This window comes from Dreissena polymorpha, chromosome 11 (assembly GCF_020536995.1).
Source record: "Dreissena polymorpha isolate Duluth1 chromosome 11, UMN_Dpol_1.0, whole genome shotgun sequence".
NCBI classification, from domain to species: Eukaryota; Metazoa; Mollusca; class Bivalvia; order Myida; family Dreissenidae; genus Dreissena; species Dreissena polymorpha.
In genome coordinates, this window is record NC_068365.1 from 13,444,689 (window position 1) to 13,516,777 (window position 72,089).

Consider the following 72,089-nt stretch of genomic DNA (forward strand, 5'->3'; position numbering starts at 1 on the left):
TTTTCGCAAACTCTTGCAACCACTATAGAAAAAACATTCCTGGCTCAATCTTGTGGAAACGTTTTCAAAAAGTTTATTTTGACATTTTCTAGTCTTTATTCAAATCGGAATCATGTGTGCCATATATGACTTAATCTTAATGACTCATGGTCAGAATGTTTATCTTGGAGATATGTAGAATGATTCCAATCTGGGTTACATGCTTCAAAACATTTGGTAACCCGGTCAAATTTTAGGAAAACCTTGTAGGACTCTAGAGACCACATATATGACTCAATCTTGATGTCAATTGCTGATAGTGTTCATCTTTATCATGTCTATGATAATTTCCAAACTGTCTCATATGCGTCAAAAAACTTCGTAAGCAGGTCGAATCAACTTAGTAATCTCTCCAAAGGCAACATTTAAGACTCATTCTTTATGAAACTTTGTCAGAATACAAATCTTTAAAATATCTTGGCGTAGATTTAATCTGGGTCTTGCACGTCAAGAAACTAGGGCATGGGTCCCGCACGTCTAGAAACTAGGCACGTCATTAAAAACTTATTTGGTTAAAAAAAGATACTTCTGGGGGATTCGGCACTCACAGTGACAATTCAGCACGAGCTTGTAAAATAATATGCGAAATATACATGACTGAACATACTTTGTTTAGCTCATGTGAGCATAATACGCTCATGGTGAGCTTGTGTGATTGCTATTTGTCTGTCTCTTGTCGTATATCGTCAACATTTACTGCCAAATCTTCATTAATTTTGCTAAAATAATTGGTCCCAACGATGTATTACTGAATTGGAAACCGGGTTGCATCGGGTCAAAATTTTGGGTCACTTGGTCAAATTTAGTGAACACTCTTGAGGCCCCATTTTTTCCAAATCGTAATGAAACTTGGTCAGATAATTTGTCCAATAATATTTCGGTTGAGTTTGAAACAAGGTCAGTAGTGGTCAACGGTTACTTGCTCAAATTTAAGAAAATGTATGTGACCATTAGAGAGGCAATATTTATGTGCCCATAAAATTCATGAAACTTGATGAGAACATGTTTTCCAAAAATATCTTATCGTGTTTAAAACTTAATCACGTAGGGTAATCAACAAGGTCACTAGGTCAAATTTAAGAAAAGGTTTATAAACAATCTATATGCCACATGTATTGCCAAGTCTTCGTTAAACATGGTCTGAACATTTGTCTCAATTATTTCTCGACCGAGGTTGTAACTGGGTAATGTAGTTCACTAAGTCAAACAAAATAAAGCATGTGAAGATTCTTAAGGCAAAATTTATGCCCAATACTAGTATATATGAAACTTGGTCTGAACATTTCTTGCAACGTTTTTCCTCCCAAGAAAGATTTAAAGATAACTCAAGTCCATTAAAAACGTGATTTCCATGAGGTGGGGAAGTTTTCCTTATCTGGCTTTCGTAAAAACATTTTACTATCTTGAAATCACATGTTTAACCCATTCATCATGAAACATGCAAAGAACGTTCAAAATGTGTTGTTATATCTGGACTGAGTTAAAAATGATAGTGGTTTGTTCAAAACAATATGGCCACACGGTGTTTGGCCAGTTTTATTGTGAAACCTAGTTAAAACCACCTACTCAGAACAGTTACATTCCTACGGATCTCAGATGAGCGCCTTAGGGCCGTTTACCGCTTATTTTTATTTCGTTGTCACATAATGTGTTATGTAAAGCGATAAGATTGTGAACCTACTTACCATTTTACCATAATAAAGATTTGTTATTGTGTGACACACCAAATTACTAATGCAACTTTGTACTGATAAGTATGAATATGTTACTAATATTTGCAAAATAAAATTGTGTTATCTAGCGTTGTGCTTTCTTTTCAATAGTGCTATTTGTGACTTAATGTATTGTGACGATTGTCTTTGACAGTACCAGTATGTTCATAAGTATGTCTGAAAATAACAAAACACGTCCGATAGTTATTCAGGACTGCTTTATGAGGTTTTGCCACGTTAATTCACAGTTTATACATGCGCATGGTTGCCGTACGAGTACAGTATATTATCATCATTAAAACAATACAAAAAATTATCAAAACGATGACTTAATGTATATTCAGTAAAAAGTCCCACAACAAACTTACTATAAGGGAATGCATACAAAAGTCGAACGTTAAATAATACTTTAGAACTGACAATGAAATAACCCGGAAGAGTAGTAGACTTCGCAATTATTTGGACCTTCTGAAAATTTTGATTAATACCAACACCGATAAATGTTTCCCGGATTGCGCTAACCTTGAAAAAAATCAAATACATGGGCACAAACAACGCTGATCATGATATTTTATTGTGGTTATTTATATAAATACCAACAGTTGATACGGTATGTGATTTTTACGATTGTTAATGGGTAAGCTTTGTTTGTACCCCCAGATTAGCGATGGTTTTTCCATTTACCCGCGCATTCAGAAATTCGTCTTTTGTGAAACAATTTTTTGCGCATAAATTCACAAAATATCAGCGATATAATAAAGTGTCAATGTTAAGTAGACCAAATGGTTGTGGCGGTTTTCAGTTGAAAAATATAACGGACATGTTGTCCTTTAAACTTATTATATCTTGCTCTTTGTCTTTTCATTTGAACTTTAAATCAAACCGTGTGCGATACTTCACAAATGGTCAACGCCAATTCGTCGGTTGCAATACCAACACAAGTGTTACAATACTAATGTTGGTTCAGTTGAGATCCTTATTCAAATCGTTTGTAACACTAATGAAGACGGACCAATGCATTGCGATTCATGGCGTCTGTACATGATATGACATTTTCTAAGCGGGAATATAGAAGACATTTATGACTTTAAACATGTATTCAACAATCATTTTATTCATACAAAATGAAACGATTCAGTCGGCGTCACGACCTATGAGTTACAGATATGAATGCTTTGTAATGCGAATATCACCGCGTGAAAAAAACGACTGTATTTTGGGGATATACGTTGATGGACCTCCGATAATGAAGAAAATGCATAAGTTAAAATTATCATTCACGATGAAACTTACACAGCCGGTTAGCTAAGTAGAGCGTTTTACTACAAGCACGAAGATAACGGGTTCGTTTTCCGGCCCTGATCCACATAATAAATTGATATTGGTTAAACAAATCGTTTCAAACGATTCTCCCCCTGCCGCAGATTCAATTTGGGCAGTTGCCAGTTACTAGCACCATGGCACTTAGTACTGGTGAACCAGCTTATCCCGGAAAAATGTGAGTTGGTTAACAGACATCAGTGATGTGATTGAAATTCTTTTGAAAACGGCAAAAATGTAACACAACGAAGAAACTTATTACGCTTCAGATATTTCCGGTTGTTAGCATATGAATTGTGTAGGTTTAACAGCAAATAAACGGCATTAATGTATCAGGCGAAAGCTTATAGGTTTACTAGGGTTTATTAAAGCACCAGCATACATTGTTTTGGTAAAGAAACAATGAATCAATGCATAACATGTAATTATAACATTACTTTGTGTTGTTCTATGTACACATGTATGAAAGAACATAACAGTTACAACAGTATCATACACAAGTGGCGATCTGATTATTGCTTACGGCAATAGTTTATTTTCTGGCATAATATTCCAAAACATAGATCAAACAACACTTACACATTTTAGAATATACGCGAAAACAACAGGAATGTATCGTCACTCTTACGTGCCACATGACCGCTAGCGGACACTTTATTTTGAACGAAAAATAATTCGATTGGTAAGGAGGCACGGAAGGGCAAGTTTTAAACGATATTTTCTCGACGTTCATTACCAACTACGTGTTGTTTGAAGAAGAGCTAAGCGTATGGTAAATATTTTTGCAAATAAACCCAGATTTAATACAAGCTGGTCAATCATGACCCTCACAATGACTAGTCTCCAGAAAAAAGCACTGGCTATGATTATGCAATCAGATAAATGACTCATCTGTTCGAGTAGACGGCTATAGAGATCACATATCAGTGCTATACAGAAATCTGTAAAATGGTCATTAAATACTTTGTATAAGACTTCTCTATTAAGCTGATACTCATATCCTGTGCATTATGTCCATCTTAACGATTACTCCGATGTAGTCACAGTGAATCGACCCTTAACAGCGTTAATCAATACACATATGGAAAGGAAACAGTCTAGTTAAACATTGGAAGGCAAGATACAATGATTTAAATAAAGATAACTTATTGTTGATAAATACACTGAGTTGAATACCCCACGGAGGGACACGACCTTCCTTTAACTAAGGCTGGAATGTGTCTGACATCAACGTCGACTCACAGGTAATAATTGCAGAAGACCACTACATCTTGGCTGCAAGACACGACGTTCAAAAGCCGAGGATGCCAGAAACCTTGTTGCAAAATGCCCTCGAGGATCTTAGCGTTGCCCCTCATCGCAGCGATAAGTGAAAACGTCAATTTGCCGGCATTCTAGAATTTGTTAATGTCGCCAGTCTTTAAAAATAGCATATTCATAATTATTTCATAGAAAGTTTGGTCTTAGCGTGCCACAAGCTTCCCCGCTCGTCATGGATATTGACGTCAAATTATCCACTAACGAGCATTCGTAACAAGCACGCTTGAAAGTAAAGAAATTCGGACGCTTCAATTCTTGAATTCTTCCAGCTGATAGGAATACTGATTAACGTTTACATCACATGTACGACCCAAGAGTAAATAATTTGATCGATAGCTAGCTCAAGCATGGTCTTCCCAAGTCGTTCAGGTAAGTCAACGCTTCGGATCAAAGCCGCGTTTGATGTACTTACAATGCACTGAGGCCTTTTTATTCTTAACAATGCACTCATATAGATAATCTGCGAAGAATTCCATTTAAGTGCAGACGATTTTTCTCTGGCCCTTCACGAAACTGAGATAGATGCTAATTTTATCTCCTGCTCCGTTCATGTCGTTTTAGCTTTGGATGTACCAATGATTATTGCATAGTCTGGATCTCTTATAAATAATTAAACATTTATGGGTTATTGGTCCTATAACGAAATGCCTAAATGTGCTTTCACAAGATGGTAACAACGAAGAGTAAGTTATTTGTAATGATAATGCCTTGAGATAGCCATTACAATCATATACGTAGTATTATGGATTGTGTAACTTAAAGAAATTTAGTGTCTATGAAAACAGGTCTACGCATTCAGCAGTCAATAAAGATATATTCTATTTCAACAGTTAAAATGGCTTAAAAGAAAATGAAAAATGATTTTGTAAATGAAGTGTGTTTGTATTTTACCATTAGTTCCGTATCATGTCTCATAGGGGTATTCCACTACGACCCGATTCCCTACGATTTGTCCCGAATTCCAATATTTTGAGGTCGGGGACATTCGTAACTCAATCGGCGAAGGTCCAAACTCATTCGTAGCTTGTCGCGGGCGAGTCGTGAGCTCCCAAAAAATCGCGGCCAGTTTTTAAACGTGTTTAAAATTTGACCGAGACCTCCAAGACTGAATTTAATCGCAGTTGACTCGTAACAGTGTCGTAGTGCGTTCTTGGGCGTCGTAATGGAATCTTAGGTAATTCGTGACTCAATCGGGGAATCGGTGATCACGTGATCTGTCTACGAATCATTTACGACTTTGTCAAGACTCTCAAGAGTTCAACCCGATTGAGTTGCGAGCCCGCTAAGATTCTCGCGATTTAGTTACGAAACAGTTATGATTTTGATAAGAATGATAAAGAAATGCTATTTTTCCATCATGTTTTGTTGTCGAATAACCCACAGTAAGGAGTAAAGATGCGTAGGAATTAAATCACGAATGCGGAGCACGAGTGCTTTGATAACACGAATCTATACTCCTTACTGTGGGTTATTCGACAACAAGCCATCATAGAAAAATATTATTTCTATTCTTACACGATTCTGATTGATTTGCTTCAAGCTTTTGAACTAGATTTTTCAATACTCCGCCCTTCTTAGTACAAAGTTCACTATTTAGTGACGTCATTGAATTGTACAAACATTTGACGTCGTTTTCATTCATAAATATTTTGCAAATTATGTCATTTTCATTGAGAACAACACTCATAGAAACTAAATGACGTCACATGTGTTAATTCTTCTAAAAAGCTGACATGCTATAAATGTTTTCTTAATTACGTTTCTCAACAAACAAATTCTTAGCAGGCGTGGTCATGCCACTTATCACCAAATATACAATTTGTTGTTTCATTACATTCATATACGTGCTACATTTTTTTACATTTCTTTTAGAGCGGGATTTAAGCACGTGCATTTTACTGGAATATTTTCTTTATTTATTCGGAACTATGTTCGAAACATTAAGCTCTGCCAATATTTTATTGCAGAATAACCCACACTTTATTTCCTTCTTTGTCCACAGAAAACAAGTCGCGTGCCGTGTTAGAATCAATATCAGTAGATATTGGCGCCGAATTCATGGGTGCGAACGGTTAGGTCCTAGCTTAGTCGTGACCGATCTGCAACGTTCGTAGTACAGTCGCAATAGATTCTTACACATCGTAGTGAAATCGCGACCCTATTCGCAAGACTTCAACCGATACCCACGATTCGTCGTAACTCAATCGTACCACTGTCGTAAATGAATCGCAGACTGTCACAAGTCTTCCCGATTCAATAAATTTGAGAAATCGTAGCGAATCGTGGGCTTGTTTTCGTAGTGGAATAGGGCGATCATGTTGAAGTATGTATTGCATATGTAACCATGTATTGAGTAATGACCCGAGCAAGTAGAATGAAAATCGTTACATGGTCAGTCGGCATCTCTGTTCTGCCACAAACGCTTTTATAATGCTGGAGTAATGCTATTCTCAGATATTTTATAACAATCATCTCGTGGAAATAGCAAACATGATGCCTAGGTACATACTCATGAGTATCAGACGCTTCGTTTCTTGAATTGTTCCAGCTTATAGTAACACAAATTATCATTAACGATGCAGTTTATCTTTACGTCACATTAATGATCCACGAGAAGTTTGATTATGTAAGTGGAGCCTCAGAGCTAAGCTACCTCCAGCAATTTTGGTTCAAAAGTATGGATTTTAAAATGGTAAGACGTGATTGAATAATAACATGCATATTTATCTCATTTTATTTAATTCATGTTGAGTAATTTAATGAATATAAGTCTTGTCCTTAGTTCAACAAATGTACCCTTATTTTATACAAGAGGGTCAAACGTGCACCTCAAATATTCATCGTAACAAAAACACTGCCTTGGACTTAATCAACGCTTAAATGAACCTAACACCGAAACCTACCTGAGACGCTATGTGTTCTGCTAAATCACCGAGAGGAAACGGTAGAAACAGCTGCCTCAGCATGAATCGTGACTCACATACATTAAGTGGAAGATACTGACACCCTCGAGTCTGGCTGAAAATCCTGGTACTCATCCTCATGTTTTTCACGTTAAATGATAGAGGCATACCAAATTATGTTCTTCCGACACACATAGCTGGTCCAATACATTTGAAATAAAAGATTAGCGTTGGAATGAAAAAGCCTTAAATAATTTTATGACATAAAACTATGAATGTTATAATGGCGCTTTTTTGTTTCACAATTCGCTTTTTTATTATTGTCCCCCGCCAAAGGCGGAGGGATATACAATTGGCTTTGTACGTCCGTCCTTCTGTCCGTGCGTCCGGCCGTCAGTTCGTCTGTCACAAAAAAAAACGTTTAGGGATATATCTCAAAAACTATATAAGATATCAACATGAAACTTCATAGGTGTAGATATCAATGAGGAAAAGTGACATGCACAAAAACAATAACCCTACACTTTCTTTAATAAGAATTATTGCCTTTTGTTGTTTTGTGTATGGTGATTTTTTCAGGGCTATATCAAAGATACCATTCAAGATTTCAACATAAAATTTCAATGGTGTATTGATATTAATGAGGAGTAGTGCCATGCTTAAGAACCATAACCCTTCAATTTGTTAAATAAGAGGTATCGCGCTTTGTTGTTTTTGTATGATGCATTTTTTCAGGGCTATATCTCAGATATGATACAACATTTCAACATGAAACTTCAAGGGTGTGTAAAAATCAATTGGAAGGAGTGCCATGAAACTTATTGGGTGTGTAGATATCAATGAGGAGAATTGCAATGCATATAAACAATTAGCATACACTTAATATTTACCTTTTAATTATTACCCTTCACTAAATGATCTTGTATCTTCATATTGTTTATATCACAATACATTGAATGTCTGTCGATATTGTATGCGGTACTTCACAACTGGTTTACACCATTTAACTAGTGCTTTGCCAATAATTGAGCTGTGTATTCCAGTTTTGCTGGTTTTTCCGATTATCAACATAAATTATCAGTAGGTTCATACTATTCTTTGAGTCAATTGAATACAATATAGCAGAGAAATATCTAGCCGCTCAAAGACCGCGAGACATTTACTTAGGTCGGTGTTTGTTATAAGATGAGTATGTATCATTTAAAATGATGTTATCACTAATAAATATCATAGCCACACGCTAACCACCTGTGTTTTGTGCCATATCAATATCCAAGTGTAACAAATTTTTCGCAAACGCAATTTGCTGGCGGTTGGTGATTGTGAACTCAACAAATGCAAGTACGGTTGCTTTATAATTTCAATGATGTATTTCAGTAGCAATTTATTGTAGTGGACCGTACATGTCCGTACTGTTTCGTGCTGAAATGTAGTACATCGTACAAGATCGTGCAAATTCCTGCCTATCCGTAGTACAACGTACTAGAACCGTTGCTTTCCGTGGTATATCCGTGGAATACTCGTAGCTAATACGTAGCGTAACCGTACCGCTTCGTAGTTCTTCGTATCAATTCGTAGAAGTCATTGAAAAAAAATTGGTCTACGAAAAGGTACGGACGACTACGGTTGTCGTTACGAACTAGTACGGATTAGTACGGACTCCTACGGATACGCTACGATCGATAAATTCGTAGCAATTTTTTGAACATGTTCAAAATTTGTCTAGAGTCGCTACGGACATCCAAAAACTACTACGACTGATCACGGATCAAGTACGGAGAGCCACGGTCCAGTAAGGATAGCTACGAACTGTGCCGAAAAGTATTCGTAGCTTGTGCGTAGCTCTGATTCGTGACAGTGTGACCGAGGCATTACGTACGTGTATACGATTGGTTCACGGTCACACTTGTTGGTGAATGTATTAAACCTTCAACGCACAAATAACTTATAGCAATAATATTTATATTAAATTAATGAATTTTTAATCACATACATAGATGAAAGGCGTGGAGACATACTACCAAAAGCGTAAAAAGCGAAAGTTGATGATAATTATAAGCGTATTTTATCCAAATAAAATTGATAACTTGATTAAACATGGTATATTGTAAAACACAGCAGAGTTTTATTAATTTCATTTCGTGAAGTTGACTGTTGATAAAGCGTGTAAATGCAAATGTTAAAATACTTTTTACGAAAAGTAAACGTACTCAACGGAATGAAAATACTTAAATTAGAGAGAAAGCATTAAAACAATTTGAACATACAAATCAACATCGAAAGACGGATACTTCATGAAATGTTCGAAAGGTTTCCGCTTTAACTGTATCATCAGACGACTTTCGGATCGAGTAAATATGGATAGTAAATTAACAAACGCCATTTTATTAAACAATTATGTTAACCGTTTTTCACAGTTTGGTAAAAAAAACGGCACAAAGACAACTTCTGACAACACGAACTAAGCTTCTATAAATGCAAACTATACGTGCCCAAACAACAAGTAATCTTTGATCAACCTTGGAAGCGGAAGTTTCTCAACTTTCATTATCAAATGCATGTTACTTCCCGACTTAACCAGCAGCCGGCGAATAGCTAAGCAACATAACGTCTTCATGGAGCGTGGAACGGATGCGCATTCTTTTAAAAGCTCGAAGAATTCAGGATGCTCCTTAAACAGCATGAATTTCTTGCCCTCCTTTCTACAAATATCTATGAGCTCTTGATCTACAAGGGCCCCGCATACGAGCAGCATCTTGGGTATACGAGTATCTGTCGTTGATTGTAGCGCTGTCGATATGACGTTGTGACCGTTAAATCCGACGTGATTTGGATCAGCACCGTTTAAAAGTAAAATCCTCACAGTGTCGTAATTTGCCGACCTACATGCAAGAACTAACGCAGTTGATCCACGAAGTTGAACCCGATCGACGTCTGCGCCGCGCTGAATCAATAACGATGACATCTTGACGTTGCCCTTCATCGCGGCGATATGTAAAGGCGTCAATTTACTGGTATTGTCACATTTGTTTACATCGGCAGTCTTTGAAATTAGCATAGCCTTCATCATTTCATAGTCATTCTGGTCTACAGCGTGCCACAAAGCCGAACATCCCCGTTCATCATGGATGTTCACGTCAAAACCTCCACTTACTAGCATTCGTACTAAATGCACTTGAGAGTAAACGATGCATCGGTATATACATGTTAGTTTCAGACGCTCCATTTTCTTGAACTGCTCCAGTTGATAGGAAAACTGATTAACGTTAACAATGTACATAAGGTTCACGTCACATTTACGATCCAATAGAAGTTTGACGATGTCAGTGGAGCCTTCTAGCACAGCTATCTCGAGCATGGTCTTTCCAAGTCGTTCAGGTCGGTCAACGCTTCGAAACGCGTGATTCGGATCAAGGCCGCGTTTGATGTACTGAAACACTGGGGCCTTTTTATTCTTAATAATGCACTCATATAGATCATCTTCGAAGTATTCCATATTAGTGCAGACCACTATCCTCTGGTCCTTCACAACACTGAAGTTGATGCTAATTTTATCACCTGCTTCGTTCATGTTGTTTTAGCTGTGGATGTACCAATAACTATTGAACAGTCTTGATCCCTTATACTTAATTGAACACCGAAGGATTATTTGTCCAATTATTGAACGCCTAAATTTGCTTTCACAAGATGTTAGCTACGAAGAGTAAGTAATCTGTATCGATATTGTATTGAGATTGCCTTTATACGCAAATTTGTCGTATTATTGAATTTGTTACTTTAACAGTTTAAGAGCGTTAGCATCAGTTTAAACAGGATCAATTCAGCAATCAGTAAAGATCTTTTATACTTCAACAGTTAAAATGGCTATAAAGAAAATGAGAGATCATTTTTGCAAGTAAATGGTTTCATTTTACCTTTATTTCACTTATCATTTCTCACGTTGAAATACGTATTGCCAATGTAACAATGTACTGATTAATGACCTGAGCAAGTAGAATGAAAAGCGTAACATGGTCAGTCGGTATCTCTGTTCTTCCGTACACCATTTTGAATCTGAATGCTTGTCTAATGCTATACTTAGATATTTAATAACCATCATCTCGTGCAAATAACAATCATGCTGGCTTACGTGTACACCGTTTAATATTATATGCAACGTCCGTAACCTTTGTACTGTATAATTTCAATGAAACACAATCTAGTGATATCCAGGTTGCAACTAAAGTGTCATTCAAACGTCTCTCAATAATGACAAACACAACATTTCCACGACTTTTCGTTTCCATCAAATTAGGGAATTTTTGACAGAAAGCGTCATAGGTTACGAAGCATTCAGCGATCCCGAAGTTTTTTGGTTATGAAACGCATGGACAATAATGATACGAAAATATTTATTGTCATGGATTTGTTTCATTTGCTAAATTAAATTGTTCTTTAACAAAAGAGACGACATTTTAAATTTGATCAATGACCATAATATTTGTTACTGAAAATGGATAATTTGCGACCCGATAATTTGTATTTTAATAACTTTTGGATTTTCGTCTAAAAATCTAAAACCGGCGAAAACAGTCGCAAAAAGACGCGGCTGTCTTTGTTTTGGATTTCTAAATCTTTGCATTAACTGAAGACATCTTCTGAGGCTTACGACTTCTTAAAGGCGTTTTAAGAATATATCTCAGAAAAGTGAAAATGCCTGTTAGTATCGGTCAATGTGCGATCAAATGAATAAATTTATTTTGAAATATGTTTTCGAGGCTCGTGGGACATTTATTAAATACATGAGACATATAGATACATTGTGTCGTCGATACTCTCGGTTCTTTATTTGTCCTGTTTTGAATCGAACAATATCACCATTGTCGAAAAACGGTCAACCCTCGCTGTCATTTAAACGTTTGAGGTCCTTTGCAAAGCCAAAGGTAACAAGAGTTCAGTTCAAAGCTCAAAGTAATTTACTAATTGGCCTCAGGGCCACACCATGTTCTAACTAGAGAGAATATAGTTACCTTTTCCAGCTATACAAATATATTTCTCTGGTGAAATATTTTACATTTGCATCATTACTTGTTCCCTGGAAAAATATAATTTGATTTGAAGGTGTAACACTTATTCTATCCAGTGTCTACTAGACTAAGACCGGTGCTTGCAAAGGTCTTAAGGGGATTAAAAAGGATGTATATTTTCCCAAGTCTTTTTTGCCTGGAACTGCGCTGCGCCGCCTTACTGAAGCCCCACTATGGCAAAAGCCTTTATTGACACAGAGCTCCAGATAAGGGTCGTATTTTTGTAATTACAAATTATTTTCAAGTCCGTTTTATATTTATTTTAAAATCTTGTCGTACCATCAAGAATTACAAAATCAAGTTACAAATATTATTTTTACATCGTTTCGTATAGATTTTTATTGAGTTCTTTTCGCGTATTAAAGATCTTTTCGGTGATTATATAGAATGGTTATCGGGTTTGTTTAACAAAGCGCATTTTTTCCAATAAAAGCAGCGTGTACAGTCAATCTGTCAAAAAACAATGGCGGCGCCCAGAGAGCGTGCTAAAAAACTGCAAAGCGTGCAAAAACACGCTTTTAACATATTGTACTCAAAGTGAGCCGAAGTTGAATGTTAAGAAAGACATTATAGATAAGATCTTAATTCTTATACAAAGTTGTATGTTCAGTTGCCGACACAGTGGGAAAAGCTATACAAAAACGCGACACGACGGGTCCAAACTTAAACAAAAAAACAACATTGAACGAGTGGAAGGGACAATTCCCGTTGCTAATCGTTGAAAAGATTGAAGGGGAGACGCGTTTTAATTGTGAAATATGTAAAAATTCATTTAATGCATGCAATGTAAGCACAGTTTGGGCATATGAAGGTATTTGAAAAATAAAATTGTACATGTATAATACTGAATGATAAATAAAGTTGCTAGTATGTTTATTTTGATTTTTTGCATGGAAATAACCATTATTATTTATTTTTAGGTCATTTAGAAAAGTTAAGAATTATTTTCCAAAACTTAGAAGTAACGCTAAGAATGAAATTTCAGAGTTAAGAATTCTTTTTTTAAATCTGGTAGTAGCGTTAAGAATTTCTCAAAACCTTATCTGGAGCTCTGATTGACAACATCTAAATTGCCCCTTGACCAAACTTCACACTTGTTATCCTGTTAGTCAAAACATTGTAGTCTACACAATAGGTCAGTAGACTTGCTCAGTGTGTTTTCACAACATCCAAATTTGTTTGGATTTTCTTTTTAAATAATATAGGAAAAACCAATTCCAAATCATTGGCAGTTTTTTTTCTTGATTTGGAGAAAGGTCCTGGCCTTCCTTTTAGGGGAAAAAATTATCAGAAAAACTGAGATAGGGGAAAATTTTCGCAAAGTCAGGGTTTTTTTTAGAAAAAAGGTAAGACGCTGGGTGAGAGGGGAAAAAATAGTGCGAAAGAGACGTATTTGGGGAAAAAATAACAACAGTTTAAATCAATGTCTATAACTCATCTACTCTGATTTCAGGGGTTTTTCACCACTGTTTGCGCCTCCGGAAAATGGAGGCATTCCCAAAGCAAACGGCCCCATTCCCAATCAAATCTAGATAACATTCTTCCCCATTACAATATGGAAGTCTGTCAAAATCATTAAAAAAACGTTTACAAACACTAATGACATATAGAGTGACTTCCCTTTATCCATTACGTTATATAGCATGGGCTTAACGACTCAGATGCAGGGGTCAACGTAAGAAATTGACACTCACTTGTCCGGGGCAAGTTACTTTGAACATCTACTTGCCATATTAAAAACTGGTTGCCCTATTTTGAAGTCAATTTTTTAATGTCATTTGATCTTTAAAGCATTGATTCACATGCATTATTATGCTAGATTTAATTTCAGCTATATTCGATGTATCAAAAATAAAATAATAATCGTTTTTATAATATAAATTTGTCAACAAAACAAAATCTGGACAGTTTTATTTCATTGAATAGTCACTATTGAATGCAATACTTATGAAGAGTTTTTAATAATTACTATTAAAATTGTAAAACGGTATACTTGTCACTATATCTATACAAGTTATGGCATAGATTAAAAGGGGGAAGGGCTCAAAATAGTAATGTGAAAATGATTGTTCAGAGTTTGAGACAAATCTTGCATTTCATCAATCGCGACTCTTTATCAAATTCAAGCCATGGAAATTCATCAAGCCACGCTGTTTGAAAGTTACGCTTTCGTTATTCATTTTCATATTTTGTCTTCTTTTCTTTTTCGGTTGTTTTGGTTTGTTCCTTTGAGTGCTTCGAGTTACTTTTATTAAAAGTAGAAAAGATTGGCTGGACGCTACCGTCCGCCTTGTTGAAACATCTGCCGAGTAGAACTTGTTTTGAGCATTTAGATATTGGCGCCGAATTCATGGGTGCGAACGGTTAGGTCCTAGCTTAGTCGTGACCGATCTGCAACGTTCGTAGTACAGTCGCAATAGATTCTTACACATCGTAGTGAAATCGCGACCCTATTCGCAAGACTTCAACCGATACCCACGATTCGTCGTAACTCAATCGTACCACTGTCGTAAATGAATCGCAGACTGTCACAAGTCTTCCCGATTCAATAAATTTGAGAAATCGTAGCGAATCGTGGGCTTGTTTTCGTAGTGGAATAGGGCGATCATGTTGAAGTATGTATTGCATATGTAACCATGTATTGAGTAATGACCCGAGCAAGTAGAATGAAAATCGTTACATGGTCAGTCGGCATCTCTGTTCTGCCACAAACGCTTTTATAATGCTGGAGTAATGCTATTCTCAGATATTTTATAACAATCATCTCGTGGAAATAGCAAACATGATGCCTAGGTACATACTCATGAGTATCAGACGCTTCGTTTCTTGAATTGTTCCAGCTTATAGTAACACAAATTATCATTAACGATGCAGTTTATCTTTACGTCACATTAATGATCCACGAGAAGTTTGATTATGTAAGTGGAGCCTCAGAGCTAAGCTACCTCCAGCAATTTTGGTTCAAAAGTATGGATTTTAAAATGGTAAGACGTGATTGAATAATAACATGCATATTTATCTCATTTTATTTAATTCATGTTGAGTAATTTAATGAATATAAGTCTTGTCCTTAGTTCAACAAATGTACCCTTATTTTATACAAGAGGGTCAAACGTGCACCTCAAATATTCATCGTAACAAAAACACTGCCTTGGACTTAATCAACGCTTAAATGAACCTAACACCGAAACCTACCTGAGACGCTATGTGTTCTGCTAAATCACCGAGAGGAAACGGTAGAAACAGCTGCCTCAGCATGAATCGTGACTCACATACATTAAGTGGAAGATACTGACACCCTCGAGTCTGGCTGAAAATCCTGGTACTCATCCTCATGTTTTTCACGTTAAATGATAGAGGCATACCAAATTATGTTCTTCCGACACACATAGCTGGTCCAATACATTTGAAATAAAAGATTAGCGTTGGAATGAAAAAGCCTTAAATAATTTTATGACATAAAACTATGAATGTTATAATGGCGCTTTTTTGTTTCACAATTCGCTTTTTTATTATTGTCCCCCGCCAAAGGCGGAGGGATATACAATTGGCTTTGTACGTCCGTCCTTCTGTCCGTGCGTCCGGCCGTCAGTTCGTCTGTCACAAAAAAAAACGTTTAGGGATATATCTCAAAAACTATATAAGATATCAACATGAAACTTCATAGGTGTAGATATCAATGAGGAAAAGTGACATGCACAAAAACAATAACCCTACACTTTCTTTAATAAGAATTATTGCCTTTTGTTGTTTTGTGTATGGTGATTTTTTCAGGGCTATATCAAAGATACCATTCAAGATTTCAACATAAAATTTCAATGGTGTATTGATATTAATGAGGAGTAGTGCCATGCTTAAGAACCATAACCCTTCAATTTGTTAAATAAGAGGTATCGCGCTTTGTTGTTTTTGTATGATGCATTTTTTCAGGGCTATATCTCAGATATGATACAACATTTCAACATGAAACTTCAAGGGTGTGTAAAAATCAATTGGAAGGAGTGCCATGAAACTTATTGGGTGTGTAGATATCAATGAGGAGAATTGCAATGCATATAAACAATTAGCATACACTTAATATTTACCTTTTAATTATTACCCTTCACTAAATGATCTTGTATCTTCATATTGTTTATATCACAATACATTGAATGTCTGTCGATATTGTATGCGGTACTTCACAACTGGTTTACACCATTTAACTAGTGCTTTGCCAATAATTGAGCTGTGTATTCCAGTTTTGCTGGTTTTTCCGATTATCAACATAAATTATCAGTAGGTTCATACTATTCTTTGAGTCAATTGAATACAATATAGCAGAGAAATATCTAGCCGCTCAAAGACCGCGAGACATTTACTTAGGTCGGTGTTTGTTATAAGATGAGTATGTATCATTTAAAATGATGTTATCACTAATAAATATCATAGCCACACGCTAACCACCTGTGTTTTGTGCCATATCAATATCCAAGTGTAACAAATTTTTCGCAAACGCAATTTGCTGGCGGTTGGTGATTGTGAACTCAACAAATGCAAGTACGGTTGCTTTATAATTTCAATGATGTATTTCAGTAGCAATTTATTGTAGTGGACCGTACATGTCCGTACTGTTTCGTGCTGAAATGTAGTACATCGTACAAGATCGTGCAAATTCCTGCCTATCCGTAGTACAACGTACTAGAACCGTTGCTTTCCGTGGTATATCCGTGGAATACTCGTAGCTAATACGTAGCGTAACCGTACCGCTTCGTAGTTCTTCGTATCAATTCGTAGAAGTCATTGAAAAAAAATTGGTCTACGAAAAGGTACGGACGACTACGGTTGTCGTTACGAACTAGTACGGATTAGTACGGACTCCTACGGATACGCTACGATCGATAAATTCGTAGCAATTTTTTGAACATGTTCAAAATTTGTCTAGAGTCGCTACGGACATCCAAAAACTACTACGACTGATCACGGATCAAGTACGGAGAGCCACGGTCCAGTAAGGATAGCTACGAACTGTGCCGAAAAGTATTCGTAGCTTGTGCGTAGCTCTGATTCGTGACAGTGTGACCGAGGCATTACGTACGTGTATACGATTGGTTCACGGTCACACTTGTTGGTGAATGTATTAAACCTTCAACGCACAAATAACTTATAGCAATAATATTTATATTAAATTAATGAATTTTTAATCACATACATAGATGAAAGGCGTGGAGACATACTACCAAAAGCGTAAAAAGCGAAAGTTGATGATAATTATAAGCGTATTTTATCCAAATAAAATTGATAACTTGATTAAACATGGTATATTGTAAAACACAGCAGAGTTTTATTAATTTCATTTCGTGAAGTTGACTGTTGATAAAGCGTGTAAATGCAAATGTTAAAATACTTTTTACGAAAAGTAAACGTACTCAACGGAATGAAAATACTTAAATTAGAGAGAAAGCATTAAAACAATTTGAACATACAAATCAACATCGAAAGACGGATACTTCATGAAATGTTCGAAAGGTTTCCGCTTTAACTGTATCATCAGACGACTTTCGGATCGAGTAAATATGGATAGTAAATTAACAAACGCCATTTTATTAAACAATTATGTTAACCGTTTTTCACAGTTTGGTAAAAAAAACGGCACAAAGACAACTTCTGACAACACGAACTAAGCTTCTATAAATGCAAACTATACGTGCCCAAACAACAAGTAATCTTTGATCAACCTTGGAAGCGGAAGTTTCTCAACTTTCATTATCAAATGCATGTTACTTCCCGACTTAACCAGCAGCCGGCGAATAGCTAAGCAACATAACGTCTTCATGGAGCGTGGAACGGATGCGCATTCTTTTAAAAGCTCGAAGAATTCAGGATGCTCCTTAAACAGCATGAATTTCTTGCCCTCCTTTCTACAAATATCTATGAGCTCTTGATCTACAAGGGCCCCGCATACGAGCAGCATCTTGGGTATACGAGTATCTGTCGTTGATTGTAGCGCTGTCGATATGACGTTGTGACCGTTAAATCCGACGTGATTTGGATCAGCACCGTTTAAAAGTAAAATCCTCACAGTGTCGTAATTTGCCGACCTACATGCAAGAACTAACGCAGTTGATCCACGAAGTTGAACCCGATCGACGTCTGCGCCGCGCTGAATCAATAACGATGACATCTTGACGTTGCCCTTCATCGCGGCGATATGTAAAGGCGTCAATTTACTGGTATTGTCACATTTGTTTACATCGGCAGTCTTTGAAATTAGCATAGCCTTCATCATTTCATAGTCATTCTGGTCTACAGCGTGCCACAAAGCCGAACATCCCCGTTCATCATGGATGTTCACGTCAAAACCTCCACTTACTAGCATTCGTACTAAATGCACTTGAGAGTAAACGATGCATCGGTATATACATGTTAGTTTCAGACGCTCCATTTTCTTGAACTGCTCCAGTTGATAGGAAAACTGATTAACGTTAACAATGTACATAAGGTTCACGTCACATTTACGATCCAATAGAAGTTTGACGATGTCAGTGGAGCCTTCTAGCACAGCTATCTCGAGCATGGTCTTTCCAAGTCGTTCAGGTCGGTCAACGCTTCGAAACGCGTGATTCGGATCAAGGCCGCGTTTGATGTACTGAAACACTGGGGCCTTTTTATTCTTAATAATGCACTCATATAGATCATCTTCGAAGTATTCCATATTAGTGCAGACCACTATCCTCTGGTCCTTCACAACACTGAAGTTGATGCTAATTTTATCACCTGCTTCGTTCATGTTGTTTTAGCTGTGGATGTACCAATAACTATTGAACAGTCTTGATCCCTTATACTTAATTGAACACCGAAGGATTATTTGTCCAATTATTGAACGCCTAAATTTGCTTTCACAAGATGTTAGCTACGAAGAGTAAGTAATCTGTATCGATATTGTATTGAGATTGCCTTTATACGCAAATTTGTCGTATTATTGAATTTGTTACTTTAACAGTTTAAGAGCGTTAGCATCAGTTTAAACAGGATCAATTCAGCAATCAGTAAAGATCTTTTATACTTCAACAGTTAAAATGGCTATAAAGAAAATGAGAGATCATTTTTGCAAGTAAATGGTTTCATTTTACCTTTATTTCACTTATCATTTCTCACGTTGAAATACGTATTGCCAATGTAACAATGTACTGATTAATGACCTGAGCAAGTAGAATGAAAAGCGTAACATGGTCAGTCGGTATCTCTGTTCTTCCGTACACCATTTTGAATCTGAATGCTTGTCTAATGCTATACTTAGATATTTAATAACCATCATCTCGTGCAAATAACAATCATGCTGGCTTACGTGTACACCGTTTAATATTATATGCAACGTCCGTAACCTTTGTACTGTATAATTTCAATGAAACACAATCTAGTGATATCCAGGTTGCAACTAAAGTGTCATTCAAACGTCTCTCAATAATGACAAACACAACATTTCCACGACTTTTCGTTTCCATCAAATTAGGGAATTTTTGACAGAAAGCGTCATAGGTTACGAAGCATTCAGCGATCCCGAAGTTTTTTGGTTATGAAACGCATGGACAATAATGATACGAAAATATTTATTGTCATGGATTTGTTTCATTTGCTAAATTAAATTGTTCTTTAACAAAAGAGACGACATTTTAAATTTGATCAATGACCATAATATTTGTTACTGAAAATGGATAATTTGCGACCCGATAATTTGTATTTTAATAACTTTTGGATTTTCGTCTAAAAATCTAAAACCGGCGAAAACAGTCGCAAAAAGACGCGGCTGTCTTTGTTTTGGATTTCTAAATCTTTGCATTAACTGAAGACATCTTCTGAGGCTTACGACTTCTTAAAGGCGTTTTAAGAATATATCTCAGAAAAGTGAAAATGCCTGTTAGTATCGGTCAATGTGCGATCAAATGAATAAATTTATTTTGAAATATGTTTTCGAGGCTCGTGGGACATTTATTAAATACATGAGACATATAGATACATTGTGTCGTCGATACTCTCGGTTCTTTATTTGTCCTGTTTTGAATCGAACAATATCACCATTGTCGAAAAACGGTCAACCCTCGCTGTCATTTAAACGTTTGAGGTCCTTTGCAAAGCCAAAGGTAACAAGAGTTCAGTTCAAAGCTCAAAGTAATTTACTAATTGGCCTCAGGGCCACACCATGTTCTAACTAGAGAGAATATAGTTACCTTTTCCAGCTATACAAATATATTTCTCTGGTGAAATATTTTACATTTGCATCATTACTTGTTCCCTGGAAAAATATAATTTGATTTGAAGGTGTAACACTTATTCTATCCAGTGTCTACTAGACTAAGACCGGTGCTTGCAAAGGTCTTAAGGGGATTAAAAAGGATGTATATTTTCCCAAGTCTTTTTTGCCTGGAACTGCGCTGCGCCGCCTTACTGAAGCCCCACTATGGCAAAAGCCTTTATTGACACAGAGCTCCAGATAAGGGTCGTATTTTTGTAATTACAAATTATTTTCAAGTCCGTTTTATATTTATTTTAAAATCTTGTCGTACCATCAAGAATTACAAAATCAAGTTACAAATATTATTTTTACATCGTTTCGTATAGATTTTTATTGAGTTCTTTTCGCGTATTAAAGATCTTTTCGGTGATTATATAGAATGGTTATCGGGTTTGTTTAACAAAGCGCATTTTTTCCAATAAAAGCAGCGTGTACAGTCAATCTGTCAAAAAACAATGGCGGCGCCCAGAGAGCGTGCTAAAAAACTGCAAAGCGTGCAAAAACACGCTTTTAACATATTGTACTCAAAGTGAGCCGAAGTTGAATGTTAAGAAAGACATTATAGATAAGATCTTAATTCTTATACAAAGTTGTATGTTCAGTTGCCGACACAGTGGGAAAAGCTATACAAAAACGCGACACGACGGGTCCAAACTTAAACAAAAAAACAACATTGAACGAGTGGAAGGGACAATTCCCGTTGCTAATCGTTGAAAAGATTGAAGGGGAGACGCGTTTTAATTGTGAAATATGTAAAAATTCATTTAATGCATGCAATGTAAGCACAGTTTGGGCATATGAAGGTATTTGAAAAATAAAATTGTACATGTATAATACTGAATGATAAATAAAGTTGCTAGTATGTTTATTTTGATTTTTTGCATGGAAATAACCATTATTATTTATTTTTAGGTCATTTAGAAAAGTTAAGAATTATTTTCCAAAACTTAGAAGTAACGCTAAGAATGAAATTTCAGAGTTAAGAATTCTTTTTTTAAATCTGGTAGTAGCGTTAAGAATTTCTCAAAACCTTATCTGGAGCTCTGATTGACAACATCTAAATTGCCCCTTGACCAAACTTCACACTTGTTATCCTGTTAGTCAAAACATTGTAGTCTACACAATAGGTCAGTAGACTTGCTCAGTGTGTTTTCACAACATCCAAATTTGTTTGGATTTTCTTTTTAAATAATATAGGAAAAACCAATTCCAAATCATTGGCAGTTTTTTTTCTTGATTTGGAGAAAGGTCCTGGCCTTCCTTTTAGGGGAAAAAATTATCAGAAAAACTGAGATAGGGGAAAATTTTCGCAAAGTCAGGGTTTTTTTTAGAAAAAAGGTAAGACGCTGGGTGAGAGGGGAAAAAATAGTGCGAAAGAGACGTATTTGGGGAAAAAATAACAACAGTTTAAATCAATGTCTATAACTCATCTACTCTGATTTCAGGGGTTTTTCACCACTGTTTGCGCCTCCGGAAAATGGAGGCATTCCCAAAGCAAACGGCCCCATTCCCAATCAAATCTAGATAACATTCTTCCCCATTACAATATGGAAGTCTGTCAAAATCATTAAAAAAACGTTTACAAACACTAATGACATATAGAGTGACTTCCCTTTATCCATTACGTTATATAGCATGGGCTTAACGACTCAGATGCAGGGGTCAACGTAAGAAATTGACACTCACTTGTCCGGGGCAAGTTACTTTGAACATCTACTTGCCATATTAAAAACTGGTTGCCCTATTTTGAAGTCAATTTTTTAATGTCATTTGATCTTTAAAGCATTGATTCACATGCATTATTATGCTAGATTTAATTTCAGCTATATTCGATGTATCAAAAATAAAATAATAATCGTTTTTATAATATAAATTTGTCAACAAAACAAAATCTGGACAGTTTTATTTCATTGAATAGTCACTATTGAATGCAATACTTATGAAGAGTTTTTAATAATTACTATTAAAATTGTAAAACGGTATACTTGTCACTATATCTATACAAGTTATGGCATAGATTAAAAGGGGGAAGGGCTCAAAATAGTAATGTGAAAATGATTGTTCAGAGTTTGAGACAAATCTTGCATTTCATCAATCGCGACTCTTTATCAAATTCAAGCCATGGAAATTCATCAAGCCACGCTGTTTGAAAGTTACGCTTTCGTTATTCATTTTCATATTTTGTCTTCTTTTCTTTTTCGGTTGTTTTGGTTTGTTCCTTTGAGTGCTTCGAGTTACTTTTATTAAAAGTAGAAAAGATTGGCTGGACGCTACCGTCCGCCTTGTTGAAACATCTGCCGAGTAGAACTTGTTTTGAGCATTTAGATTGGCTTATACAACCCAAGCGACCAATCAAATTTCGTTTTGCTTGTACTTGATAAAACAATATATTGACCCAAAGAAAATAAATAGATAGAAGGGGAAAAGTTGAAAAAAATACCGCAATTATGCTAATACGAAACGGACTTGTCCGGCGGACTATCTACTTTGGAAAATCACTTGCCCGAGATGATTTTAACCCGGCACGGGCAAGCGGGCGTCCGCTTAAAAAAAGCCCTGAGATGTAAGCACGTTTAGTTTGAGGATTCTTCTAACAACATTTACAGCGGTAAAGTGCAAATGTTCTGCGTGACTTTGCAAAAATTAACAGGAACTGCAACCTACAAATTCTAATCCAACTCCGTAGATGCTTATTTCTATTTACAAGTTTTTGCCACCACTGCAAATTAGCTAGTTTGAGATGGATAAATAAGCAATCAAAATTAACAAAATTTGATTTTAAAGCTTAAATAAATGTGTCACTTTCTTAGTAAAATAAAACCCTGAATGTATTTAATAAGCTTGACATTTTTGAAAATTGCATCATTTCAAAGAAGTCTTTGGGGAAGAGGCCTGTCTCTTTGGGAAAGTAGCCTTTATAAGGCCATAGCTAAAAAGGAGAAAAAGCCCTGATTCTGGATATAATTTTGTTACAATGAACTACAGAACATTGACCAGAAATTAAGGTATCTATTCTCTGGGCTACAAAGTTTTTATACAAAAATCATGCCATGGATATGACCTGACGTAGCATTATTTTCCAGCCCTTCTTATCAGGTCAAAGAATCAACACAAGATACACATTCGCTGTTTATTTTAAGCTTGTTTGTTAACGTCAAAACGTAAATCAGTGTGTTTTTTTCACCATTTTGGGAATGGGGCCAGGTCCCTTTGAATTGGGAAAAATTGCTGTGTTTTGACTAAAATTGAGAAATTTATTGTATTGTTGCTGTTTTGCTAAAAATGCTTCAAATTGAGAAAAGAAGTGTTGTCAGTATTATTTTTTCTATGGTTGAACTTAAATATCGATGGGAGATGAAAAAAATGTTGAAATCTTAAAAAAAAAACTTTTTCGGGAACCTTTCATTGAGAATTTTTAGGTCCTTTTGGGAAAAATAATTACTTTTTTTCTTTGGGAATGGGACGGAATATCAGACCTGATTTTTTACAAAAAAAACCACTGTATGTAATGAATTCTATGATAATTTGTTAAAATGCTTTAAAGTGTTAACAAATATTTTTACAACAATACCCTTGAGGATTACACCAGTTTGCCATCATCGGTTTCTTAAGGAACTGGCCACAATTTAATTGTGGAGGAGTACACCATAGGGACTGATAATTGCGTTAGATATAACAAAGGCACAGAACAAACTGCCTCAAAACCACTGAAATTATCAGAATAAATTGATATTGACACTGTTACTCACCTGTAACAGATTTACAACCGCTCACATCTTCAGCACCGTGAGACCATACTCTATTACTAATCGTTTATATTGTGTACCCAATTTCTGTGAAAATTACAATTGTTTGATGACAACAGCCATAAATATTTTCTGGTAAAGATAAGCACTCGCTCTTTTATGTTATTCTGTTTTTTTTATTCCCCCGGATCAAATGATCAGGGATATATTGTTTTTGGCCTGTCATTCTGTCCCAAATGCTTTTACCTTGGTCATAACTTTTGCAATATTGAAGATAGCAACCTGATATTTGGCATGCATGTGTATCTCATGAAGCTGCACATTTTGAGTGGTGAAAGGTCAAGGTCATCTTTCAAGGTAAAATATATGGCTTCAAAGCTGCGAAATGGGGGGCATTGTGTTTCACAAACACAGCTCTTGTTACATAAAATTTTGACATTCATTTTGATTGTCCATACATAAGACGCATCGAATATAGGATGCAGATAACTTTCTTGTAGAAATATGCCCTGAAAAATACAAATAAACGACACACATATCATATATATTGTAGATATTAATAAATTACTGCCCCCCTCCCTTCCCATAAAACAACAACAAAAAATAATTGGCTGTTGGCACTGTTTCGCCTTTTTTGCATGAACAACGCTTTAAAATGCCCTTTTTGAATTTTCTTTTCCACGAACCTATGCCCTCCTTGGAAAAACACTAATATTGTGTGTTTATTACTTTTCTAAAACTTACGTCATATATAATGATATTAACATGTTTTTTAATCCAACAATCATATTCTTTGACAGCAATCAATGTCCAATTGATTTAAATTAATTACCATAAAAAATGCAATGCAACAACTTCGGCATGACCACCTTGGCTTGCTTTATCAATTAACAAGAAAGATTTTGCCTACAGCATTGAAAATCTTCCTTTGGCGACAGTAAACAGCACAATATAAAAATTTAAATACGGTTAAGTCGGTCCAGAAGTCACAACACTTAGAACACATAAATTGTTTTATTTTTTAGTTGCTTTGTGCTTAATTGCAAAAAAAATTGTAAATATTCTTTAACATGTTTTTCTTTGCATGAAATATTAAGTTTCGGTGCTCATTTGGGGCTGACAAGCTTCATCACAGACCTGTAATTGTTCAATAACCTTATATTCTTCTAGGGTCTGTATGATAGTTTCTTAAACCTATACTTTGGCAAAGGCAAAGGCAGGCATCCACGAGGATGATCATATGTCCTCATTCAATTTTGTGTGTGTAGTATTTACAAGTGTGACTCATTTTGTTTACAGAAATTCAGTTGAAAAAGAAAAGCCTGAATGATCAAACACACTGTTTTATTTAACCTGATTTAATTTAGCAAGGTTGCACACAACCAATCACTTATTTGTTCACTTTCCAAAAACCAAATTTTAAACTAAATCAATCCACCCTTTCTAAGTTTTGGGAATTTTTTTCAGATGGTGATTGGGAATCAGTAATTTTTTGTCAATTTTAAAATTGCCGTTTATGGATAGTTTTTAAAGGGAAAAAATTTGCTGTTGCAAATTATGAAATATTTTAATTTTGTACTTTTAAGCGTGGAAAGAAGGCAATGCATGCGTCCAAAGAAACAGAAGCCATTGAAACGGTTTGTTAAATAATAAATGTTTTTGGCTTGTTTTCTTTGATATGATAATTGCATTATTTTGTATCAATACATGTACCTCCAATTATACATTTGTTACAGTGAAATGCATTTACAATATAGTGTATGCTTATAACATTTCTTTAAACTTGTATTAGACCAAGGAAGAGGAAACCGTGGCTGTTGAACCAAAGGAAGATGCAGAGGTGGAACATGTAAGTTTGACTAAAACTTATAATAACAAGTTAGAAAATAAACTTTCCACATTGCGTTTATTAACCTGAGCTTCTTAGTTTTGTCTCATGACTGATGTGAAAAGCTAGTTTAGGTGGTCATGATATTTAAAGCCACACACCTTGAAATGAAATAAATGTTAAACACAGGGTTCGCACAGTGCTTGAAAAATGCTTGAAAACGAGTCCTAGGCTTGAAAAGCCCTTGAACAAAGGTTGGCCTTAAAAAAGTGCTTGAAAAGTGCTTATTTTGTGTAAAAAAGCCTTGAAAATGTTTATTTCTGCTCAAAATTACTTTTATCATTGCTTTAATTATAAACTTAAATCGTTCTTAAGGGAAATATTACGAAAATATTTATCATAGATTCCTTCGCGCAAAAAGTTGAGTACGAAATATAAGTTTCGTACACTATTGAGTACGAAATGTTATGTGTACACGTCACAGATTATGTGTGCTACATCAGAGGTTTTCCATTGTGATCAATTTTCGCGAGTGAAAATGCAGCGACGGGGAAGTGTCGTTTCAAACCAGGGTGGATAACTGAATATTCCTGGGTACAGAAAACAAATGACATTTGAAAAGCACATTGTCTGGTCTGTATGAAGACCATTGATGTCGGGGGTATGGGGGAAAGCGCTTTGAAAGCCACGAGAAAGTGGAAACCCTCAAAGAAAACATGAAATTGAGAAGCAAACAGGGTTCCTGAGATGTGTTTTTTGTTAAACAGGAAGGTACTATTGTTAATACTGTTAAATCTAAAACAGACATACAGTACACTCCACGCGTTTTCCCCAAAAAACGCGCTCCCTCCGCGGGTTTTTTTCTGCTAGCGAGTGTTCACGCAGCGTTGGAAGAGCGAGGTGAACTCGATAAAACGCTCGGCGTTACGCCGCGTTCGCTAATTCCCGCGGCGTGTATTACTTTAGGCTAGTCGGTAAATGCAGACACTTTCCGTTCTTATCAGTGATCGCCGCGCAACGCCGCGTTAGCAGTGTGCTACTGGGCATGCCAAAAAATAAAAACATTGTTATAATATATTGTTTAAATACTGTAGTACATGTATAAAAAAGATAATTGTATAGAAAATTAATACGTATTAAAATTGTTTTTTAATTCACAGGTACGTCTACAATATGAAATAGTCTAATGTAATACATTTGACAAATTAATATTTAAATCAAAACACATATGACACAAGAATAAATGTTCCGTAAAATTTCCAAATGAGAATAATAATTTGTAATCCGAAACACACTACGATTTTTAGTTGTTAACACGACGTTTACAAATGCTTCCAATATACAGTCATCATTAGATTTCCCGACAAAAGCGCGCGAAAATTATGCTGCAATGTACAAGGTCAAGGTACAATGTATACTCCTGCAAAGCGTGCGTGTATTGATTTTTTTATACAAACTTTGTAGCGCAGAGAACATTGAATTTTGTTGATTTCGGTTAAAAGTTTCTTTGGTATTTATTAACGAAATTATATCGCGAATAAGTTGATATTTCCTCTAAAATAATTTCAAATCTAACACGCCGAATCTTTATCGTTACGGTATTTTAGTAGAGTAATTATTTTAACACTAATTGTACTATAAACGGATTAAAGAAGACATCTGGGCGGAACTGGATTTTAACTGTTTGACGTTATGAAAACACGCAAAGCTTGTCTACTGACCTATTGTGTAGACTGCTGTCTGCGGTGTTTTGACAAAAGGGATTAACATGTGTGAATGTCACTCTGCCGATTTGGTCCATTATTACTGGTAAACATTGTTTAGAATGTCGACGCAACAAGAATACAACTGTGAATATTAAATGCAATTATCAACTCAATAGTTACCACCTTTTAGCAATCAATGGAATAACCTACAAACAAAGAGAAAATCAATGCATTAGCGAGCAGAGAATTGACTTTGTTCCGCCAATTAAAACCATTCCTTATGCATTCGTTGAACGTGTTTACTTGAGTAAGTTATGCCTTTAGACATGAAGCGGCTTTTCTTTGATTACGTCAAACTGTCAATTCACACAGATTTGCGAGATTTTTAAGGTCCTTGGTCATTTGTATACATTTTCAGTATAGAAAATCACCTGCTAACATGAAAACTTTGGATTAAATTATCAAAATAAAAACAATATTGCAAACTGTGTTTATATTTATTGGTAAGTATTAGTTAAAAGACGACTTTTGTGTGTCATAAATCAACGAGTTTTCTATACAACAACAACTTCTTCTACGACCACGTCGGGATCGATCTATCTTGGTTGTTTTTTTTAATTGTAAATATTATACTACATGTACATGTATGTAATTGTAATAAATGTAATTTTATTTGAAAATCAGGAATCAACAAAATAAAATTGATCGTTATCTCGTAAAATTGCGGAGTTTCCCCCGCGTTGCCAACGCGGAGGGCCGCCGCGTCGGCTTATCAGTTTTGCCGATCGTTAACCGCCGCGTCCAAAATCATGCAAACGCCGCGTCTAGCGGGATTTTCTTAATCTCCCTCCAGGTCGAAACCCGCGGAGTATGGAGGGAAATTGGGGAAAACGCGTGGAGTGTACTGTAAACAACAACAGCCCATCTGTGTCGAACCAGGAAGGCACAGCCACAGAGAGTGTGCAGATAGAAGATTCAAATTCCAGGACCTTCGCAACTTTCAGCAATAGTATCAAACTCGCAGACATCCATAGACAAATTCGTTTAAAAAAATGGGGTCGAACCAGGAAGGCACAGCCACAGAGAGTGTGCAGATAGAAGATTCAAATTCCAGGACCTTCACAACTTTCAGCAGTAGTATCAAACTCGCAGACATCCATAGACAAATTCGTTTAAAAAAATGATATGTTGAACGCGAAAGTATTGTGGGTATTGCATACCGTTTGCACACAACCATCCTTTAATTCCAATTAAAAACATTACAAAGTTTTTTCAGGTTGTGTTCCATGACAGTACCATAGCAAAGCATATGTGGCTGTTTTGGGGCTAGCTGAACATTTCAAAACTGTACTTAATAGTTCTATAAGTGGACAGTACTCAGTGTCTCAGTACTCAGTGTCTTTTGATGAAAGTTTAAACAAGAAAGACCAATCCAAGCAAATGGAAAATGCATTATTTAAAGGAAACTAACGTACAGTTTTCGGACTTGAAAATGAAAATTTGGCCTTGGAAAGTCCTTGAAAAGTGCTTGAATTTAGGTTTGAGATTTCTGTTTGAACCTGGCATGAATCAATACACATAGATTTAGCCCTGTCGGTTGGTCTGTACGTTGGTCTGTCTGTTGGTTTGGTCAAACTTTAACATTTGCCATTACTTTTGCAATATTGAAGATAGCAACTTCATATTTGGCATGCATGTGATTCTCATGGAGCTGCACAATTTGAGTGGTGAAAAGTCAAGGTCATCCATCAAGGTCAAAGGTCAAATATATGGGTCAAAATCGCTCATTTAATGTACACTTTTGCAATATTGAAGCAAGCAACTTGATATTTGGCATGCATGTGTATCTCATGGAGCTGCACATTTTGAGTGGTGAAAGGTCAAGGTCATCCTTCAAGGTCAAAGGTCATATACATGTATAAGGCCTTTTCCGCCCTATGCCATGGGTCCAAATTTCGACCCCATTCCCAATGAAAATGTAGTTGTTATTTTCCCAAGTGAAAAAAAAATTCCCAATTCCAATTTAAACCTTTAAATATATAAGTTAACCTGATTCAGTGTAGAAAATAGAAAAACATTGCATGCATAATTAAATTATCTGTTTCCTTGAATTTGTTTTAAAAACAGTAAAATATGTTAAATTGATTATTTAAGACTTACCTTATTTTCCCCAAAAGAGGTCGTTTCATGCCATTTTTTTCCCCTCAAAAAAGGCCAGGCCCTTTTCCCCAAATCAGATTTAAAAAACCTTGCACTTATCACACATGTTCATAATTTTTGGTAAAATTGTAATAATATGTTATCAAATTAGTCATTATTTACCAGTTAATGGCTTCTTTGAAATATAAGAAACACTATTTACATGCGATTATTTTTCCCCCGATTTCTTCCATGTAACCACCAGATATGTTCTAATTAGCATAGATAAAATTAAATCTATTGCCTAGTTAGCAAGTTATTTATTATTTTTCAAACAGTACCTTGAATTGAATTGACTCTTGAATTGTTTCAGTCTCCTTAAAAGTCTGACATTATTGACTGCATTAGATTTTTGACAAGTTTTTGCATTAAGGTATTTTGTGTGTTTTCCCTTGTATACAATCAATTGCACCTTATTCCATTCTTACATTTCTTAAAGTTTAAAACGTCTTTAGCAGATTCAAGCTTCAGTGTTTTTGACAGTGTTTTAAATTTGAAAACCAGGAAAAGCCAGCAAAGCAGAGAGGAAAGAAGAAGGCAGATAAGGCAACAGAAAATGGGGAACCAGTAAGTCTAATAAGGATACAAATTTAGTTGGTAAGAGGATTTAACTGCAAATCCAATGATATTGGATTTGATTTCCGGCACAGCCACATAGCTTGTAGGGATTGGTCATGGAAGTTATATTCAATGGGGTATCCTTCCTCTAATTAAAGTAGGGCAGCTGTCAGGAACTGGCAAAAGTTTGAGCACTTAGTACTGGTAAACCGGCTTGCCCAGGAAACGTTGAGAAGGTTAACTGAGCACTTAGTACTGGTAATCCAGCTTGCCCAGGAAAGGTTGAGAAGGTTAACTGAATACCATGATATGACTGAAACACTGTTGAAAAAATACATATGGATAAACAAACATTTATGCATTTAATTAAGGTGACACATCAAAATGTGGGATAAATTCAGTGATTTTTAAATATTTTCCAAATAATTTTCATCTATGAAAAACATGGTCTAGTCATATTGATTTTGTGGATGGTATGCATACAAATAAATGTAATACAATATCATTATGCGCATAAGTAATATCTAAGTAATATCTGTGGAAACTGATCCAAACTACAATTTATTAATCAACCAAAATATTGTTCTATTTCCCTGCAATATATCTGCGAGAGTTTTGTGTCTGACTTAAGCAGTGACCAAACAATAGAATTTATTGGAATTTATGCAATTTTTTATATATTTTTTTATATTAGTTCCTCTATCTCAGTTTTGTTGAGGTATTATTCGCTGAAATGTAAAGATAGGCCCTTTTCCCAGATAAAGAAAAAAGCTCTTACAGAAAACTATCTGTGATAAAGAGAGATAAAGGGGCTTTGATAAAAGCTTTAAGGGAATCATTTCTTACGCTTTCTCACTAATGGTCGTAGTGGATCATATATTGTCTGTCTAGCGACCCAGAGGTCATGAGTTCAATCCCCACTGGGAGGGTTCTTTAGATCTCTCCAAAAAACACCCAAGTAGTGGTTTAAACCAAAAGACAGGCTCAAGAGCGTTTTAATAAGCATTTGTCTCTTGATACGATTGAGCAAACATAAATACGTTAAAATTATATTAAAAATTCTGTCTCAAACTCAGGCTGTCAAGAAATCGAAGGAGAGCAAGACAGAGGAGAAGTCCAAGTTGAGGAAGGAGTCCTCACTCACTGCAGGCATGGACTTCACGCATGACTGCCAGACCAAGGATGGACGCAAGCCCAACTGGAAGATCGCCTCCTGGAACGTGAATGGCATCCGCGCCTGGATGGATGTATGTTGTCTTCTGGTGTTACAGTTTTTTGTTTATTGATTTTAGCTTTTCTTTTCAATCATGTTCATCATGCGAGTTTTTTATGTAAGCTGAACATAAGAAATTTATTTTTTGTTACTTTGAAGTAACAGATTCTACATTATTCTGAGTTTAATCAGATAAGTTATGGTAACTATATTTAGACAATAAGTTATTTTTGTCAAGCTTGCTGCATGAATAAAAATGAGATTCTGACTTAAAGCCTATGTTTGTTTTACAGAAATGAGTACATAGACTTAATGCCTATGTTTGTTTTACAGAAAGGAGTACATTGACTTAAAGCCTATGTTTGTTTTACAGAAAGGAGTACATTGACTTAAAGCCTATGTGTTTTACAGAAAAGAGAACATTGACTTAAAGCCTATGTTTGTTTTACAGAAAGGAGTACATTGACTTAAAGCCTATGTTTGTTTTACAGAAAGGAGTACATTAACTTAAAGCCTATGTTTGTTTTACAGAAAGGAGTACATTGACTTAAAGCCCATGTTTGTTTTACAGAATGGAGTACATTGACTTAAAGCCTATGTTTGTTTTACAGAAAGGAGTACATTGACTTAAAGCCTATGTTTGTTTTACAGAAAGGAGTACATTGACTTAAAGCCTATGTTTATTTTACAGAAAGGAGTACATTGACTTAAAGCCTATGTTTGTTTTACAGAAAGGAGTACATTGACTTAAAGCCTATGTTTGTTTTACGGAAAGGAGTACATTGACTTAAAGCCTATGTTTGTTTTACAGAAAGGAGTACATTGACTTAAAGCCTATGTTTGTTTTACAGAAAGGAGTACATTGACTTAAAGCCTATGTTTGTTTTACGTAAAGGAGTACATTGACTTAAAGCCTATGTTTGTTTTACAGAAAGGAGTGCATTGACTTAAAGCCTATGTTTGTTCTACATAAAGAACATTGACTTAAAGCCTACGTTTGTTTTACAGAAAGGAGGACTGTCCTACCTGAAGGATGAGAGCCCAGATGTGCTGTGTATCCAGGAGACCAAGTGTGCCACTGCGGACATCCCCGACGATGTCAAGGTGGATGGTTACCATGACTACTGGTCATCTGCCGAGAAGGCTGGATATGCAGGCACAGCCATCTACAGCAAGACCAAGCCCTTAAATGTGACCTATGGCTTGGGTGAGTTTTATTTTAGCCTTGCTGCTGGAAAAGGGGTCAAATGCATGTGGGTTAATTGTCCTCCTAGATTAGCCTGTGCAGTCTGCACTGGTATTTTTTGCTTAAAGGAAGTCTCTACTTAGTGAAAATCCTCTTTAGGCACAAAGTGTTGTTTGCTTTAATATTTGAGATAAAGCTGTTGTTTAATGTGATATTATTGGTAGTTACTGCATCTTTAGCTAGACCAAGTTTAAAGATGTTATACCATTGGTTGGGTGAGTCTTAATGTTTGACTTGCATATTTAGATTATGCCCAGGTTAATTAAGACTTTATTTTTATCGACTGACTTGTATTTGGTTTGTAACCATGGTTTCACAGGCCTTTCCCTGACTTATCTACGAATCATTTAAATGGAGCCATTCCTAAATCAAAAGTGTAAAAAATTCCAAAAAAAAATAAAAAAATCCCCATTTAGTGTCTACTTATTATCATATCTCAATTTTATTTCAGTTACATCGAACAAAGACTTAAGTGTATAACTGTAATTTATATGATTTTTATGCCCCCGGATCGAAAGATCGGGGGTATATTGTTTTTGGCCTGTCTGTCTGTCATTCTGTTTGTCTGTCACTAAACTTTAACCTTAGTCATAACTTTTGCAATATTGAAGATAGAAACTTGATATTTGGCATGCATGTGTATCTCATGGAGCTGCACATTTTGAGTGGTGAAAGGTCAAGGTCATTCTTCAAGGTCAAAGGTCAAATATATGGCTTCAAAGCGGCGCAAAAGGGGGCATTGTGTTTCTAACAAACACATCTCTTGTTTTCTTATAATGTGAATTATTATAAAGAGCTGTATGAAATAAGTTTTTCCCAAATCAGTTGCATTTTTTCCCATAGAAGCTCGAAATACCGAAATTGCATTTTTTCCAAAATGACCAGGAAAAGGCCTGATTCATACTTCAGCCATTGTTTGCAAATAGCAATCAAGTTGTTTATAGTGAGGTTAAAGCCATTGTCATTCTTGTTTATATACTTTGTTGGCGATCTTACACTTATGAAATTTTTAATTTAAGAACTTTATAATAAATTGCAGTACAATAAACATACATTCCAGATTTTTCCAGATCCAAATAGGAGCCTTCCACAAAAATTGTCGGAACATTTGAACAAAAAGCCTGAATATCCCACATGAATATAAAAACGATCAATCATTCCTATACTCAATCTTAACTTTAGTCAGTAGTCAGTATATTGCTTACAAAAACTATAATTCTGGCCGTTATTGACGATAAATGTGTTTCATGAACACAAATGTTTTCCATTTTTGGGAAGTAAACTGTCATGTGCATTTTGTGCATGACTCGGGAAATTGAGATGTTTGGTATGCTCTATTTGACATATATTCAGGACAGGCGCATTCTAATTGAACGTGTGTAAATCGTGTAATAAATGGGTTGTGCCTGCTTTGAGCACTGTACGTATTCAACCATCTCTACATTTTAGATTGATGAAATATATGCAAACCATTTTTGAAAGTCAGTAAATAAAAGAGTAAATTTATGTGAAACATCAATGTGTATTTGTCATCATTCAATATGTTTGATATATATAAATGTCGCTGTTTTGACAGATTTACACCTGAGGTGGTATAATACACAGGATAATAGTATTTTTGGACTTAAGAGGATCATGAAACTCAATTGGCTTTTATTTCAGTACAATATTTCTATCAATAGCAATTAGCGATCCTTAACATAAAAGCACCATTGTGTGAATGCCTGATAAAATCAATAAATTGCAAATAAATCATTAATAAGGTGTAAAAATAAAACACTGGAACACTCGAGTAGAGAAATTGGAATGTAAATAAGGTAAATAAGGGCATTAAAGGGATACGCAAGGGTAAGTTAAAGCCAGACAGATGAATTTCATTGTGAACTTTTAGAACCTAAATCGTTTTTGCAAATGTTGGGACAAATTGTCTTATATCTGGGACAAAGACCCCAAAAGCAAGACTGTCCTGCCAAGATCGGAATATCTGGCATGTGTGGTAATTTTTTTCCAAAACTTAGTCAATACCCCAAGTAAGCTGTGAGAACATTCCACTTCAAAGTTGTTCACTTTATCACTTTATTAAGTGGCCATTTTGTATTGCAAATAATACCAGCAATTGCATCACAATACTCTTAGGCCATATGAAAATACTCCGCTTTCCTACAGTCTTGCGTTTCCAAATTATGTGTATGTGTATGTTTAGAGTTATATATTGATTCTTTCAGGTATTGACAAGCATGATGACGAAGGTCGTGTGATAACAGCTGAGTTTGACCAATTCTACCTTGTGACAGCTTGTAAGTTGAATTATCTACTGAAAAATGTGTCTGGGAAGTAACTAGATTTGAATTCTCTACAACTTTAATAGCCTTGATTGCATATGAGACTGCTTTTTTCAAATGAAACGCATGAGGATAAGAGCGGTTGATCAGCTACTTGAACCCAAAATCTTTTTTCACCATCAGACAACTGTTTCTTACCAAGCGAGGCACAAACGAGACTCCATTGACTGTCCATCCTTTCTCCAGATGTGCCCAATGCTTGTCAAGCCAAGTAACATTAACTTACCTACAGCTGTTCTTGCGTTATTGTCTATATATTACCATTGACTGACATTCCCTTATGTGACTTTCCATCCTTTCTTCAGATGTGCCCAATGCTTGTCAAGCCAAGTAACATTAACTTGCCTACAGCTGTTCTCCTGTTATTGTCAATAGACTGCCATTGACTGACAATCCCTTATGTGACTGTCCATCCTTTCTTCAGATGTGCCCAATGCTTGTCAAGCCAAGTAACATGAACTGACCTACAGCTGTTCTCGCGTTATTGTCAATATACTGCCATTGACTGACATTCCCTTATGTGACTGTCCATCCTTTCTTTAGATGTGCCCAATGCTTGTCAAGCCAAGTAACATTAACTTGCCAACAGCTGTTCTCGCGTTATTGTCAATATACTGCCATTGACTGACATTCCCTTATGTGACTGTCCATCCTTTCTTCAGATGTGCCCAATTCTTGTCGAGCTCAGTAACATTAACTTACCTACAGCTGTTCTTGCGTTATTGTCAATATACTGCCATTGACTGACATTCCCTTATGTGACTGTCCATCCTTTCTTCAGATGTGCCCAATGCTTGTCAAGCCAAGTAACATTAACTTACCTACAGCTGTTCTCGCTTTATTGTCAGTATACTGCCATTGACTGACATTCCCTTATGTGACTGTCCATCCTTTCTTCAGATGTGCCCAATGCTTGTCAAGCCAAGTAACATTAACTTACCTACAGCTGTTCTCGCTTTATTGTCAGTATACTGCCATTGACTGACATTCCCTTATGTGACTGTCCATCCTTTCTTCAGATGTGCCCAATGCTTGTCAAGCCAAGTTACATTAACTTACCTACAGCTGTTCTCGCGTTATTGTCTATATATTACCATTGACTGACATTCCCTTATGTGACTGTCCATCCTTTCTTCAGATGTGCCCAATGCTTGTCAAGCCAAGTAACATTAACTTGCCTACAGCTGTTCTCGCGTTATTGTCAATATACTGCCATTGACTGACATTCCCTTATGTGACTGTCCATCCTTTCTTCAGATGTGCCCAATGCTTGTCAAGCCAAGTAACATTAACTTGCCTACAGCTGTTCTTGCATTATTGTCAACATACTGCCATTATGTGACATTCCCCTTTATGACTGTCCATCCTTTCTCCAGATGTGCCCAATGCGGGTCGCGGTCTGCCCAGACTCCCCTACCGGTCTAAGGAGTGGGATGTGGACTTCAGGGCTTTCCTCAACGATCTCAACAAGAAGAAACCAGTCATCATGTGCGGAGATCTCAATGTGGCTCACCAGGAAATAGGTGGGGATAACTACCTGGCCTTGTTCTGGGGAGTCTAATGCAAGAGCATTTAGTGATGCCCCAGATGAGCCTGTGCAGTCTGCACCAGCCAATTAGGGACAACACTTTCCACTTTTACTTAATTGTGTGTTGAAAGGATGCCTCTTCTAAAGGACAATCCAGACTAGGAGGAAAGTGTAATCAATGATTAGCTTGTACATTCTGTACAGGCTAACCTGGGACAACATCTTGCACAAATGCATGAAGCCCAGTTTTCCCAGAACATGCCACTTACTTACTTTGATACATCAACAAACTTGTTAAAGCTCAAATATAAACAAGTGCAATTCCAGCTGCACCAGCAGGAGAAAAACCATGAACTATAGCATGTGTTTATTTATTTATTGCATGCAACCAAATGTCAAACAAAGGGACATAGAATAAAAAAACACACCAGACACAACACACACATATGCAATTAACAAAACAAAATTTAATGAAACTGGGCCACCTTGAAATGTTCAGTGCAGAACATTGGTGTTTTCAAGATCAGCCTGAATTAAACACTCAACCATATTTATTTATTTCATCGAAAAATTTATGTCTTGACCAAACATTTAACTGGAAAATTTATATCTTGACCAATCATTTAACTGGAAAAGTTATATCTTGACCAATCATTCAACTGTAAACAATTTCTTGAAACTCTTTATCATGTGCAATTGTATACATATCAGTTGTAAATGCTTACCAATTAAAAATGGAATCAAATGTTTTTGTTGAGACAAATTCTATATTAAAATGTAATACTGTTGACAGATTCTGTGCTTTTTATTACCTTTTAAAATATATAAAAACTTTGGGTAAAAATGCTTGAGTTTCTTTGTCTTGCACAAAATCATTCTCCACACGTTTCAAACTTACTTTGAATACTTACAAACTTAAGATTTATTCAGCACCCAACATGTTAACTCCTTGCGTAGAAAGCCTTATTGAGGTTTTCTGAGCCTGCTGAATGATTTTTTTTATTTTAATAACTACCTCTCAGATACGCACTTTGACATGTTTGTATTCCCTTAAAAAATCTAATTAAATCTTACTAGATTCAAGTTTTAAATCTTTGATGTGTAACCATTAGATACCGATGCGCAGCAAACAGCATGAAACCTGAACAGACTGAGAGTTACTCGCAGGCTGCTGCGGTTTTATGCTGGTTACATCCATTTTCGCTTTGCTTTTTAGAGGTAAAGGTTTAATGCTTCTCTAGTGTTATATTGTTCCTTTCCTAGATATTGCCAACCCAAAGACAAACAAGAAGAATGCAGGTTTCACGGTGGAGGAGCGACAGGGCTTCACTGACCTGCTGGCCGAGGGCTATATTGACTCATTTAGGGTGCTCTACCCTGAGAAAGAGGGGGCCTACACTTTCTGGACTTACATGGGAAACGCACGAGGAAAGAATGTGGGCTGGTAGGTGCAAGTAGTTAGTTTATATGTATGAACTTAGGATAACATCTGACTTTGATTGGTGATAAATTAATAACAATCATACTTTACCTTGCTTGAAAGCCCAGTTGATGAAGCGTTGGACTACAAATCATAGGATAGGGGTTTTGAACTCAAGTGGGGCCGCTCGTGTTGGAATTGATCTTGAAATCCGTTCTTTGGCCATTCTTCACCTTCCTCTCTTTCAAGTAGTGCAGTTGTCAGTTCTAGGTATGATAATGATTGAGCACTTAGTACTGGCAAATCTGCTGAACCAGGAAAGTTGTGAGTTGCTTAACTGGCCTCTAAGATATGACTGAAATACTGTTAAAAATGGCCAAAATCCAACTAGTTTTAAAACATGTTTGTATTGTCACTCCACTAAAACGCTAATATTGTTGGACAGTACTTTTGTGTTAAAAATCATTTTCTTCATGTGGAATAGGTTCCATGCTGTCTTCATTACATCATGGTTTACTCTTTTGTTTATACTTTTTACCAAAAATTACATCCTCTTACTGACTCTCCCAATGTCAATTAATATCATTTTCCCAAACAATCTTACCAAAATGTCCCAAACAAAGATGTCAAACTTTTCCAATGAACTCAATAATTGGTTTATTAAGTTTATTATACAGCAAAATAATTTGGTATCACAATAGAATCTTAAAATTTTCCCCGCTCACCCTGTTTTCAGGCGCCTGGACTACTTTGTTCTCTCTGAGCGTCTCCGTGACAACCTGTGTGATCACGTGATCAGGAAGGATGTGATGGGCAGCGACCACTGTCCTGTAGTGCTATACATGGCCATCAAGTGAGGGCCATCAAGTGTGTCAACGAATTGTTGAAAATAACTTTTGAAGACTCACAAGAATAACTTCAGAAGCCATAACTGGACATAATGAATCTGGTCTAAGAATCTTGATTTTTTGTTGTCAATTTGTTTCATAAATTTTCACCATCATGTCAGTTTTTATTATTAGTATCTTGTGTTGTATATAAATTTTGTGTCTATATTGCTTTCATTTTTATCTTCGCACTTGTTGCACAGTGAAACTGTTGTCACATTTATCTCCATATGTATTCATGTTGTGTTGATCGCAATGAGAGTATAATGGCAGTTCAAATCGTCTACTTGGAAAATAAATTCACAATTGTTTGTCATATGATATATTAAAGCGGGTATATACGATTTTTTATATGTGTTTAATTGTAATATATTGATAAAATATGTTACAATAACACAAAATAGGCAAGAAAAATTATACATTAAAGCCGAATTTCATAAAATGCAGCAAAGACAAATTAGCGCCCCAAGCAGATAGTGACGTACATATTTTCCTACAATAACCGAAGCATTCGTCTTTGTATTAGGATCAGAGATAGTGTTCGTGTGTCGTATGAATAGATATCGTTGCAAGAATTCAAATAAACCGTTAAACTAAGTTTAGATGCACATCGTACATGTATGGTATACATGCTGGCGAATTCGGCTGTACAGCCGTTTTCAATTTCAGAATTAAATATCTGGCTTATTTCCCATTTTTCGACACATGTTCTCCTTAACTTTTATTTTAATTTATATTGAAATATATATATATATAATAAGTTTTTTACACAGTTTATATAAATTCATAAATATTTGACAAAATCGTATATACCCGCTTTAAAGCATTGCCTTTGAAACCATCAGATAAACTTACTTTTTGACGATGCTGCGAAGCAGCTCGTCTAAGTAACCATACCATGAAAAAATTCTTCACAATGGCGACCTATGTAAAAGACCGAGCCAGTCGATTGAGATAGCTCGATTTTTCTTATCGGCATACCTCGCTGATTATCTTGATAAAGGTAAAGGAAGCTCAGCTATAAAAAGGACAGCATATTCTGGGGAAAAGATTTAATACTAGTTTGAAAATGTTAATTTTAAATCAGTTATGTTCAATCCATTATATGTTTATAGATCAATGAAACAACTATGCATTTTCTGTATTGTATTTGACATTTGTCACGATTCTGTAAATAAATTGTAAATGAAAACGTGTATAATTAACGTTTCATGCGATCATGAGTGTAAAGAAAACGAATTACTTCGAATCTGCCATTTGTAAACGTAAATAGCGAGTATGGTATATAAACAGCAAAATAGCCGTATGACATCTGTGAAACTCACTCTTATGCGTGCTTTCTCATTTTGCATATTTAATAAACTTTTCAAACAGAAATTACAGAGCCACATCAGTGCACATACTATGTTTGATAATTCATTCGTTTGTTGGATATTGTTTGCTGTTTTAAACACGTATAAGGTCATATCGCAGAGATTTAGTTAACCTTACCATGTGTTCATGGGCAACTCACGTATTCAAGTCGTATTTTACTATGTGCTCATACCTACTTTCGGGAATCATGATGAAAATATTGCCGTACTTAACGAACAAACATGCATAAGCTTATTTAATTAGAGAAAAAACAATAATCAACAGAGAAAAATTATATGTTCATGCACATGGGCATGTGAAATCACGTCCGTACACCTAACATCATTAACTTAGGAAAGGAAACAACGAAATATAAAGTTTGGTATGATATACATGTGCAATTAAAGAGCGTGGTGTAATTAAAGAGCATGTCAAGTTTTAAATATATCTGCTACGTAACGTAATGTTATAACCCACAAATGTTTTACTGTAACAGAACGTTTTTTTTTAAAGATAAGTGGTACAGAAAATACACCTCAAATATCTTTTTAAAGATATTTCTTGTTATATTTGATCAAGAACTTAACCCGCCTCCCAGTTTCGCTGAATGGGTCAAGTTCCCCACGGGCACTACTTCACCGTACTCTAAAATTTTATGTTCGTAGCCAAATTTTTTCGTACCCATTTTTTTCGAAACCATTTTTTTGCTATAATTTTTTACCCACATTTGTCGTACCCATTTTTGTTTGTACCCAAAATGTTCGTACCCACGTACTCAATTGTGGTGATGTAGATACATTTAAATTGATGCTTTTATATCCATCTTCTTCAAAAGCATCGTCACACCAGCACTGTCAGTACTTTGATTGTAATATATTACCTAGTCTGGTGACAAGTAGCAACTCGTGCATAAAATGAATTTATTCAAGACATCATAATCTATTCTGTTAAAAACCCATTTATATAACTGTCATGATAAAACATTATTTATCAATTGCATAAAGGTATTGAATAATGTATATTTCCAAAAGGATAAATATCAATCATTCATTGTACTGGACGAATGACAATTCCATATAATTTTAAAGTTTTTTGAAGCATGTCTAATCTTCATCCAGTCCCTTTTTGTACAATTTCATTAGTACTCCCCAATTATTTTACCCACTGCATTCAAAATGTGTCAAGTAGTACTAGTATATAATTTCTCATGATATATATTTGTAGTTGTGCCACTTTGTTGTGGTAAAATATGGCAGTATTATACATTTGTGTTGTTAAGACTTGCTTGTTGTGATAAGCCATGTTTGTAAAATCCATATCGGAAATTCTGTCCATGGTATTTCTTTTTTTAGCATAGAATAAAACTAAAAAAGTATAAATTTTTTAATATTTCTTAATTGTCCTCTATGTTTTGTCTTATTAAATTTAAGTTAAACATGAAATAACCACATTGTTGATTGGAACATTTTTTTCATTTCTACTATTTTATCGGTTCAAAGTTTTGGTACAAACGGACATTAAAAAATGTGATGTTTTGGAATATAATTTTGTTACTTATCAAAAGGGACTTGTTCACAGATTTTTTAATTTTTTAAAATATTAAATGGATTTACTAACAAAACTAATGTATGGAAAAGTTTTAAATAATAAACCTTTCCCACTGGGAGACAAAAAGGATATGACTATGTGAGTAACTCGCGGTCTGTTCAGGTTGTATGCTATTTGCTACTCATCAGTATCTAAGGGTTGGAAAAGAAGCCTTTAAAACTTGAATATATTAAGAAAGGACTTAAATTTAATTTGATTTTTATAAGGACTTCAAATGCCTCAAAGTGCGTTTCTGAGTGGTAAAACTAAGGATGAAGATAAATTTGTAAATTTAGTACCAGCCCCTGGGTTATAAAAACCCAGACTTTAAGAAGCCAACGTGTATGTGCTTCCACTACCCCCCACAGGCTTATCAATGTGGATTGTACTTAAAAGGCACTTTTGCTAAAGAAATTATGAAGTGTTAAAAATGCATCATTATTTTCCAATTTCAATTCAATGATAATCATCAATAATGCAAAATATCCTCTCTTTTTAGCTCTGCTGTTTTTGGAGTAAACCCGAGGTATTGTCATAGCCAGCTATGTCGTGTCGTGTTGTGGTCGTGTCAGCCGTCCGCAAAACCATAACTTTTTGTTAAGGTTTTGAACATTGGCTCTAAAATCAAAGGGCTTCCACCTACAACTTTGAAACTTCATATGTAGCTGCACCTTGATGAGTTCTACACGCCACACCCATATTTGGGTCACTAGGTCAAAGGTCAAGGTCACTGTGACTTCTAAAGAAAAAAAATTCTGACAAGCTTTCATTTCTTCAAAAATGCACCCGCAGCCGAGCGTGGCAACTGTTATGCGGTGCTCTTGTTTACATTCATCATAGCCAGGAATGTTATTTCCCTTGTTTGAATATAATGCATTCATTCTTTCATAAATGAGTGACATTTTTTTTCAAATAATGTATGTTGATTTACAATACTGTGAACAAGTCTCTTTTAACCTGAAGTTTTTTGGAGGTAATGTAGTTTTCAAACCAGCATCAATCAAGAAAACTGTTCAGAAACAAGATTGATTTCATAATTATTTATTTTATTTGCAGTACTACTTGTATCAGCACCATACATATAACAATTTCACATCAATCAGAAAAGAAAAACAATACAATAATTGCATAGGTAAAACACAACTGAAGTTCCTAATGACCAACAAAAACACAACTTAAGTTTCTAACAACCAACAATAAATCTTGAACTATACAATATTGGTATTACATGTTAATTTATAAGTACATGTTTACAGGGCCATCTTTAATTCTCACAGTAACGAGACAATAGTATGACAAATCAAAGGGCCTTGTTACCTAATTCCTCATTGTTATTGCAACAATATGGAAAACAACAACACTGCAATATATTTTCTAATTATCCCCGCCAAAAAAAATTTCGGAGGGGATATAGTAATAGTCTCCGTCCGCCTGTCCTTCCGTCCGAAAATTTGTCCAGAGCATAACTCCAAATCTATTCAATGGATTTACTTTAAATTTAGAATATAAACAGATGGCAACTAGGAGAAGTGCAGTGACCAAGAACCATAACTCTATTAACCTTAGTTTTTTTTAATTATCTTCCCTTTTATATAATTTCAAAGTAAATTTTTGTCCGGAGCATATCTCTAAATCCATTGAAGGGATTTACTTGAAACTTAAAATATAAACAGATGGCAAGTAGGAGAAATGCAGTGACTAAGAACCACAACTCTATCTACCTTAGTTTTTGAATTATCTCCCTTTATTTAATTTCAAAGTTAATTTTTGTCCGGAGCTTTACTTTAAATCTACTGAAGGGATTTACTTGACATATAAACAGATGGCAAGTAGGAGAAGTGCAGTGGCTAAGAACCATAACTCTATCTACCTTAGTTTTTTAATTATCTCCCATTATTTAATTTCAAAGTTAATTTTTGTCCAGAGCATAACTCTGAATCTACTGAAGGGATTTACTTGAAACTAGAAATACCGTATAAACAGATGGCAACTAGAAGTGCAGTGAACTTGAACCATAACTCTTTTGGACATAGTTTTTTTCGGCGTAAGCTGTATTAAGCCAGCTTTTCACCTTACCTGACCTTTGTAAGTGTCCAATAAAATTCAAATAAAATTTCCCGCGGCTAGGTACGAATGAATACACTTCATTTATTCCATTGGCTGATTTGAGTATACCACCAGAACATTGGAAACATATCCGCGTCTTTGTAACACTGTTTTACTGCATGAAACAATTTTATCTCTAATGAAAAGGCTTAATAGATAGAACAGTTTTACACTCAATTCTCGACATCAATACAGTTTGTGCGTGCACCTTTTATTTTCAGAGAATTACCAGCGCAAAAGCGTTTATACTTAAAGGCTATATTCTCATATTTAGTACTTACTTCCATATTCCTGTCAACATGTTAACATGTAAAAGTATAAAGAGCAGTGGAAGCGAGGCCTCACTTTAATGGATTGCATTTCAACCCGCGAGGTATCGGGTCAATTCGCAGTTAGTGTGTGAATGTCAGAGTTTATATACAGGTCATCACCGGAGTTCACGGCCAGTAAAATAATCGTTATATAATAAAGACGCTATCCATGAACTAGGTGACCTGGAATGTTCTTAAGACCAGAAATATGTTAAATGAAGATATTCAGCAATATAATTATGGTATGTCAATAATAGATTCTAAATGTGTTTTCAACAATACAATGATAAATACTATTTTTGATTAATTAAACAATAATTATTTCACCATATTGACTTATGTATTAATTATGAGCGCGATGATTCTCGATACTGTTAATAATCAAATCAAATAGCGATGCCCGACAAACCACTAAAACAGGTTTGTTCGAAGAACGCGCCTATAAATATGGATACTTCGGGTGTGGCGGGTTGACTCATATGTTTTAATTTCACTTCCATTCTTCTTTTGGTTTTCTGTTTTGTATCTATAGGTTTATGACCAGCAATATGTAATAATGTAATATAAGCCGCGAAAACTCCGCGTAACATCCAGTACTGCGTGTGATGCAGCTAAGAGCTGCACAGAAAAAGACATTCGCTATCCTTGATCTCATTCGTTGAACTATCAACGCCGTATATCTTTTTTAAAGATATTTCTTGTTAATTATCTCCCTTTATTAAAAAAAAATAGTTTTTGTATGTTTGTTTTAAATTTATTTATTTATAATTTTCAATTATATTTAATTTAATTTCGTAGTAAATATTTTAGCATTTCAATTTTTAATATTCCTTTTATATAATTTTACAATAATATTTTAGTTTGGACACTGAAGTATTCACTGTATAATGAATAGATGAGTTTAAGGAAAAATACAGTGATCAAGAATAGTAACTGTTATTAGTCTTCTTTTTTAATTACCTCCCTTTCTTTCATTTCCATATATGTTCTTCTCTACAGCATAACTCCAACACTATATAACTAGTTGATCTTTGAAATATAAATAGATGACACAGGTGCCATGTTTTACAAATATTATTCTACGCTTTAAAACAAATGTTGTTATACAAGCAAACACATATTGGCGGGGAATTTGGCACTACTGCGACAAGCTCTTGTTAGATATTTAAAATAATTCCCCATGATGTCTTAGCATTCAGGTTACTACAATATGTAAAATGGACAACATTAAAACATTTGAAGTTTGATTAAATCAGAAAGGCATTTGTCAAAACATTCTGTATACTGGGAGCATACAGACTTAGTATAGTACCAACGCAAGGACTATAGCTTTCACTCAAAACCATGAAATACACACCGTGACAGTTCATGGTGATGACCAAGTTGTATAGCATAATAGTTACACAGGTTAAAGGGGACTTAATGCATGTGCTTTAAGTGTCTTCACAGATCAGTCTGTGCAGTCAGCACAGGCTTATTAGGGACAACACTTTGAGCTTAAACTGATTTTGGTTAAGAAGAGATTTCATTAAAACAATAAAAGCTGCGCCATGAGCGCATGATACGCCCGTCGTTCGCCAATGAAGTAGTAAGGTAATAAATAACCCTTTGAATCATTTTTTTACTTCAGTTTATTTGTATTTGAATACATGGTTTATTTTATAAGTACATGAGCATGGAAATCACGAAATTTTGACGAACAAAGTCCCATAACTCTGGAACGACAATTCAGAATTCCGTCAAAAACGAAAGGGGATCAGGGTTTATCAATATTAAGATTGTGTTGAAATTTGAAAAAAATCCATCGAAGGATATTTGAGCTACAGTAGGACATTCAATGAAATCACGAAATTTTGACGAACAAAGTCCCATAACTCTGGAACGACAATTCAGAATTCCGTCAAAAACGAAAGGGGATCAGGGTTTATCAATATTAAGATTGTGTTAAAATTTGAAGAAAATCTGTCAAAGGATATTTGACGTAGCGTACGACATTAACAGACGGACGGACGGACGGACGGACGGACAGACGGACGCGGGGTATACCATAATACGTCCCGTCATAGACGGGCGTATAAAAAATCCATCGGGGGATATTTGAGCTACGGTAGGATACATGAACAACAATAACATTTAAGGTCACAGTGACCTTGACCTTAGAATGAATGACCTTGAAATGACCAGTGGTCATCTAAGTGTGCTTGCAAACCTTCATGTCAAGTTTGAAGACTCTATGTCCAAGCATACCAAAGTTATAACAATTTTAACATTTTAACATTTAAGGTCACAGTGACCTTGACCTTCAAATGAATGACATTGAAATGACCAGTGGTCATCTTCTAGTACTGGCCAATCTTTATTTCAAGTTTGAAGACTCTAGGTACAAGCATACCAAAGTTATAACATGAAATAAGAACTTTAACATTTTTACATTCAAGGTCACAGTGACCTTGACCTTCAAATGAATGACCTTGAAATGTCCAGGGGTTACTTACTAGTTCTGGCCAACCTTCATGTCAAGTTTCAAGACTCTAGGTCCAAGCATACCAAAGTTATAACAACTTTAACATTTTTACATTCAAGGTCACAGTGACCTTGACCTTCAAATGAATGACCTTGAAATGTCCAGTGGTTACTTACTAGTTCTGGCCAACCTTCATGTCAAGTTTCAAGACTCTAGGTCCAAGCATACCAAAGTTATAACAACTTTAACATTTTTATATAGCTACAGTAGGACATTCAATGAAATCACGAAATTTTGACGAACAAAGTCCCATAACTCTGGAACGACAATTCAGAATTCCGTCAAAAACGAAAGGGGATCAGGGTTTATCAATATTAAGATTGTGTTGAAATTTGAAAAAAATCCATCGAAGGATATTTGAGCTACAGTAGGACATTCAATGAAATCACGAAATTTTGACGAACAAAGTCCCATAACTCTGGAACGACAATTCAGAATTCCGTCAAAAACGAAAGGGGATCAGGGTTTATCAATATTAAGATTGTGTTAAAATTTGAAGAAAATCTGTCAAAGGATATTTGACGTAGCGTACGACATTAACAGACGGACGGACGGACGGACGGACGGACAGACGGACGGACAGACGGACGGACAGACGGACGGACAGACGGACGGACAGACGGACGCGGGGTATACCATAATACGTCCCGTCATAGACGGGCGTATAAAAAATACAATAATGGCTGAGAGTGCCGTACCTAATTAGCCTGTTCAGACTGCTAGGGCAAGGCTCATTTGTATCTTGTTCAGTTGTCTGTGATAAAGATTTCTCTGTAGCATTATGTAGAGAATAAGATGACAGAAATAGGAGATAACCTGATTTTACACCTCCAGTGTAGTTTTTACCGAATGTGTAAGCAGTTGATTATTATACATGCATCAATCATGAGTTAACCAATGGGCGATGGGATCCAAGAATCAAATGCCAGTTGGAACATTCCTACATAGGTAAAGATATTATAGCACTAGGTTGTAATAGAATTATTTCTCAAAACCTTTCTTTGACCACGGGTGTGCAACATGCCTGCCTGTTTTTGCCACATCATTATTTCTTAGGGTCACATTACTTTCAAAGTAGGTAGCCTGTTAAGCTTGTCAATAATCAATTTGCCATAACTGTTGTATCTTTTTTTGGCATTGTTTTTCTTCTTTGAACTCATACCAATGCCCTTTCAATACACATATAGACTATGTCCAGTGAAATACATCATGCATGTGTAAATTAAAAAAAAGCATTGACTTTTTGGGCAACGTTTATTCACTGGGGGCTAGTAATGTTCAAACTAACACTATCTGGGCAAATTGTAGTCAAATCTTTATGTAAAACCCTGATAAAAGATGGCCTTTTAAAACCTATACAGGCAGTTAATACCAATCACGAGCCTTTTGAAACATATACAGGCAGATATCCAATCATGAGGCTTTTGAAACATATACAGGCGGATATCCAATCATGAGCCTTTTGAAACATATACAGGCGGATATTCAATCATGAGCCTTTTGAAACATATACAGGCGGATATCCAATCATGAGCCTTTTGAAACATATACAGGCAGATATCCAATCATGAGCCCTTTGAAACACATACAGGCAGATATCCAATCATGAGATAACCAGTTGTGCAAAACATGTAAGTGCCTATGCCCATGTTAACGTGCACACAAACTAGGAAATCTAACACCAGTATAAGGGATGTTAATAATTTTACAAACTTCATGAAATGACAAGTGGCGTGAACAAATCAAAGCATCCTGTTCCTGTAGTAACATGCTTTCCGACAACGATTTGTGAGGAGGGTGTTTTCAGCGTGTCTAGGCTGTTATTCACAGTGGCTGACAACACAAAGGTCATGGTGCTCTCAAAGCTCATTTTCTGCAGCGCCGATGGGTTGCTCTCCAGGGCACGGCGGTTGAAGGGTTTGTACACGCCCTCGAATGTCATGTAGTCTGCTATCAGAGACAGGTGGTGATAATCCACATCAATACCGTATGCAGCAAACACAGCTGAGATCTCCTGAAATTGATGTTGAAGAGTCCTTGATGTACTTACAGGAGTTAATTCTCTCTAAAAAATTACATAAAATGGGATGGACATTCAAATGGTTTTACCAGATATAATGCAAATCAGTTTGAAACAAACACTAAAGATAGTGTTATGAGACCCTAGCAAGTTCACTGTGAAACAAACACTTAAGATGGTGTGATAATGTTGCGCGTCGTCTGTGGTTCCATATTCTTGTCAGGAATATTTCAATATTATTACTAATGTGGTTTTATTGCTTTATTATTAAAATGAGCAAACCAGGTTAGTTTCAAACTTCATTAATCTTTTATTCTTTAACGTCGAAATTCATAGAAGGTATAATTGGACAGCGCAACTTTCTTCAAGTGAACGATACATCACACATACGATTACTTCTCAGAAATAAGTCATATATTTAAACAACTCTCTCGCGCAAGCAACACTCATTCACCACAAGAGTTTTAAAGGATGATAAACTATTAAAATATATTTACGAAGCAAGTCACTTAATTTGTTAGTTATTTACGACTATTAATTAACTTGTTCTTTCTATGTGAATTCAGTATAATATAATTATTTAGTATTTCTTACAAGTTTCGGAATATTTAGTAAATGATGTTATGCCTGGATGTTACGGCATGACTGAATTGAATTACAAAGTTTCTGGCGTCCGTTTCATCAACGATCGTATGACAAAATTGGAATACGAGACATATTTCAATGAAGCATTTGAACTTAACACCAAAGAATAATACAATTTTTTTCCGTATATCTATTCATTTTATTGTTTTCTCACATATGGTTTCAGGGCCCTCAATCTATTAAATCTGCCGCCGAAATTCGGCGGCAGTCCCCCACCTGACAAGTATACTTTTTTCCCCTTTTGGGGGGGGAAAATTCCCCCTAAAAAAAAAAAAAGATTTTTTTTTTTTTTTTTTTTTTTTTTTAATAGAAAGATGTGTCTCATGATTATATTATCTCAATTCTATTTCAATTTAATCTTTGCAAACATACTAAATTATAAAAAATGCAATGAATATAGTGCAAAAATGTACAAATGTAATAATGAGAGAGTAAGTAAAAAAATCCCCCAAAAAGGGAAACACCGCGAAAATTCCCCCTCCTAAGGGCTGCGGACCCCTTCCCCCAAAGTAGTGTGAGGGCGCTGGGTTTATATTTTGAATGCATATTGATGAACAGCTTTTGATTTTTCAGTCTCCAAAATTTGGTCGTAAATTAAGATTGTTGTACGATCTTTGATGAAAAGGCCCTCAGGACCCGTATATACTCAAGAGACTTAAAAGGTTGGTCGATGACCAGTTTTTATGGCCCGACCAAGAATTCTTTGTCGCCTGCCCCAAAATTATTGGCCATCGACCCAAAAAGTGGCAAGCTCACTATGAATCAAACACTTAAGATAGTGTGATAAGACCATAGCAAGCTCACTGACCTTGATGATAGCCTTGTTGGCTGCCTCGATTCCGTACGTCTCTGCTACATGGTGTATGCTGTTACAGTAGAGCCGGTTGATATCCACGATTTCTCTGTACTTGTACATTTCCTACGATAAAAGGTACCACAATATGTTAAAAATATTACTCTACCAGGGCCGCATTGAGCTAAACTTTAATTGAACAAGAAGGATGAATGTGTGATTAAGTAAAATGGGCCATGGTTTTATTCAATAATACACCTTTTTTAAACACAATTAGCCACCTTTGTATTTAACAATCCCTTTAATAGACTGATAACCTTCTTTATATGCTATTATGTCCAATAAATAATGAAACAATACTTAATACTAGTGACCTAGTGCCTACACAATGACTTTGCCACATTAAACACATCCTACCATCATATTGATTCCCTCTGTCTTCAAGTGCATCTCCAAGCCGTCTGCTGCTTTCTCCTCTCCCATCATGCATCTGGATATTCCCGCCACCTCGTGCACCACCACTTCCTGTACATGCTTCTCAATGACTGCCAGCAGGTCGATCTTAGTGTCCACCAGCGGATACTGCAGAAAATAAGGACAATGTTACAATTTTCATAAAGCTATGTAGATTTTGACTTGGAAAAACGAGTCCTAACTCACTTAGGAGAACTTTTAAAAGCAGTCTCAAAGAGTTACTCCCAGGCATTTCTGTTTCAAACCATTTTAACTTTAACTTCTGAGTGGAAAAGAGTTAAAGGGCCACTTACACTGAGTGTGATCTCTGCCCAGAGTTTCTTCTTGGTGTCAAACTTGTACTCAGTCACCTCTGGGCCAACTTGAAGCACAGCCTATCCAAGGTGCAGAACCATAAAATGATTTTTTTTAATATATAATTTTACAACAATTTAATAACACTGAATATTACTCAGAATAAGGCTGCCATTTACAAAACAGTTAAATAGCTAATCATGCTAAATGTATTCTAAATGTATTCTAAAACAAGAGCACCGCCTTGCGGGTGCAGACCGCTCATCTATTTTCTTTTTAAAGGTAAAGGGACTTTCATTTTCAATCACAAAGGAAGGAGGGGTGGAGTGAAGAGGGGTGTGAACATTTATTACATTGTCTTCCAAAAATGCGGAAAAAAATGCAAATTCTTGGGTGCGATGGTTGGACGGTATTTCAAAAATAAAATAATAAAAATAAATATTTGTGTTTTTTAACCGTTTCAAAAATAAAATAAAAATTGGGGAGTGGGGTGGGGGGGGGGGTAGGGGGGGGGGGTATAGTGTGAGGGTGTGGTGGTCATTTGTGAGATGATCTTAAAAAAAAAAAAAATTTAGGGGGGGGATTCGGGGGGAGGGGGGGGGGGTGGGGGGGGGGATTCTTGGGTGCAATGGTTGGACGGTATTTCAAACATAAAATAATAAAAATCAATATTTGTGTTTTTTAACCGTTTCAAAAAAAAAATTGATGGGGGGGGGGGATTCGGAGGGGGGGGGGAGGGCACAGGGGATGGTTTGGGTGGAGTCTATTGTGGTATGTCAGGTAAGAGTAGTTTTGTCAAAGTATCAATCAAATCTAATCATATATAAAGAAGTTATGGCAATTTTAGCAAAATTTAATAATTTGACCTTGAGAGTCAAGGTCATTCAAAGGTCAAGGTAAAATTCAACTTGCCAGGTACAGTAACCTCATGATAGCATGAAAGTATTTGAAGTTTGAAAGCAATAGCCTTGATACTTTAGAAGTAAAGTGGATCGAAACACAAAATGTAACCATATATTCAAAGTTACTAGGTCAAAAAAGGGCCATAATTCTGTAAAAATGACAACCAGAGTTATGCAACTTGTCCTTTTACTGTACCCTTATGATAGTTTGTGAGTGTTCCAAGTATGAAAGCAATATCTATGATACTTTAGGGGTAAAGTGGACCAAAACACAAAACTTAACCAAATTTTCAATTTTCTAAGTATAAAGGGCCCATAATTCCGTCCAAATGCCAGTCAGAGTTACATAACTTTGCCTGCACAGTCCCCTTATGATAGTTAATAAGTGTTGCAAGTATGAAAGCAATAGCTTTGATACTGTAGGAATAAAGTGGACCTAAACACAAAACTTAACCAAATTTTCAATTTTCTAAGTATAAAAAGGGCACATAATTCTGTCAAAATGCCAGTCAGAGTTACATTACTTTGCCTGCACAGTCCCCTTATGATAGTTAGTAAGTGTTGCAAGTATGAAAGCAATAGCTTTGATACTTAAGGAATAAAATGGACCGAAACACAAAACTTAACCAAAATTTTCAATTTTCTAAGTATAAAAAGGGCAAATAATTCTGTCAAAATGCACGCCAGAGTTATCTAACTTTGCCTGCCCAGTCCCCTCATGATAGTAAGTAAGTGTACCAAGTTTGAATGCAATAGCATTGATGCTTTCTGAGAAAAGTGGACCTAAACGCAAAACTTAACCGGACACCAACGCCGACGCAGACGCCGACGCCAAGGTGGTGACAATAGCTCATAATTTTTTTTCAAAAAATAGATGAGCTAAAAACAAATTACATTGTATTCACCTGTGATATTGCACCCAGTAAAATAATTTTGTAAATGAGTGACCTTGACATTTTAGCTGATTTAGGCGATCTTATTGCAAGATAAGAATACACATGACTTAATCACATTCTACCATAAAAAACAATCCAGATTATGTAATTGACAAATTAAAAGTAATAAATAGTTTAAGTTAATAAAGTAATAAATAAAAGTAATAAATATCAGCGGTACTCCTGGAATACCAGGCTTAATGCATGTGCCTAAAGTATTATGCAAGATTGGCCTGTCAGTAGGACGCACAAGCTCATCAGGGACGACACTAAAGTATCATGCAAGATTGGCCTGTCAGTAGGACGCACAAGCTCATCAGGGACGACACTTGGCCTGTCAGTAGGACGCACAAGCTCATCAGGGACGACACTCTCTGCTTTTGGAATTAATCATTCACTGGGAGTCTCTTCTAAATGAAAATCCAGTCTTGGATGAAAGGGCCATCCCTGATTAGCTAGTGCTGACTTCACAGGTTAATCTTAAGTGATCATTTAAGCACATAAACATAAACATCCATGGTCACACAGCCCTTGACAATTAAACGCGTGGAATGATCTTAGCACTTACTTTCATTTAACTTTATATTTAGTGTATTATATGAAAAATAAGATAAGCATTTCTTTCATTATTTTGAATAAGCAGATTAATCTATTGTATACGACATAGATAAACATCTCACATTTATTCTATAATCAAGATTCTCATTTTTAGCGTCTTGAGCCTCGTATTCTTCAATGAGAGCTTCGTCAATGCCCTCCACATCATTGGGTCCAGCTTCTTCATCCATCTCTATTTCTTCATCATCTGTCAAAATACATGTACGTGCATATATAGAATATTATGTGAGTTTGGGATAAAGATCAAGTTTATCATGCGAGGCTTAGAACCGATGTAGCGCGAGGCTTGCCAAATATCAAGTTGCTATCTTCAATATTAAAAAAGTTATGGCCAATGTTAAAGTTTTCGGACGGACAGACGCCATATATTTGACATTTGACCTTGAAGGATGACCTTCACCTTCACCTTTCACCACTCAAAATGTGTAGCTCCATGAGATACAAATGCATGCCAAATATCAAGTTGCTATCTTCAATATTGAAAAAGTAATGGCCAATGTTAATGTTTTCAGACGGACAGACACCATAAATTTCACATTTGACCTTGAAGGATGACCTTGACCTTTCACCACTCAAAATATGCAGCTCCATGAGATACATATGCATGCCAAATATCAAGTTGCTATCTTAAAAAGTGAAAAAGTTATGGCCAATGTTGAAGTTTTTTTCGGACTGACAGACTGACTGACGGACAGTACAACTGCTATATGCCACCCTACCAGGAGCATAAAAATTATTTTTTTGGGGTGGGGGTGGGGGGGTATAGTGTGAGGGTGTGGTGGTCATTTATTAGATGATCTTTAATTAAAAAAAAAAAATAATGGGGGGGATTGAGGGGGATTCGAGGGGGGATATGGGACAGGGGGGCGTGGGGGATGGTTTGGACGGAGTCATTGTGGTATGTCAGGTAAGAGTTGTTTTGTCAAAGTATCAAACAATCTAATCATAAATAAAGAAGTCATGGCAATTTTAGCAAAATTTAATAATTTGACCTTGAGAGTCATGGTCATTCAAAGGTCAAGGTAAAATTCAACTTGCCAGGTACAGTATCCTCATGATAGCATGAAAGTATATAAAGTTTAAAAGCAATAGCCTTGATACTTTAGAAGTAAAGTGAATCTAAACACAAAATGTAACCATATATTCAAAGTTACTTAGTCAAAAAAGGGCCATAATTCAGTAAAAATGACAACCAGAGTTATGCAACTTGTCCTTTACTGTCCCCTTATGATAGTTTGCGAGTGTTCCAAGTATGAAAGCAATATCTATGATACTTTAGGGGTAAAGTGGACCAAAACACAAAACTTAACCAAATTTTCAAGTATAAAGGGCCCATAATTTCGTCAAAATGCCAGTCAGAGTTACATAACTTTGCCTGCACAGTCCCCTTACGATAGTAAGTAAGTGTTGCAAGTATGAAAGCAATGGCTTTGATACTTTAGAAAAAAGTGGACCTAAACACAAAACTTAACCAAATTTTCAATTTTCTAAGTATAAAAAGGGCACATAATTCTGTCAAAATGCCAGTCAGAGTTACATAACTTTGCCTGCACAGTCCCCCTACGATAGTTAGAAAGTGTTGCAAGTATGAAAGCAATGGCTTTGATACTTTAGAAAAAAGTGGACCTAAACACAAAACTTAACCAAATTTTCAATTTTCTAAGTATAACAAGAGTGTCAAACTGTCACAAGATACGCCCGTTTTAAGGCTTTGGACAACTTGAAAACTTTACAACGATCCATATTGGAACTTGACCTACATATCATCTAGACACAACTTCTGACCAAAGTTGATGAAGATCTGATGAAAACTACTTCAATAAGAGAGCGGACACCATGCTAAATGCTTGAAATGCACTAAGTGACCTCGTGACCTAGTTTTAACTCGACATGACCAATATTTGAACTTGACCTACATGTAGATTTTGTCTAGACACAATTTCTGACCAAATTTGGTGAAGATTGGATGAAAACTACTTCAATAAGAGAGCGGACACCATGCTAAATGCTTGAAATGGTTTAAGTGACCCTGTGACCCGGCATGACCCATATTCGAACTTGAGCTAAATACAAATTTTCTTAAGTAAAATTCATTTTAATTATTAAATACTTACCTGTTATCTCTAGCTTACCCCTTTCCAAGGGAGTTATTTCATCCGGAAAATATTCAAGCGCTGGGAATCGTCCACCTCTATAAGAATCCAAATCAGGTTAAACATAGTACAATGCAACCTAACAGGAAATCAAGAACCACAACTCATCTTTCCTTTACGCAAACATAAAAAGGCGATGAGCGGGGTGGGAGGTGGGACTTACCGATAACAGGTAAGTATTTAATAATTAAAATGAATTTTACTTAAGAAAATTTGTTTTAATATCATAAATACGTTACCTGTTATCTCTAGCTGATTTTGCAGCTGCGGCGGGAAGGTTCGCATATTTTTTCCCATCACAGCAAAACCCATATAGAGGGTTTACAGCCAGAGATAGTAGAATCAAGTCCTCTTATAATCTTTGTTAGTACAGTATAGTACTTAATTCTCGGATGGCACCAGTGTACTTACGCCATAGAAGAAACTACAGTTTGAGCCACTACAAGAGGACCCAACTTATACAAATTGTCTTGTTGGCACTCAAGAGAACGAAGATAAAAAGAGGAGAAGGTGGTCGGATTCCTCCAGAAAGCAGCTTGAAGCACTTCAGATAGTGGGGTCTGATTAATATAAGCCCACGAAGCCGAAAGAGCTCTTAATTCATGCGGTCTTATCTTAAACAGGGATAAATCCCTCGATGAAAGAGAAGAATAAGCTTTCCTTATAGTCGAGGCTATCCAACGAGAAATAGAAGCCGCAGACACATCGCCCCCCCCTTTTAATGGAATGAAAAGTCTCTTGCGAGAACCTCGAATAGACTTTACCTTTTTAAGGTAGAACTTCAAAGCCCTAACCGGGCAAAGGAGTCTATCATCATCTTCATGTCCACAAGTTCTAGATAGACTTGGAACTTTGAAGGGTTTGGAAGCCATAGAGGGGAGTTGATTTTTAGCAAGGAATCCTGACTGACACAACAATGTAACAGAAGCATCAGAAGAGTCAAAACGAAGATGACTATCCTCGATAGAAAGAGCATGAATTTCACTTCTCCGTTTGGCTGAAGCCATAGTAAGAAGGAAAACGGTCTTCCATGTTAGGAATTGTAATGAAGCCTGATCAAGAGGTTCATAGGGAGCCTTAATAAGGGAACCAAGCACACAAGCTAAATCCCATTTAGGAGCAAGTGTACGAGATACAGGACGACTAAGTTCCATAGCTCGAACAAGTTCTGAAATAGCTGGATCAGCACAGACTTGTGAAGACTTAGTGAAAGCCAATGTATGCGAAATCATAGATCTGTATCCTTTGATGGAACTAAGAGAAAGTTTCTTATCATCAAAAAGATAAATGAGAAAATCCGCTATTCGTCTAGCAGAGGGATTGAGGGGATTAATTTTCCCTCGAAAACACCAATTGGAGAAGAGTTTCCAACGAGCATCATAGACTGCTCTGGTGGATTTTCTCCTTGCCGAAGCAACGAGGGTTGAAGCCCTGACAGAAAAACATTTCTTCTGCATAGATTGCCTGATAACGGCCAGACGTGTAAGTGGAACATTTTTGGGTCCGCATGTAGTCTGCCGCTTTGAGACAGAAGATCTGACCTGTGAGGAAGATTCCTGGGATAATCGTACAGGAGACTGAGAAGATCGTTGAACCAAGATCTTCTGGGCCACCAAGGGGCAATCAGGAGTATCCTGCAAGAGCTCACCCTGATTTTCCCCAATATTTGGGGAATTAGAATGGGTGGGGGATAGGCGTAAGCATCCAGTTGGTCCCATGCGAACGAAAGCGCGTCGATTGCCCACGCTGCTGGATCGTAAACTGGACTCACATACAGAGGAAGTCTGTGATTGTGTCTGGTTGCAAATAGATCGACCAGGGGATAACCGAACTTGAAAAAGATCTGGTTGGTCACTTCTTGATGAAGTGTCCACTCCGATGGAAGTAACTGGTGTGAGACAAACCATCCGCCAGGGCGTTGAGGCGACCTGGTATATATTTTGCCAGCAGATGAATGTTGAGTGTTTTGCAAAGAACAAGTAATTTTCTGGTTTCCAGATACAGGGATTGAGAATGTGTTCCCCCCTGTGCCTGGATGTAAGCCACCACAGATGTGTTGTCTGTTGACACCATCACACAAGAGTCTCGAAGATGTGATTGGAAATGAGATACAGCTAGAAATACTGCTCGCATTTCTAGATTGTTGATATGAAGGTGAGATTCCTGATGAGACCACAACCCTGAAATTATCAGACTGAGAGGTTCCAGGTGAGCACCCCACCCTTCCTTGCTCGCATCCGTTATTAGATATAATGACGGTTGCGGGGGAAGAAGGGGTACTCCTGCCAACAGAGTCTCCTCGTCTAGCCACCACTGAAGATGAGACCTTAAGGAGGGAAGGATTGGAATCTGTGTTAATAGATTGCCTGGAGACCATTTCCAACAAGCTGAGAGATAGTGCTGAAGAGGACGTAGGAAGAGACGTCCCAACTGCACAAAGTCTGCTACTGAGCTCAGGATACCGTTGAGAGAGAGGAATTCTTGAGCTGTTATATGAGATTGGGACAAAACGCAGTTGACCTTCATCAGAAGGTCTGATATACGTTGAATAGACACTCTGACCCGATTGATGTGGGTCAAGAAATTCATTCCCACAAACGTAAAGTCCTGTGAAGGAATGAGGTCTGATTTGTCTGCATTGAGAAGGAGCCCTAACGAGAGGAGCTCCTTCCAAGAGAATTCTAGGTTGTACAGAAGCAATTGACGATCGAGCTGGTGTAAGAGCCAGTCGTCGAAATACTGAAGAAGAATAATCCCGTGAACTCTGAGGTGTGATCCGACTGCCGACATTAGTTTGGTAAAAACTCGTGGGGCTGTCGCCAACCCGAAAGGCATAGACCGGAACTGGTAGACTTGGCCTTGAAAGGCGAATCGCAAGTACTTTCGGTAGTTGGGATGTATAGGAACATGGAAGTAAGCATCTTCCAGATCCAAAGACACCCCCCAGTGCAGGGGTTTGATGGATTCCCGTATGAAAGAAGGAGTCTCCATTTTGAAAGTTGGTTTGAGGAGATACATGTTGAACACTTTTAAATCTATTACTGGTCTCCAGGAACCATTTTTCTTTTGAACAAGAAAAAGACGACTGTAAAATCCTGGAGAATAAGGATCTTGAACCCTTTCTACCGCCTGTTTTTCCAAGAGCCCGAGAATGGACTCTGGAATATGTGGATGCCGAGATACCAGCTCTATAGGGACGCGAGAAAGTGGAGGCCTTTTTTCGAATTGAAAAGTCAGGCCTTTTGTCACAAGAGAATGAACCCATGCGTCTGAAGTAATTTGAAGCCATCGATTTGAGAAGTGGAAAAGTCTGGCCCCGACTGGTATTTCCGGCATCGGAGGTTGTGGCGGTAGAAAGGGAAGGGACCTAGGGCTGATAAGCAGGAGGTGCGCCCCTGCCGGTAGAAGGTTTGAAATTCCTCTGTCCCGGCTTGGGTTTGCCCTTTTTCCCAGAATCTTTATTAGAAGACTTGTGTGACAAAGAAGGTCTGTTATAGGAAGACTGCCTATTAGGACCTGACCGTGGATTAAAAGAAGGCTTTTTAGAGAAAAGGTTATTTCTCTTAGCCGTCTTGAATGCTGGAACTGCTGGTGGCCTAGAAGCAGGATGCTTAAAGACCCCTTGGCATTGTCCAGAGTTGTTTCTAGCTAAAGAAGCATGAAGTTGGTCATCCTTGTCAGCTGTGATTGCTTCTTGTATCCTTCCACCAAAAAGAAACCCTGATGTGAGAGGAGCTGTTCTGAGCGAGTTCATACCAGGTTCCAACAGAAAATCTTTAGGTAAAGAAGTAAGGATAAGATCTCTACGAATCCTTAGCATCTCGGACATTGAAGAAGCAGAAGTGTGAGATAAGGCCAGTGTGGTCCGTGAGAGATGAATTAACAAATCACGGAGTTCCTCCGGAACAGATTCCGACCAATCACACACCATTTGTAAAATTGTCGCTAGCATGAAGTCAATTTGGTTAGTCAAACCTAATGATCTACGTTCCCTCATTTCCCAAGTTTCCAACATTGAAAACGGAACAGAAACTGAATTGGAACCACTTGGCATTACAAGAGATAGCTTGCTTATGTCCGGATCTGGAACCGGAAGTTTTGAAAAATCCAACCCAGAGGTTGCATGTGGTACAGGAGGTTTGTAACTTTTACTACCTTCCTGGTGTTTTGGATCAGCTAGTTCCTTAGGAATTTTCCATGTTTCTCCTCGTTTTGGAATAGTCTTATTAGCTGATTCCAATGATTGAAGAACAGATAGAACAGTAGAACCAATGGGAAGTCGTGGGTCAGGACGAGCCGTCGACTTAATAACCCTGTTGGGATCAAATGTACGAAAAAGTTGTTCTGTCACAGAAATCGTCGCATTTGAAGACAGTTCAGCAGGTCTTGGACAGTAATCTTCACCAAGAGTACGAAACATCAGTTCATAGATCTGACCAATCGGAGCTAAATATTGATCCGTCTCAACATTAGATTCTGCATCTGAATCAGCCTCACTCTCTACAACACCAGCGGTTTGTATAGAATCAGCAGGAACAGAAGTGAGAATATCTTGTACCGGATTGTAATTGTCTGGTAACAGCGAATGATCATCCCCGACGTCAGTAAACTGATAATGTAAACCGGAAGAAGGTAAATTATCAGCATTGACCGGTACAAAATGTCCCGCCGAATTCTGTATCCATAGTGTATCAGGATTCGACAGGGTAGCTGTAGGGGGTACACGACTAGATACTGTAGATGATACCCGTGGTGTTGACACTGACGCCGTAGTAGTGAGATGAGCTCCTGAAGATGCAATACGTGTGGCAGTCAACGTTGGAACCGACACATTTGGCATGGAAACATGCGATTCCATAACGGAACACGATGGTGAACGACTATACGTATGGTAAGTCCGATGCTGTCTACGTGAACGTTGCCGACGTCCTTGTTTCCTGCAATGTCGAGATCTGGATCGGCTGCGCTGTCGAGATGTGGATCGGCTGCGATGTGATCGAGATTTTTTGGAATACCGTCTCCGTGAGTGACGACGTGATCGCTTATGAGCGCCACGACGATGATAACTGCTCGACGAAGAAGAGCGTGTCCGATGTCCACTCCTTGATGAAGACGATGTATTCGACGACGAATCGGATGTAGAAGAATACGCCGATGATGAAGACCGAGTTCTTCTTGACCGGCGATTGGTGTTATCGGTGGCAGGCCCAACTGATGACTGTTGACCGGTGACCGGACCGGACCGGACCGGTGACCGGACCGGACCGGTGACCGGACCGGACCGGTGATCAATGACCGGACCGGACCGGTGACCGGACCGGACCGGTGACCGGACCGGACCGGTGACCGGACCGGACCGGTGACCGGACCGGACCGGTGACCGGACCGGTGACCGGACCGGTGACATGACCGGACCGGACCGGTGACATGACCGGTGACCGGACCGGTGACCGGCCGGTCATATTATGACCGGTTACGTCACCGGACAAAGACCGTAGAATGGCGGCTGCCATGTGGTCTGACATTGATCCAGTCGTTCCATGATCAATGTCGCCGGTATGCATGGTGTGAGTCATAAGATCTGATGACGATCGACTGACAACAACACCATCTTGCCCGGTACTCGGTGACTGACAAAACCGCTGGTCATCCTTGACCAGTGGAGTCACCGGGTAATCAACGTCGGATGGAGGTTCGTTGCGTTTGCGGCTGATCGACGTCCTCCGGCGACCTGCTTTTGTCCATACGTCGTAAGCCCACAAATCGCAAACCGCACATTTGTTATTAAATGTGCAACCGGTACATGCCAAGCAAGTATCGTGGGAATCCCACCTTGCTTTGATATGACCACAAGAACCTCTATCCTGTAAGTTCATTCTGAAATAAAAGAAACAGAAAGAACCTACAAAAAAACAAATTAATGATTATAAATTCAAATAAAAAGTTAAACCACAAAATGTAAACACAAAGAACGCTGTCCAATTGACCTCAATTACTTATTGGGGAATAGGCACGAATTCCTCGTGGTTCACGTGCTCATGACGTCATGTACATGAGCGACGATACAAACAAAGAAACCCAGCAAAAGCAGAAATATGACAATTACTGCAACAAAAAGTATAGAAATATAAACCGAATGATACAAATAAAAGATAAATAAACTTTATCCTTTTAAACTCCGCCAAAAACACAGTGAAAAGAACACATAAGTCCTGAGCCTAAAATAGGCGTGCACATGGTTTTATCCGGAAAGGAAAGATGAGTTGTGGTTCTTGATTTCCTGTTAGGTTGCATTGTACTATGTTTAACCTGATTTGGATTCTTATAGAGGTGGACGATTCCCAGCGCTTGAATATTTTCCGGATGAAATAACTCCCTTGGAAAGGGGTAAGCTAGAGATAACAGGTAACGTATTTATGATATTAAAATTGTCTAGATACAACTTCTGACCAAGTTTGGTGAAGATCAGATGAAAACTACTTCAATTAGAGAGCGGATACCATGCTAAATGCTTGAAATGCACTAAGTGACCCTGTGACCTAGTTTTTGACCCGGCATGACCCATATTCAAACTTGACCTAAATATTGTCTAGATACAACTTCTGACCAAGTTTGGTGAAGATCGGATGAAAACTACTTCAATTAGAGAGCGGACACCATGCTAAATGCTTAAAATACACTAAGTGACCCTGTGGCCTAGTTTTTGACCCGGCAAGACCCATATTCGAACTTGACCTAGATATTGTCTAGATACAACATCTGACCAAGTTTGGTGAAGATCGGATAAAAACTATTTGAATTAGAGAGCGGAAACTGCTGTGGACGCCGCCCGCCCGCCGCCAAGGTGAAACTATAATACATCCCGTTTTTTTTAAATGGGCGTATAATTATCATTGATAAAATAAACTAGAGCTTTGTCACTGAATGTGACTTATACCCCCATACCACTTTGACGCAGGATAAAAAGTTGTTTAAAAGTTTCGGATGAATACAATTTGAATTAGAGTCCGGACAAAGTGGCGCCGTTGAAAATGCACTAATTGACCCTATGACCTAGTTCTTGACCCGACATGACCCATATTCGAACTTGACCTAGATATCAACTAGATGCAACTACTGACCAAGTTTGGTAAAGATCGGATGAATACAATTTGAATAAGAGTCCGGACAAAGTGGCGCTGTTGAAAATGGACTAATTGACCCTATGACCTAGTTTTTTACCTGGCATGACCCATATTCGAACTTGGCCTAGATATCAACTAGATGCAACTACTGACCAAGTTTGGTGAAGATAAGATTTATACAATTTGAATTAGAGTCCGGACAAAGTAAAATGCACTAATTGACCCTTTGACCTAGTTTTTGACCCAGCATGACCCATATTCGGACTTGACCTAGATATCAACTAGATGCAACTACTGACCAAGTTTGGTGAAGATCGGATGAATACAATTTGAATTAGAGTCCGGACAAAGTGGCGCCATTGAAAATGCACTAATTGACCCTATGACCTAGTTTTTGACCCGGCATGACCCATATTCGAACTTGGCCTATATATCAACTAGATGCAACTGCTGACCAAGTTTGGTGAAGATCGGATGAATACAATTTGAAATAGAGTCCGGACAAAGTGGCCCCTTTGAAAATGCACTTATTGACCCTATGACCTAGTTTTTGACCCGGCATGACCCATATTCGAACTTGGCCTAGATATCAACTAGATGCAACTGCTGACCAAGTTTGGTGAAGATCGGATGAATACAATTTGAATTAGAGTCCGGACAAAGTGATGCCTTCCGCCCGCCGCCCGCCCGCCCGCCCGCCAAGGGGTTTCACATAATACGTCCCGTATTTTATACGGGCGTATAAAAAGGGCACATAATTGTGTCAAAATGCCAGTCAGAGTTACATAACTTTGCCTGCACAGTCCCCTTATGATAGTTAGTAAGTGTTGCAAGTATGAAAGCAATAGCTTTGATACTTAAGGAATAAAATGGACCTAAACACAAAACTTAACCAAAATTTTCAATTTTCTAAGTATAAAAAGGGCACATAATTCTGTCAAAATGCAAGCCAGAATTATCTTACTTTGCCTGCCCAGTCCCCTCAGGATAGTTAGTAAGCGTACCAAGTTTGAATGCAATAGCATTGATACTTTATGAGGAAAGTGTACCTAAACGCAAAACTTAACGGGACGCTGACGCCAAGGTGATGAAAATAGCTCATAAATTAAAAAAAAAAATACATGAGCTAACAAGACGACACACACTGCAGGTCGGACAAAAGGTGATCACAAAAGCTCAACACTGAGCACATTGTGCTCAGGTGAGAACGTGCTCAATGGTGAGCTAAAAATAGATATCCGAAAAGGTGCATGTTTTGGGTAAGGTTTGGATAAGATTGAGCCAAGGGATTAAATTTTGATTATCTTTATCTGAATAAAGTTCATCTTCTGGATTTGCCATAAATATCCATATTTATACAATTGGCTACATGTGGAATTTTCAATTTAGTCAGTCTTTATTAAAACTGTTTTGTAACGGTTCTAGAACCCAGAGAGCGATCATACGTTGCAGTGCAGATAATTAGCTATTCCTCACAGTTGCCAACACATAAGTTCAAAGTGTTGTCCCTTATAAGCCTGTTGAGTCCGCAAAGGCAAATCAGGGAAAACACTTTCCACATTTTAGCAGCAGATACCATACTTTGCAATGCCAATAATTCTTAATTCCTCACAGAAAACTACTCTTACCAATGGCTTGCTCGTCCAGCAAACCCTCATTGTCCCCTCCAGTCTCGTCCTCCAAATCCTCATACTCCTGCTCCTCCTCCTTCTTCCGTTTCTGTCCCGCTGTCGTGTCATCACCATCATCTGCATCCACGTCCTCATCGTCATCATCATCATCTTTCATGTTATCTTCCGGTATGGTTTCATCCGCATCCTCCTTTTCACTGTGTCCACCACGTTTCTTGGTTTGCCCGGTGCTGAGGAATCTGAAAGCATTACCCAACAGCATACAACCTTGAAAATCTGATCTTTCAATTCATTACAAAACAACCTCAAGATATCTGAAAACAATATCATATGAAAATCAGGAGATATCTGAACATTATTCAATAATAAAAGGGCCTGAAAGGCCCAAAGTCGCTCACCTGAGATTCAAAGGAACTGACCTGTTCTGTGCAGCCCAAAATGTCATTTAATAGAACACATTTTCTTACCAACATTCATGAATAGTGAACATCCTGGTGGCCACTTTTTCAACACACCAGATACATTTTCGTACACATCACAAATATCATTAAAACAAATATTCTGACCCAGTTTCATAAAGATTGGACAATAAATGTGACATAAAGAGTGTTAACAAGTTTTTACAATAGCCATATAAGGGAAAATGCCCCGCCCCTTGGTGGCCATGTTTTTCAACCAACTGGAACAATTTTTTAACTTGTCCAAGATATCATTGGGACAATTCTTTGACCACGTTTCATGAAGATTGGACAATAAATTTGGCCTCTAGAGTATTAACAAGGTTTTACTATAGACATATAAGGAAAAATGCAACGCCCCCTGGTGCCAATGTTTTTCAACCAACCCGAACCGTTTGTCAACTCATCTAAGATATCATTGGGACAAATCTTCTGATCAAGTTTCATGATGATCAGACAATAAATGTGGCCTCTAGAGTGTAAACAATGTTTTACTATAGCCATATCAGGAAAAATGCCCCACACCTGGTGGCAATGTTTGTCAACCAACCCAAACCATGTTCAAATTTGTCCAAGATATAATTAGGATGAATCAAGTTTCATGAAAATCAGACAGTAAATGTGGCCTCTAGAGTGTTGACAAGGTTTTACTAAAAATTATAAAGCAATATCAGGAAAATGCCCAAACCCATGGTGGCCATGTTTTTCAAGCAACCGGAACCATTTCCAAATTTGTCCCAAGATATCATTGGGACAAATCTTCAGACCAAGTTTCATAATGATCAGAAAATAAATGTGTCCTCTAGAGTGTTAACAAGGTTTTACTATAGCCATATAAGGAAAACTGCCCTACCCCCTAGCCGCAATGTTTTTCAACCAACTGGCATCATTTTCAAACTCCTCCAAGATATTATTGGGATGAATCTTCTGTCCAAGTTTCATGAAGATTGGCCTCTAGAGTGTAAATAAGGTTTTACTATAGCCATATATCACCATATGGAAAAATGCCCAGCCCCTTAGAAGCCATGTTTTTCAAGCCAACATAACCATTTTCAAACTCATCTAAGATATCATTGAGACCAATCTTCTTACCAAAGTTCATGAAGGTTGGACAATAAATGTGGCCTCTAGAGTGTTAAGGCAAATGTTGAGGCCCCAAGCTGCACGACAGACAAAAAGCATCACAAAAGCTCACCATGAGCACATTGTGCTCAGGTGAAATAAACAAGAGGGCCTGAAAGGCCTAAAGTCGCTCACCTGAGATAAGATATTATTGGGACAAATCTTCTGACCCGTTTCATGAAGATCGGAAAATAAATGTGGCTTTTAGAATGTTAACAAGGTTTTACCATAGCCATATAAGGAAAAATGCCCCACCCTTGGAAGCCATGTTTTTCAAGCAAACATAATTATTTTCGAACTCTTCCAAGAAATCATTGAGACCAATCTTCTGACCAAATTTCATGAAGATTGGACAATAAATGTGGCCTCTAAAGTGTTAACAAGGTTTTACTATAGCCATATCAGGAAAATGCCCCGCCTCTGGTGGCAATGCTTTTAAAGCAACCAAAACCATTTTAGAACTCATCCAATATATCATTGGGACAAATCTTCTGACCAAGTTTCATGATTATCGCAAAATAAATGTGACCTCTAGAGTGTTAACGAGGTTTTACTATAGCCATATAAGGAAAAATGCCCCGCCCCTGTAGTGGCCATGTTTTTCAACCAACTGGCATCATTTTTTAGCTTGTCCAAGATAATATTGGGATGAATCTTCTGGCAGAGTTTCATGAGGATCGGACTATAAATGTGGCCTCTAGAGTGATAACAAGATTTTACTATAGCCATATAAGGAAAAATGCCCCGCCCCAAGCAAACGTAACCATTTTCAAACTTATCCAAGATATCAATAAGACAAATCTTCGGACCATATTTCATGAAGATTGGACAATAAATGTGGCCTCTTGAGTGTTAACAAGGTTTTACTATAGCCCAGGGATTATATTTTTTTCGGTTTTGTCGGTCCTAGACCGATTGGGGTCATGAAAGACCGATTGAAATCCCTAACAGTCGGTCCGATTCTGTTTGCTAAAATTCCCATGTCATGACATCAATTACACAGTGTACATGCTAACAAACCCTAATGACATTCTTATCTCGACCGGTTTATTGCACGTCAGACCAAGAATCAAAAACTTGTGAACAGCGGATTAAAGACGCATCTGAAAAGACGCGTCTGAATGCACGCGCTGTTACTAAACAAAACATGCCGATACATTTTCCACCAGCGTAATAATACTGAAATATAATTATGAATGAAAGTCGCGGATCTGATCGACAGAACAGCCGAAAGCTATTTTTATGGGCGGAACTTCACATAAAATAGTACACAAGAAAAATAATATACATTGTACAAATCTTTAGTCAAACCAGGTTAAAATCGAAATAATTCGTGTACTTTATAGTTTGTTGTTGAATAACTCACAACCGGAAAATTAGATGCATGGTTTCAAATGCTTCGCTCTCGTGATTTAATCCTACGCATCTTAACTATTGGCTGTGGGTGTGACAACAAGCTATAATGTATACGAATTATTTCTTAATTATTTGGTTTGTTATTGTCAGTAGCCAACCTACAGCCAGACATTTGTTTGGTTCAGTTCATGTTTGTAAGCTATTATCGAGTCAACAACGATTTAAAACATCGGTATAGACTTACACAGATTAATAATATTGACAACGATGAAAAAAAGTCCGATAAAACAGTACACAAACAATAATGCAATAGCAACTGATAAAACCAGTTGAGAAAACTAGTATGTTCCGTTAAAAAAATGCCTAAGTGAAGGAAAAGGAAAAATGTCCTGCCCCTTGGCGGCCATGTTTTTCAAGCAACCGGCATCATTTTTAAACTCATCCAAGATATTATTGGGATGAATCTTCTGACCAAGTTTCATAAAGATCGGACAATAAATGTGGCCTCTACAGTGTTAACAAGATTTTACTATAGCCATAAATAGTCATATAAGGAAAAATGCCCCGCCCCTAGGCAGCCATGGTTTTTCAAGCAAAGGTAACCATTTTTGAACTCATCCAAGATATCATTGGGACAAATCTTCTGACAAAGTTTCATGAAGATTGGAAAATAAATGTGGCCTCTAGAGTGTTAACAAGGTGTTAACAAGGTTTTACTATATAGCCATATAAGGAAAAATGCCCCGCCTCCTGGCGGCCATGTTTTTTAACCAACCAGCATCATTTTCGAACTCGTCAAAGATATTATTGGGAGGACATTCTGACCAAGTTTCATGAAGATCAGACCATAAATGTGGCCTCTAGAGTGTTAACAAGATTTTACTAAAGCTATATATGGAAAAATGCCACGCCCCTTGGTAGCCATGTTTTTCAAGCAAACGTTACCATTTTTGAACTCATCCAAGATATCATTGAGACCAATCTTCTGACCGAATTTCATTAAGATTGGACAATAAATGTGGCCTCTAGAGAGTTAACAAGGCAAATGTTGATGCTGCACAACGCACGATGGACAAAAGGCGATCACAAAATCTCAACATGAACACCTTGTGCTCAGGTAAGCTAAAAAAGACTTGAGATATCTGAAAACATGGTACAATGGCACACAATCTTGAGATATCTGAAAACATTGTATGGTACAATTTCCTTATATCGAGCGTCTCCTGATTTTGATCACTTTGTTTACATAAAGAAACCGGCACTCGAGCTAGCTAATCAGTTTAGTAAATATCAGCTGATCCTTTCACTCATCCATTTATATTTGATGGTTGACAGGTTTGATCTGTTGTCCTATATTTATAAATAATACCATAAGGTCATAAGAAGCCTTGACCACAACAACCCACCTTTGCTTGGCCTCACCATGACCACAATAACCCACCTTTGCTTGGCCTCACCATGAACACAACAACCCACCTTTGCTTGGCCTCATCATGAACACAACAACCCACCTTTGCTTGGCCTGACCATCAACACAACAACCCACCTATGCTTGGCCATACCATCAACACAACAACCCACCTTTGCTTGATCTGGCCATGAACACAGCAACCCATCTGTGCTTGGCCTGAAAATGAACACAACAACCCACCTTTGCTTGGCCTGACAATCAACACAACAACCCACCTTTGCTTGATCTGGCCATGAACACAACAACCCACCTTTGCTTGGCCTGACAATAAACACAACAACCCACCTTTGCTTGGCCTGAGTGTTGATCCTCTTCCTGATCAGCTGCAGCAGCTTCTTGTAGTAGACCTTCTCCACAAAGGTCAGGACCCTGTCAGGGGTCACCACGTATTTGTCCTTGTAGCAGACATGAGGGAGAAAGGTGAAGGTCACCCGGAACATACGTCTCCGCTGGCTGCGCATCATGTCCTTGATTGCCATCCACTCTACCACCTTCACGTCTTGTAACAACTGTAAACAGCAGCATGAAATGTAGGATATATATTTATCGATAGTTTTACCCAATACAAAATGTGCTGGCAATAATCATATCAACTTGATTTCTTGTAACAACTGTAAACAGCATCATGAGCCTCTCTTTGGGAAAATGGGGCATTATGCATGTGCATAAAGTGCTGTTTTAGATTAGCCTGTGAAGTTTGCACAGGCTCATCAGGAACGACTCTATCTGCCTTTACTGGATTTTGCTGGAAAATACTTCTTTTTGAACAAAAAATACCATGAAATCTTAAAGAGTCTTCCTGATTACCATGTGCAGATTGCACAGGCTAATCTCTGACGCCCCTTTACACACATGCATGTCTTTCTATTTTTTGCTTAACCAATAAAATATGTGCATATTTGCAGAAACAAACAAAATCTAGGTTTTTCCGCAAATACTTTGTACATGTATACCAGCTTTTGTTCAATAATTTTATTTAATACCTGGTATCACAAATCTTATGTACTAAGACATCTTGTGCACACTTGTTTCATGGCTAAACAGTGGGCGCCACAACACCATGACGGGATAATATTTCAGCTTGATTAACATATGCAGTATTTGAGATGAGAAATACCTCGTTTAGATGAACCCTCGTAAGGTGTTTCTGAAGCTGTTTTGCTTTCAGCCCCTTCCCAGGGTACACAGGCACATCCATCGCGGGTGTCTTGATCTGCTTGCTGCCAACCATAAGCACCTCGCGTAACCGTGGGATACCCAGGGTGACGTTCATCTCACCGCGCCCCGCGAAGTGGAACGTGTTCAAAGTCATCTGCGTGGAGGGTTCCCCGATGGACTGTTTGTGTAAAAGAATGAGATTATCAATATTATCAAAAGTACTTATTCAAAGCAATTATAGAGCATACAATTAAGCTTTATACTCACATAATAATAAATACATTTATAAATATATCCACTCCTAAAATTGATGCGTGAAGTTTATTGCAAGAAAACAAAACAAAAAAAACTCTTTCCAAACTGATAATCAAATCATATTCCTGAAAAGTATTAATTTAATTTTGACTGATTAACAGGGTTGAACTAGTGTTTAATGATGATGAGTTTATTTACACACCTTATCATAACCAAAACCTCACGACAAAGGGTGATTTGTTTATGTTTTTGCGCCAAGTGTTTTTTGGTTCGGTAGGAACATCAACAAAAATGGAGAAATATGCCTTTTTGTGCAAACAAACAAAAAAATAAATAAATATCTTCCTTTTTAATCTACCTTTTTGATCATGAAAGAAAATCTTACTTTCAATAAAAACATATATCCCAAATCCCATCTCAGAGTGCACCTTAAATTCCTTTTTTGCCCCCCCCCCCCAATCACATTAAGCCCCCTAAAGTCCCCATGTGTCTCTAAAGTTTAATTGTGTCCACAAAGTCCCACTGTTCCCCCTAAAGTTCAATTGTACCCACTAAGTCCAACTATGACCCCTGAAAGTCCCATTATGCCCATAAGTCCCAATGGGCCCCTTAAAATTTAATAGTTCCCCAAAAGTCTCATTGTGTCCACTAATGTAATATTGTGCTTCCCAAAAAAACGTTTTTCGCACAAAAGTCCAATTGTGCTCCTCAAAACCCCATTGTCCCCCCCACCCTAAAGTCTGATTTTGCCCTAAGTCCCATTGTGTCCCCCAAAAATCCAGACTGCAACAAAGTCTGATAATGCCCCGACGTACCTGAGCACTCAGCAGCCCCACAGGCTCTCCAGGCTCCACCACAGCCCGGCGCAGCTTCTGGTGGATCATCTCCAGGAACGACTCCTCAGACATGTGCATCCTGGGCTGAAAGCAATTTGTTTACATCTATCAGTCAACATTGCTTACAAGTTGGTCTTTATGCACGAATGTATTAGCCTTGTTCTGAGAAAAAATGGGCTTAATGCATACAGTGTATGCTTAATGTCGTCCCAGATTAGCCTATGAAGTCTCCACAGGCTAATCTGGGTCATAACTTTCTGTCTTAACTTAATCTCCAAACGAAAATTAAACAACAGCTGATAGTGTTGTCCCTGATAAGCCTGTGTGGACTGCACCGGATAATCTGGGATAACACTTCAAGCACATGATTGATGCCCTGTTTTCCAAGAGCAATGCTCATATATTAAGACATTTTGATTGTTAATAAATTATATTTATATAAAATAAAACCATTGATGTATTTAAAAAAAAACAGTAATGATGCATGTTTAAGTTTCCATACTCATGAAAAGTTATATTGACAAGATTGTATCCTAAATAGAATAACTGTTTTTCATTAAAAATAAGCTTGATCTAGACCAATTATTAATATACAACACAGCTGAAAAGAGTACTTTAGTTTATGCCTATTGACTCACAATTAGGTTCACAAGTGCCAGGT

The 72,089-nt window shown here is 37.1% G+C and overlaps 4 protein-coding genes across 18 annotated transcripts in view; 1 reads left to right on the forward strand and 3 right to left on the reverse strand.

Moving 5' to 3' along the window:
* Positions 1 to 9,663: 9,663 nt before the first annotated feature.
* On the reverse strand, positions 9,664 to 11,650 carry LOC127850389 (ankyrin repeat and SOCS box protein 8-like). The gene has a single exon (XM_052383406.1). The coding sequence runs from the start codon at positions 10,863 to 10,865 to the stop codon at positions 9,777 to 9,779; it is 1,089 nt and encodes a 362-aa protein (XP_052239366.1). The 5' UTR covers positions 10,866 to 11,650; the 3' UTR covers positions 9,664 to 9,776.
* A 178-nt stretch (positions 11,651 to 11,828) lies between these two features.
* On the forward strand, positions 11,829 to 39,468 carry LOC127850388 (exodeoxyribonuclease-like). Of its 6 annotated transcripts, none has more exons than XM_052383403.1 (10): positions 11,829 to 11,992; positions 25,962 to 26,012; positions 26,168 to 26,224; positions 30,613 to 30,675; positions 31,743 to 31,913; positions 32,888 to 33,086; positions 35,351 to 35,422; positions 36,844 to 36,990; positions 38,259 to 38,439; positions 39,152 to 39,468. In XM_052383403.1, the coding sequence occupies exons 1-10, from the start codon at positions 11,987 to 11,989 to the stop codon at positions 39,270 to 39,272; spliced, it is 1,068 nt and encodes a 355-aa protein (XP_052239363.1). In that variant the 5' UTR covers positions 11,829 to 11,986; the 3' UTR covers positions 39,273 to 39,468. The 6 variants fall into 6 exon arrangements, with proteins under 6 accessions (XP_052239363.1, XP_052239365.1, XP_052239361.1 ...); XM_052383401.1 differs by lacking the exon at positions 11,829 to 11,992 and adding an exon at positions 12,013 to 12,216; XM_052383402.1 differs by lacking the exon at positions 11,829 to 11,992 and adding an exon at positions 20,090 to 20,253.
* On the reverse strand, positions 17,925 to 19,911 carry LOC127850390 (ankyrin repeat and SOCS box protein 8-like). Its single transcript, XM_052383407.1, has one exon. The coding sequence runs from the start codon at positions 19,124 to 19,126 to the stop codon at positions 18,038 to 18,040; it is 1,089 nt and encodes a 362-aa protein (XP_052239367.1). The 5' UTR covers positions 19,127 to 19,911; the 3' UTR covers positions 17,925 to 18,037.
* Positions 39,469 to 48,429: 8,961 nt separating the features above from the next.
* Positions 48,430 to 72,089, reverse strand: part of LOC127849614 (DNA-directed RNA polymerase I subunit RPA1-like) — a 110,272-nt gene continuing 86,612 nt past the window's right edge. For 9 of the 10 annotated variants that reach the window (XM_052382352.1, XM_052382349.1, XM_052382345.1 and 6 more), the window contains 10 exons: positions 71,408 to 71,512; positions 70,297 to 70,515; positions 69,465 to 69,688; positions 64,770 to 65,011; positions 53,927 to 54,051; positions 51,409 to 51,489; positions 51,059 to 51,223; positions 50,657 to 50,767; positions 48,775 to 49,197; positions 48,430 to 48,584 (listed from right to left, as the gene is read on the reverse strand). In XM_052382352.1, coding sequence (XP_052238312.1) covers positions 48,898 to 49,197; positions 50,657 to 50,767; positions 51,059 to 51,223; positions 51,409 to 51,489; positions 53,927 to 54,051; positions 64,770 to 65,011; positions 69,465 to 69,688; positions 70,297 to 70,515; positions 71,408 to 71,512 — 1,572 coding nt within the window. In that variant the 3' untranslated portion in view covers positions 48,430 to 48,584; positions 48,775 to 48,897. Of the gene's footprint in view, positions 48,585 to 48,750; positions 49,198 to 50,656; positions 50,768 to 51,058; positions 51,224 to 51,408; positions 51,490 to 53,926; positions 54,052 to 64,769; positions 65,012 to 69,464; positions 69,689 to 70,296; positions 70,516 to 71,407; positions 71,513 to 72,089 lie in introns of those variants that run through there. The other variant, XM_052382347.1, reaches the window with a different exon arrangement.

What these genes read in the sequence shown, in the direction of transcription:
- LOC127850389 (XM_052383406.1), bottom strand. Translation starts at nt 10,865, where the DNA reads ATGAACGAAGCAGGTGATAAAATTAGCATCAACTTCAGTGTTGTGAAG.
- LOC127850388 (XM_052383401.1), top strand. Translation starts at nt 12,019, where the DNA reads ATGAATAAATTTATTTTGAAATATGTTTTCGAGGCTCGTGGGACATTT. An exon ending in GGTCCTTTGCAAAGCCAAAG is followed by an intron (nt 12,217 to 25,961) that starts GTAACAAGAGTT and finishes TGTACTTTTAAG; the next exon opens with CGTGGAAAGAAGGCAATGCA. An exon ending in TGTGGCTCACCAGGAAATAG is followed by an intron (nt 36,991 to 38,258) that starts GTGGGGATAACT and finishes TTCCTTTCCTAG; the next exon opens with ATATTGCCAACCCAAAGACA.
- LOC127850390 (XM_052383407.1), bottom strand. Translation starts at nt 19,126, where the DNA reads ATGAACGAAGCAGGTGATAAAATTAGCATCAACTTCAGTGTTGTGAAG.